We start from the raw sequence: 72,089 nt of genomic DNA on the forward strand, positions 1-72,089 counted from the left end.
AGTTTGGAGGCTATAGATATTCTTTCCTTTTCATTGATTTCCTTAATTTTTAAAAAGCATACTTAACTATGAAAGTTTCTAACAACACATTAATCTTCTATGTTGAGTAACAAATTATCACAAATGTAATGACTTAATGCAACATAGTGGCTCCCATTTCTGTAGGTCAGAAGTCTGGCATGACCCAATTGGGTTCTCTGCTTTGGGTCTCACAAGCCAATATCAAGATGTTGACCAGGCTGGGCTCTTGTTTGGAGGTCCTAGGAAAGAATCTGCTTCCAAGCTCATTCAAATTGTTGACCAATTTCAGCTCCTTGCAGTTGTGGAACTGAGGTCCCCATTTCCTTGCTGGCTGTCAGTGAGGGCTTCTCACAGCTCCAGGAAGTTGCCTCAATTCCTCTTCATATGGCCTCCTACTTCTTTAAACCAGCAACAACACACTGAATCCCACCTTGTGCTTCTACTCCCTCTGACTTTCACTTCTACTTGCCGACCAGAGAAAGCTCTCTGAATTTAAGGGCCCATGTGATTGGGTCAGGCCCAACCTAGATAATCTCCCTGTCTTAAGGTCAACAGTATGATAAACATAACACAATCACAGGAGTGATAACTCAGCATATTCACAGCTTCCAGGGATTAAGGAGGGACATTTTGGGGTACCATTTCAGAAATTCTGCATGTGGCAAACAACACCTAAATTTATTCCATATTTTTTTCTTCTGATACACACGCTTACACCCTAGTGCATCAAACCCATTGAAGACCCTATCCCTTATATTTATTTTTCTTTTTTAAAAAAAAAAATTTATTTATTTACTTACTTACTTACTTATTTATTTGCCTGCTCCAGGTCTTACTTGCGGCACACAGGATCTTTGTTGTGACTTAAAAGCTTTTGCACAGCAAAGGAAACCATAAACAAGACCAAAAGACAACCATCAGAATGGGAGAAAATATTTGCAAATAAAGCAACTGACAAAGGATTAATCTCCAAGATTTCCAAGCAGCTCATGCAGCTCAATAACAGAAAAACAAACAACCCAATCCAAAAATGGGCAGAAGACCTAAATAGACATTTCTCCAAAGAAGATACACAGATTGCCAACAAACACATGAAAGAATGCTCAACATCCTTAATCATTAGAGAAATGCAAATCAAAACTACAATGAGATATCATCTCACACCGGTCAGAATGGCCATCATCAAAAAATCTAGAAACAATAAATGCTGGAGAGGGTGTGGAGAAAAGGGAACACTCTTGCACTGTTGGTGGGAATGTAAACTGATACAGCCACTATGGAGAACAGTACGGAGGTTCCTTAAAAAACTAAAAATAGAACTACCATACGACCCAGCAATCCCACTACTGGGCATATACCCTGAGAAAACCATAATTCAAAAAGAGTCATGTACCACAATGTTCATTGCAGCTCTATTTACAATAGCCAGGACATGGAAGCAACCTAAATGTCCATCATTGGATGAATGGATAAAGAAGATGTGGCACATATATACAATGGAATATTACTCAGCCATAAAAAGAAACGAAATGGAGTTATTTGTAGTGAGGTGGATGGAGTTAGAGTCTGTCATACAGAGTGAAGTAAGTCAGAAAGAGAAAAACAAATACAGTATGCTAACACATATATATGGAATCTAAGGGGAAAAAAAAAAAAAGGTCATGAAGAACCTAGTGGCAAAACAGGAATAAAGACACAGACCTACTAGAGAATGGACTTGAGGATATGGGGAGGGGGAAGGGTAAGATGTGACAAAGTGAGAGAGTGGCATGGACATATATACACTACCAAATGTAAAATAGATAGCTAGTGGGAAGCAACCGCATAGCACAGGGAGATCAGCTCTGTGCTTTGTGACCACCTAGAGGGGTGGGATAGGGAGGGTGGGAGGGAGGGAGATGCAAGAGGGAAGAGATATGGGAACATATGTATATGTACAACTGATTCACTTTGTTATAAAGCAGAAACTAACACACCATTGTAAAGCAATTATACTCCAATAAAGAAAAAAAAATTTTATTTATTTATTTACTTACTTATTTATTTGGCTGCTCCAGGTCTTACTTGCGGCACGCGGGATCTTCATTGTAACATGCGGGATCTAGTTCCCTGACCAGGGATGGAACCCAGGCCCCTTGCATTGGGAGCGTGGAGTTTTAACCACTGGAACACCAAGGAAGTCCCTATTTTTGTTTTTCAAAATATTCTTTTATCTTTTTTATTAAACACATGAACATAAATCTGACATTGTTTTACAAACAATAACTATTCAAATTATTTACTGACTTCTTTAATAAGTTTACTGTGTTCTCTTCTTGAGAGATCACTTCTCTTCCTGCTGAAATATATCCTGTAACAGTTTTCTGGGGAGGGACTGTGGGTAGAAACTCTCTAAAAGTTTATGTATCTGAGAATGTCTTTAATGTGCTCCTAAGATCATTGTTTAATGTCAGTTTCAGATTGACAAATATTTTCCCTCAGCATGTTGAAAGCATTACTTTATTGTTTTCTCAATTTTCTGTCTGTCTGGTAAATGAGAGTTTTCACCTGTGTTATATTACCAATTTGACTATCTTGTTAATCTGTATTTATGATAGCGCATTCCAATATATTCTTTTCCTATTAATAACAAGGAAAATAAATGAGCTACTAAATTTATTGTATCTGGGTCCTTTATAGGAGGATAATATATAGGACTCATTTCACCAGTTTGGCCCCAGTTATGTTACTAGCTTTAAAACAGTAAGCAGGTTGAAGAAAAGCTCACTAACAGGCAGGACAATCTTCCTGCAGTCATTATGTCCAAAATTCATCATTTATTTACTGTTAGGAAAACAACAGAAAGCGTTTTATTTTTTATTTTTTTTGCCAAACTGTTCAGAAATGCTAGAACATTTCATTGAAAATCAGAAACAACATCTTTAGGCAATATTCTTTTCATTCCATGTATATATTTTTTCTGTTTCCCAGGAGAAAAGTAGAGGAAACATTTGACAATATTCTCCTTAAGGGAGAAACTTGTTTTAATATTTACTTCTCATCAAATATTAATAATTTCTCACTTTAAAAAAGATAGAATATTAAAAGTAAAATAACTTGCTATGGAGAGAGTTGTCAGGAGAGATAAGAATTAATTTAATGCTGCCTTTCCATAGTACTCTGTTTTGACAAAACAATTTTCTGCATGGTTTAAATTGACATATACAGAGTCTTATTAGGAGAAGGCAGCGTGACTTGCAATTTCCTAAAGATAAAAAGTACGGTAAGACAAAAGCTCGAAGCACCAAAATACTTAATGGAATTATTTTAAATGGTATACCTTCCCAAGATTAGTTTCTTATGAGACATTAAGTTCTGAGTTTTAACGCCATAACCAAAAGGCATCAGCTACCTATTTGCTTAAATAATACTATACTAGGACCTCAAAAAAAGGTGGGAATTTGGAAAAGAACGGAAATTATAGGAAACAAGGATGATGGTGAAAATGGGTAGTAATTTTCAGCATCAAAACGTATAAGGAAATAATCAGTATTAAAATAGAAAACCATTTGTCATGACAAAATGGTAATCTTCACATTTGAATATACATTAAAAGAAAATGCTCTTCCAATGGAGGCACTGTGTCAAAAGTGTTTCAAGAAACTTCCTGGGACTTCCTTGGTGGTCCAGTGGTAAAGAATCCGCCTTGCAATGCAGGGAGACACGGGTTCAACTCCTGGTCAGGGAACTAAGATCCCATATGCCGTGGGGCAACTAAGCCTGCGCACCACAACTACAGAGCCCATGCGCCCTGGAGCCTGTGCACCGCAACTAGAGAAGAGAAAACCCGCACGCCACAACTAGAAAGAAGCCCGCTCACCACAACGGAAGATCCCACGTGCCGCAACTAAGAACCGACGCAGCCAAAAAAAAAAAAAAAACTTCCCATTTTAGAAAAGATTCAGCTAATAGTACCCAACATGCTTACTTCTAAATTCCCTTTAAAAACGCACATGGATTCACAAAAATGCAAAAAGCTGTGACAATTCCAGAAATCAAGGGAAAGGGATCAAGCATTTACAAGAATCTGGGAAAAATTTCTACACTAAGACAGAGGAAGTTAATTTAAAAGAACAGTGTTGTGGTCACCTTGCCTAAAAACAAAACAGCACAACCCATTAGTAAATAAGCATAGAAAGGTTCAGCTGTGGCCCCTCTGTTAATTTCTAGCTCACTAGAAATTAATTAATTAATTAATTTCAGAGCTTTCACTCCGTACAGAAAACATGTAAACACCACGTTAGCATTTTCAGAGATGGTTAAGAATCCTGACCACCCATCAGTTCAGGGAAGGTTGGTATAATACCAGGTATGGTCCTAAAGTCAGCAAAACAGTAAAAAACTGGTGAAGTCCAAATGACCCTTGAAAATTCTCCAAGTAAGGCTTCATGGAGATGAACATACTACCTCTCTATGAGTCAAACACAATCAGTGTCTTCTCTATCATTAGAAGCCAGAAGACATGGCTGGCTTGTGCCTGAGAATAACGTTGTTTGAACAATCAATATCCTGGATCACACACAGCATTTTAAGATGACAGATAATGGGAACTGAACCAAACAGAAAAGAATAGACTCCTTTTATCCTTCTTTCGGGGCATATGCTTAATAGGTGGAATTCCAAGTAGAGTCCACTGCCACTACCTCCCCAGTTTCTCTCTTCTTCTCACTCTGTCTGGGACATATAGCTAAATTAATGTAAGCTGAGTGTGCAAAAGATATGATGACTCCACTGATTGTCCCTTCCTGAGTTAGTCCAGTTGCCTTTTTGTGAATCCATGTGCATTTTTAAAGGGAATTTAGAAGTAATTCAAACACCTCTTCCCAAAACCCTGTGGCCAGAGGTAGAGGGGTAAGACACATCTGGTGGCACGGCACTCTGGGATATGCAGTCACCTAACGTGATATATTTCAATGGTAACTAAAGCAGGATGAGTTCTGGTAGCAGTGGATATTGTGGGATATTTCAGTGTTTTTCAAAGTATAACCCACAGACCATCTATGTGCTTGTTATAAATAGAGATTTTTGTGCTTTACTCTAAATCCATTGAACCTGGAGGGAGTGATTCAGTGATTCTCCAGAAGAACTCAGAGAACTCACAAAAGCTCTTATACTCATGTTTATCATTTATTACAGTAAATGATACAGATTAAAATTAGCAAACAAGAAAGGCACCAAGGGCTGAATTCAGGAGAGCACAAGTGTGAGATTTCAGTTGTCCTCATCCAATGGAGTCATATAGATAGTGCTTAATTCTCCCAGTGACAACGTGTGACAACATGTTCAAAGTACTGCTAACTAGGGAGGCTCGCCTGAGCTATAGTGTAGTAGAGTCAGGCATGCAGGCATGGAGTGCCCACGTGATGGACCTTAGTTTCTCAGTCTCTAGCACCTCCAGAGGTGAAACTGGTGGCCCAAGGCCACCACCATAAAGAACACTGTTAGCATAAACTATCTGACATGGGGGAGGGAAAGAGGGAGGAGGGAAAGGAAAAAGAGGGATAATTGTCCAAATAGACATCAAGACTTGTTATGAAACTATAATAATAAGACAGTGTGGGTTTGGAATAGGAATAGATAACATAGAAAATTTACATATACATGAAAATTTGATTTGTGACAGAGTTTTGTCATTGCAGATCAACAGGAAAAGGAGAAGGTTTTTTTCCTATAAATCCTGCTGAATCAATTGGTCATCTATATGAACCAAACAATGACAATAGATCCCTATGTCCCACCATCAACAAGAATCATTTCCAAGTGGGTTAAATGTGTAGACAGAATTTAAAACCTTTTATAAGAAAAAAATTATTAAAATATCTATAAAGCCTTGATATTTAGAAGAATTTCTTAGGCAAGACATGAAAGACATTGCTTAGGCTAATCATAAAAGAAGAAACTAGTAAACTCAGGTACAGTAAAATTAATAACTGTTATTTATGAAAAGATAGCATCATACAAGAGAAAGACTAACCTCTAAGTAGATAAAAAGATACACTGTGGATTAGTATCCAGATATATGAGGAACTTCTATAAATCAACAAGAGAAAAAGATAAAGAACCGGTAGTAAATTGGGCAATGTATAGAAAGAGCATTATATCAAAAAAAAAAAAAAGAAAGAAAGAAAAATAATGGCAAATAAATATATGAAAATATGTTCAACATTCTTATTAAACAATAATATTCAAATTAAGACCACTGTGATAATTCCATTTACTCTAGATTGATGAAAATTAAATCTGATAATAACATGTGTTGGCAAGAATATAAAATAATGGGAACTAAACTACTGCTAATGAAAGAACTACCACTTTGGAAGACAATTTGGATATTCACATATGCCATGACCCAGCAATTCTGCTCATAGATCCCTCGAGATCTCTTGTACATGTGTGCCAGGAGAAATAAACAAGAATGTTCATAGCCACATTATTTATGAGAGCAAAAAACTTAATGCATTCCAAATGTCCATTGACAAGGAAATAAATTTTGGTATATTTATAGGATGAACAGTAAACTATAGTTAAAATGAAAGAATCGTAGCCTATGTAACAACATGGATGAATCTTAATATTTCTAACATTGGGTGGCAAAAAACAAATTACATAGGATTATATATAATGTGATGTCATCACTATATAGCTAAAAAAATAAGCCTAACTAACCAAAATATTGTTAGGGATCTGTCTCTCTCTCTCCCTCTCTCTCTCTCTCTCTCTCTCTCTCTCTCTCTCTCTCTCTCTCTATATATATATATATATATATATATACACACACATACATATATATATACATAACAACTGTTATACAACCATTCGCTTTTACAAAATGAAAGAACATAAAAAGCATAAATTATTATCTATGATAGGTGAGAAAGCAGGAGGGTGAGAGAAGGAAGGAACATACAGGTAAATGCAAAGTGTTGTTTTATTTCTTGAGTAAGGTGATAAGTTCATGTGTAATGATTTTATTTTTATGATTCATAACTTCAGTTGCATATGTATTATCAAATGTTCTATGATACAGTACTTTATTTGCAACTGTAGAAACAGGAGGCTTAGAAGAGAATTGGGGACAGGATATATAGATGGATTTTTTTTTTTTTTTTTTTTTTTTTTTTTTTGCTATAAAGAGGAGCAGAAAAAATGGAGCAAAAACTGTGGGGTTTATGAGGTCAAGGGAAAGTTTTATTTTAAGATGGGAGATATTACAGAATATTTATAAGTCGATGGGAATAAGCCAGTTGAGAGGGGAAAACTGATGATTTCAGAAGCAAAATCCTTAAGTAGATGAGAGGAGAAGAGATCCAGTGAACTGGTGAGAAGATGGGGAAATTGACACTATAAAAGAAGTAGCGGCAGAAGATGTGGGTATGGCTGCAGGTAAATCGCTAGAGGGAGGGGTGTTAAGTTCTCTTCTGATTTATGTCCATTTCTCATGTGAAATAAGAATGAAGATCATTAGATGAGAGTGAGGAAGTGTAGAGGGTGATGGGGAATTAAAATAAAAGAAGGTGTGGAAGAGTTATCTTGCCAGTTATCTTGACAGGTCATTGTGTTTTTCTTGTCAATTTCAGCTGCTCTGCTACAGGAACAAAACTGCATTTAACAAAAAGTGGAATTTTTCCATAGGAAGTACAATCTTTTTTTAAAGAGAGGGCAAGGAGAAATGTGAATTCAAAAGAATTAATTAAACTAATGGACTATGGAATGTAAAATAGGTAAGGAGATAAGTGAGGACCTAGAGAATGATGATGGATATCAAAAGTTGGCAGGTTAGTGGGTTACAGGGTTCTGGAGGTACCTAAGACTTGTTTATTCAATAAATGATATTGGAATAACTAGCCATTGCAAGGGGGTAGTAGAATCCCTAATTCACCCCTCACACCAAAATAAGTTCTAAGTGACATGAAAACCTAAAATTTAACAATATACGTCAATAAAAATGCATATATACATAACAGCTATAATTTCAATTTGAAAAAGACCTTCTAAGCATGTCATTGAAGGAAATGTTTGATAAATATGACTAGAAGAAAATTAAAAACTTCTGTATTGCAAAAATATGCAAATATGTGTATATAATTCTTACCAATCAATATCAAAAAAGTATAGCCAAATAGAAAATTAATCAAAAGATATATGTAAGCAATATATAAAAGAAGAAATACAAAAAGTTAGAAATATTTGAGAAGATATTCAACCCCACTAGAAAGCAAAGAAATAGAAATTAAATTTAAAAGCAAATTAAATAAGGTAAATGATAAACTGGGGAAAATATCATATATATATTAGAATGCTTCCAAATAAAAAGAAAACTAAGAATGCTACCAGAAATGTACCAAAAATGTAACTACTTTGCAAAAGAAGAAATATAATTAGATAAGATGTTTATGGAAGATATTTAACCTCATTATTTGTCAATCAATACACATTCAAACAATTAGTTATTCATTTATCAAATTTGGAAAGACTTTTTTTATTATTTATTTATTTATTTATGGCTGTGTTGGGTCTTCGTTTCTGTGCGAGGGCTTTCTCTAGTTGTGGCAAGTGGGGGCCACTCTTCATCGCGTTGCGCGGGCCTCTCACTATCGCGGCCTCTCTTGTTGCGGAGCACAGGCTCCAGACGCGCAGGCTCAGTAATTGTGGCACACGGGCCTAGTTGCTCCGCGGCATGTGGGATCTTCCCAGACCAGGGCTCGAACCCGTGTCCCCTGCATTGGCAGGCAGATTCTCAACCACTGCGCCACCAGGGAAGCCCGGAAAGACTTCTTTTTAATGAAGAGATTCCATGCCCATAAAGCTGTGGAAAATGGGCACTCCCATGCATTGCTGATTAATTATTATATGTTATATAATTAGGCTGATATATTGTGATTTGATAATAAGGTCATATTTTTATATAACCTTTGACCCAGTAATTCTACTTTCAGAACTTTAATCTTAGGAAATAAACATGGATCTGAGTAAAGAGGTATCTGTAATCAGCATTGTGTGTAAGGGGCAGGCAGGTGGGGTGGGGGCAGGGGTGAAGGGAGAATGTAAGAAATCCAGGAGGCCAAAACTACTCTCCTCCTCAAAAAAAGAAAAACATATAAAATAAATAAGTTAGGTGCATCGATGGGATGGAAAAGTCTGAAGCCATAAAATTGATGATATAGAAGAATATTCAGTGACATGGAGAAAAGTTTACAATATGTTGTGAATTTGAAAAATCAGATTATATTATATAATATGGTCTAATTTTAGTTTTATAAAAGATATACACACAGGAAAAGAACTGGAAAAGCATAAGCAAATGTAAGTGTGATTATCTATGGATGCTGGGAGTAGTATGAAACATTTTAAATTTTCTTTACATTTTTCTCTGTTTTCACATTGGTATAAAATAATATTGTTCTAGGAAGAAAATACAGCTATTATCATTATAAATGAATGAATATAGCTTCTTTTTCTTCTTCCCCTTATTCATAACCACAGTAAAAGTAATATGAAAAGTGTGTTCCAGATTTTTTGTCTGCCCAGGGCTTCTATGGCTGAGTACTCCAAGTTAACATTCCATTATGATAAAATAAATCCATACAGGATTTAGTTGTGTGACACAACTTTTTAAAATGCTGCATTGTTGTGATAGATCCTCATTGAAAGAATAGTTATATTCTTGAGAAGATGGACTGGCTTTTCAAACACAAGATAGGCAGAGATTCTGGAAAGTATAAAAGTCTTCTCTCAAGATCAGTTACATAATAATTCTTCCTTTTTAATACTGATTCCATGTAGGAATAAAGAAAGAGCATCAGACATCCATTTGATTGCACGTACTTAGGAAATTGTAATGATGATGTCTTTATAGTTATTTCATTCTACTGACTTACCATGCACTCAGAAAACATTTTCAGATAAAAGTCTGTTTGGGAACACTGAGGCAAAGCCCCAAATATTTCAAACCTATTCTATTTTACACCCATATCTTAAATATACTTGGAGAAATTAAACCTTAGAGATTCTTACATATACATAGAGGTTGTAGTCCAAATGGATTAAACCTTTTCTCAGGCAACATGTCTGCTTTATCCAGGGATAAATTAGTTGTAAATATGTAATTATCACCATGAAAATCCTAATAGAAAATAAAATGCAACATATTTCATATCAATCACAGTCCTCCCGGGTAATAGCAAAAAAAGAGATCTTCAGAAACTTTCAAGCATCTGGCAAGTGTGTGTGAGGCAGCAGACAGAAGAGGTAAGAGGAGTGGATGTAGAAATGGAACGTATTTCTTCAAAACTAACCCCTTGTCAAACCTCAAAAAAGAAGAAAAGGAGAAGCAAAAAGGATTTTTGTCTATTTTAAAAAGATAGTATTCACAGTAGACAAACAAAATAATGATAGTATCACAATTCCTGATGTCAGCACCCTTCAAACAACACAAACCTTTTCTCTTGTGAAAAAGGAATTAGGGGCTTCCCTGGTGGCGCAGTGGTTGAGAGTCTGCCTGCCAATGCAGGGGACACGGGTTCGAGCCCTGGTCTGGGAGGATCCCACATGCCACGGAGCAACTAGGCCCGTGAGCCACAACTACTGAGCCTGCGCGTCTGGAGCCTCTGCTCCGCAACAGGAGAGGCCGCGATGGTGAGAGGCCCGCGCACCGCGATGAAGAGTGGCCCCCATTCGCCGCAACTGGAGAAAGCCCTCACGCAGAAACGAAGACCCAACACAGCCAAAAATAAAAAAAAATAATAAATAAATAATAAATAAAAAATTTTTTAAAAAAAGGAATTAATGAATACACAGAGGTGGATTCAATGATGCCGACTCACTAAAAGAATGTGTCTTGATGATTATCAAATTCTAAGCATAATATTGAAGTTGCCGTACTATGAAAATGCAGAGAATCCAAATAAATACTAATTCGTCAGAAGCAAAATTTTTAAACTCAACATTTTAAATGTGCTTATATTTTTTAAAGTTTTAAATTAAATCAACCATATAATTTTTAATGCAAACAATTTTCTGAACATATGATATCAATAGTAAATTTAGAAATCTTCCTTTGGAATGGCTTTTCTACTAATGCTATATTGACTGACTTAGAATTTTTCAAATTCAAAACAAGTGATGAGATTTTAATTTTTCATCAACAAATATTAGGATATTTGAGATTTTGTTGAGCATGGGAGCCTCTCTTTAATGCCACAGCTCTGTTTTCTAACAGGCAAGCCCATTTTATCACATAAGAAAATAAAACTTTTTAAATAGTACCAAATTCTGTCCTCATTTTTCATTTGACCCCAAAGAGTAAACAGTATTATAATGAAGACATGATGTTTTTCCATGTTTGACAAGCAGCATTTTTTAGAATCCAGTGTGTGTGTGTGTGTGTATGTGTGTGTGTTAAAGACAATCATTCACTCGGTTATTTTAAAATCAAATATACACTTACCTGTCCAGGATTCGTGAGGCAGAAAGGTGACTAGAATCATTGAAGACCCTCTAGATACAAAAGCTGATTCTTTGTTTTCATGGAGATACTAGAGAGATTTAGGTGCTTAAGGATGGCTCCTCAAGAACTCATCCCTAATTTATCCAATCATCAAACACTTTCTGAAATGTATGTTCCTTCAGCACTCAAAAAACAGTTTCTGTTACAATGTTTGTTAATTCTTTCTGCAAATATGTGTTAAATGCTTGTGATGTATATGGGAAGCAGTAGGGCACAGAGGTTAGAACACAGGCCTGGACTTCAGACGGACTGATGTGTGACTCAGCCCAGCCACTTGGAGTCTTGTGACTTTGGTTAAGTTGCTTAACCTCCCTAACCTTTGTTGTATGCACCTGTAAAGTGGGATAATAATAAGTATATTCCTATATACAGTTTATTTTAAATATTACTTGAAAGAGTAAATAAAATAATAAATTTAAAGCTCTTAGCTCAAGAATTAAGAGCTTATTCAGCATTGGTAAATATTAATATTATCTATTATTATTTATTCTACTACTACTACTACTACTACTACTACTACTACTACTACTACTATCCTGTACTTAGTTTACTAACGAGAAAGCCAAAGATATAGAATAACCAGAGCAGATCCTACCTGATCTCTTAGTCTTAAAGGAGAACATATCATATACAGATGAAATGTTAAGTAACCACCCAAGTACCCCACATGAGTCTGTAAGATGCAGGAACATGAGGCTTACAGGTGGCAGTACAGTGTGATGGTTATGATTGTAAATTCTGCCAGAGTCAGTTCCTTCTGTTCAAATCCTTATTCTAATACTGACCAACTGTGTCACCCAAGGCTAGTTATTTAACCTCTCTGTGCCTCTGTTTCCTCAAATGTAAAGTGAAATAATAAGAGTACATCCCTTAGAGGGTCATTGGGAGGATTAAATGAAGTAAAGCACTTGTGAGAGTGCCTGGCCCAAAGTGTTTACTAAATGTTAGTGACCATTACACACTTCTTGGTATCCAGCTCAAGACCTAGCAGAGTGATGTGCAACAAATATTTGTTGATTTGCTAGAGATAATGGTATGAATACCACACTAAAGCCCTGTGACTAGAGTGTCATTAATTTGTAATTGAAGGGGAAAGAGTCATTGTGGGCTATGGAAGTAAAATGAATGCTCCTACAGATACCCAATTTCTTCCCTTTTCTCACTAAGACAAGGAAGTAAACTGAAAGTTTAAGGAAAGGAAGAAGAACATATTGATTGAAGCTATAAGGCAGTACACAAGGTAATATGATAAACTAAATGTAACCCATTGACATTGGGCATCTCTGCCCCTGGACTTCCTGATTTGACTAAATCTGGTGGTAGTTCCCCAGAGTTCTGGAACTCCAAGTACATTTACTCAGTGTTCTTCAAACTGTATCCATTGTCCTGTGACATGTTCATCACTATTCCATGGGGAAAGTAAAAGGATGGGTGTTTTCCATGGTCAAATAGCTTTGGGAAACACTGATAAACACAGTTAAGTAGGTTTCTCAGAGGTTTTTTATGTATGAATCTCTAGGAGAGAATAAGATGCAAATACAAAACTTCCCCCAATGTATTCAACTGTGGAACTCTTTTCTCATAGAAAACCTATCATTATTTTCTATTGCACAGAAGGGAGGTGGGGAAATGCTGCTTTAATTGGAAGGAAAAATCTTATCAGCAAAATAACAAGTAATATGCAAGATATTTACATATTTGGGGGGAAAAGGGAGAATTAATGTTTTCAATACCCATGAAATGCCAGAAACTTAAATGAAAACTTAAATAATCCTTGCAGTCACTGCATTATGTTTTATCACCAAGATTTTACAGATGAAGAATTTGAAGCTCAAAGATTAAAATAAAGTCACACAGCTATTGCAGTAAGGGAAAGGGGTGCCTGTTTTCATTAACTGAAATACTTCTTAAGTATATGGAATTGAAAACTGGAAGAAGGAAGACTGACAGAGAAAGGTAACTCCAGGACAAGTATGCACAGCTTCCATTTTTTTCTTTTCATCATTTCACCCCCAAAATATGTTAACTGAAATCCACTGAGAATAAGATGGGGAAAGTAGTAAGTCTTAATACAGGAAGTACAGAGCAAATACAAATTGCTCTAAGACAAAGCACAAGATGCCACAGAAAATACTGACTATGTTCTTTTCACATTTTAGGACCACAATTCCTTTACCCTCCACTGAGTAATTTTCATAGCAGATACATGAATAGTGAGTCAGTATTTCAGTGGTCCTGGTTTCCTTTGAATAGAGAACCAGTAAAACCAAGACAAACACATTTTTAAAACTCTGTAGTTTAAAAGAGGGACCGGGTTGTGGAATCTGCCTTGAACATTTTTTCATATATGTGTGTGTATATATATATATATATATATATATATATATATATATATATATATATATATATACACACACACACACATATGTATCATATATGTGTGTGTATATATAATACACACAAGTAATTAGTAGTATTGTTCACTGAAGAAGAATATATTCCAATTGTGCCCACCAATGTAACCTAACAAGTTATTTTTATAACTTGGATATAGTTTTATTATTGGATCAGAGGGCCTGACACAGATGAATGATTTTCTGAGAGGCTACCACACCATCTGTCTGGAATAAGAACATGCAAAGAAACTTTGGTAACCCTGTACTGTAGATTCCTTCCCTTCAGGAAACCTCAAAGCTCAAAGGTGTAGGGCCAAGGGCAATAAAATTGCCAGGTTCTGGCCAATGGACCACTTTTGCAATACTCTGGGACACTAGGGTCAGACAACATTATTTTTCATATGCAACATTAATAACGTAATTTGTGACTCAAAAGAAGGTCACCTCTCCGAGTCAGTGACTATTACCTAATTGCTTGAAGGATTTTTCCAGACAGGTGGTCTGGAAATATTTTACTTATTGACATTTCTGAACTTTTCAAATCTTTTGCCTCCTAGATATCTTGGAGAAAGTGAGACAACGCCACACACCTTGTAGTTTTGAGAGCATTTCCCCAAATAGAACATTGTCTTACTTGATCCTCAAAGTAACCTCAAAAGTAGGTAAGGCGGGTACTTTCATTCCCTTTTTAAAGACGTATAAACCGGGGCTTATGCAGTCACAATGAAGGACTCCCAGGGTCGAGTCCAGCACTCTTAGTGTGACAGCCTTGGGACTCAGCGTGCATGAACTGGGAAGCAAAGTGGAATTATCACTGAGAACTGCATCTCAGAAAATCTTTTGGTTTCTTTGCCTACATTTCATAGATATTCTTCTCAGACAATCAAATTTATACCATGGCCACAATATACAAATGTTCTGACCAAAAAGTCATGCTCGTGTATCTACAGAGTAGATAACCTTATAAAGTGTTTTTCCTTTTTTCTTCTTTTGTGAAATAGCCTGAAAACCGCTCCCCCTTGCCGTCCTTCCAAGCGTATCTTCACCAAAGTTTAAAGGCAGAGCTAAGGTAGAGAGAGTTAGTAATCCTGCCCGTCTCGTGCCCCGCAGCTGGGCTCCAGCTGTCCAGAGTAACTAATTAATAGGTAGGTGGTCTTTTCTCTCTTTGCTTCAGTCTCTTTTCTGCCTGGAGGTTGCCTCTTTCTCACCCACCAGCACAAGGAGCCTGGCGGCTTTTCGCTCCGGTGTCCTGGACAGCGCTGCCTGGGCTGCCGCTCTCCAGCAGCGGCTCTTCGACCACCCGAGGAGATGTCCCCACGATTCAGTAGTAACCAGACGAAGTCCCCACGGACTACTGTGGCCCAAATCCCGCCCATCCCAGCTGTGGGAATCAGGCTTTTCCCGGAGAAAACCCCAGGAATCAAGTTTAGAGAAAACTCCTTAAGTCCCACCCACCCCCCAACACGCTCCCAGCCCCGGGGGAAACTGGAAAACCAGGAGACGTTCCTTTTCCCCGCTGTAGATAAGTGCACTGTACAGGCAGCCGCTGGGACGGCGAGCGCGTCCTTCCGGTCCGCGAACGCGGGCAGGGTAACAAACAGCAGGCATCAAAGTTACCGGGAAGAGAGCGCCCTTTAAGTCACCCAGTTGTTACCCTACAGAGGAGGGTGGAGAGGAGCGGGGTTGGTGTGAGACGAAATTCCCGTAGCCAAGTTGCCCTGAGAATAAAATTAGACTGGCTTCCCCGGGATGGGCGGACTCGCTGCGGAGGGAGACACCCAAGCTGCAGCAGGTGGGCACGCGCGCCAAGTTCAGCATCAAGAGCACCCGCGCGGGCGGTGGACTCGGGATTTCTGGGTATCATGTTGACAGCGTCTGTTGAAGTCAAATGCGGGGGTTAAGGTGACCCTTGAGGGAGGCTAGAGGAAATGATGGTAAACCCTGAAAAGGCATGACACGTCCAGATCTCCAAGGTTTTTTTTTAGAAGAGAAGAGAGGGAAAGCGCCACGGTCAACCCCCTATTACGCCAAGTAATCCGCGAGTTCCCAGCCCCACCCCTGCAGCAGCGATGCGAAGAGGACAAATCACCAACGTAGGAAGGGGGGAAAAAAGAAAACCCCCAGGGGAGAGGGAAGGGAGGCAGCGAGTGTAGGCACCGAGCAGTCTCCAACCACTGGGGCGAGAGGGAGCGCGATCTGGGGAAACAAACTCCACATCAATAATTTGAGTTTGGAGCCCAGTGCTTTCAGAGACTCGGAGCGCACCTCCCCAGCTTCGCCCGAGTTGAGACAGGGCAGCGCAGGCAAAGGGGCGGGCAATTCGACCGAGAGCGGCTGAGCTGGCTGGTGGGACACGCTGCGCCCGGAGACGCCCGCGAGAGAGCGAGCAGAGCCCGGCTCGCGGTGAGCGCTGCAGGGAGGGAGCGCACCGCGCGAGCAGGCGGGAAGGGAGCGGGCCTCCGCCGAGGCCGAGGAGGCGCTGCGTGGACAGCATGAGTTTCTCCGGGAGCCCCGGCGCGGGGCCCGCGGGCAACTCCAGCCCATGGTGGCCTCTGGCCGCCAGCGGTGCCAACACCAGCGGGGAAGCGGAGGCGCTCGGGAAAGACGACAGCCCGCTGGCGGACGAGCGCAACGAGGAGCTGGCCAAGCTGGAGATCGCCGTGCTGGCCGTGATTTTCGTGGTGGCCGTGCTGGGTAACGGCAGTGTGCTGCTGGCGCTGCACCGCACGCCTCGCAAGACGTCCCGCATGCACCTCTTCATCCGCCACCTCAGCCTGGCCGACCTGGCCGTCGCTCTCTTCCAGGTGCTGCCTCAGCTGTGCTGGGACATCACCTACCGTTTCCGCGGACCCGACGGGCTCTGCCGCGTGGTGAAGCACCTGCAGGTGTTCGCCATGTTCGCATCGGCGTACATGCTGGTGGTCATGACCGCCGACCGCTACATCGCCGTGTGCCACCCGCTGAAGACGCTGCAGCAGCCGGCGCGCCGCTCGCGCCTCATGATCGCCGCCGCCTGGGTGCTGAGCTTCGTGCTGAGCACTCCACAGTACTTCGTCTTCTCCGTGGTCGAAGTGAGCAACGTCACCAAGGCCTACGACTGCTGGGCCAACTTCATCCAGCCCTGGGGTCTCCCCGCCTACGTGACCTGGATGACCGGCAGCATCTTCGTGGCGCCCGTGGTCAGCCTGGGCACCTGCTACGGCTTCATCTGCTACCACATCTGGCGCAACGTCCGCGGAAAGACTGCGGTGCGCCAGGGCGAGGGCGCCCGCGCGGAGGGCGCAGGTGGCGCCTTCCACCAGGGGCTCCTGCTCGCGCCGTGTGTCAGCAGCGTGAAGACAATTTCCCGCGCCAAGATCCGCACGGTGAAGATGACCTTCGTGATCGTGACGGCTTACATTGTTTGCTGGGCGCCCTTCTTCATCATCCAGATGTGGTCTGTCTGGGATAAGAATTTCCCCTGGGTCGGTAGGTGTCGGGACGATGGAGTAAGGTGCACAGATGGGGTCTGTGTGCTTGGGGGGGGGGGGAGGGAAGGGAGAGAGTTTCTTTTCATAATATCCTCCAGGGCAATAGTTTTTAAACTTCGTGCATGAGAATCACATCTTGAGCGGAACTGTTAAAAGCCAAAGTCGTGGGGTCCCCACCCCAGACGTTTTGATTCAGTAGATCTGGAATGGGGCCCAGGAATCTGCATTTGTAACGAGCTCCTACGACCACAAATCCAGAAAACTGTGCTCTAGAGTCAGCCGCGCATTTACAGAACAGAATAATGACTTTTTGCCAAAGCACTAACCGCTGTGTTAATACCCTGCTTTCAAGTCTGTTGGATTCCGAGAAATATGTATACTGTCACAACTGCTTTTTGCTAGTTTGTGAAAAGTATCGCAATGTAAAATTTTTGTAGAAATGCCCCAAAGTAAGGGTAAAATGGACGTATTTTTCATTTGAAAACAGTTTTATTTATTCTTCATCCAGTCAATAAATATGATTATGCATATTATGTACCAGATTTTATGCTAGGTCCTGGGGGTATGAAGATTAAATGTGTTGAAGAAAGATTCTTAAGTCAGTAATTTTAATTTGGCATTTTAGCTAGTGTTCCATTTCTTATCATAATGTTTTGATTTTTTCCTACAATTACTTTAACACTTTTTTCTCCCTAGTGTTTCAAAGCAGGATTATTGATAAACTCTAAATTTGTTAGACTGATTCATTAGTCTTTCAGCACTAACTTGACCACACAGCTGTACATCTCTCCACACAACTCTTGTAGTTTTCTGAGAATGTCCTCCGCACCTACTAGCTCATTTGATTTTAATTCCTTCACAAACTAGGAAAACCAGCTTCACAAGAACTTACCCCCAAAAGCATTATTTAATATTGTATCTTGAAAAAAAATTTCCTTTGATAAGGAAAAAAAATTTTTTTTTCACATCAAATATATTACAGAAATGTTACTGACAACAACTGTAATTGGGAAATAGGTATCTGGGAAGAAGTGTCTCCTTTTGTTATTTGGGATTGGGCTAGGGAGTATTTGTGATATACTTTGAAAGTTGTATGTACAAATTAAACACTTGAGAGTGAATTTAATTCAAACAAATAAAAGTCATGGCTATAATAGCACTGATGATGAAAAATACAACATAAATGCTATATTTCCTGTCTTGTTTGATCTTGGCAGCCTCTTAAGTATTGCCAATCAAATAAAAAATTCAGCCTATTTGTTGCTTTAACAGGATTCAGACATAATTACGAAAAAATTCTTCACTTGTGCACAGGTATGTCGATGATTTCCATTCTTTCTGAATACAGTCTTAGTCACGGATCCTGATCACCTTTAAGAGTAGCATCTTAGCACAAAGTTTGATTAACCTGTAATTTATTCTGGCACAACAAGAGTGAGAAGACCCAAGTTCATAATTAATAAGGGAAAACCAGTGCTTGCCTATTATTCTTATCTTTAGAAAAGGTATATTCTCAGTGCAATAGTTCTATGGTGAAAGGTTATATTTATGTAGTTTACCAGTGCAAATACACAAAAAATAGTTCAAAGGACTGTTAGAATTTCTTAATTTATCTGTTCTTCATAATATAATTTAATTATTCAAGCCACAATCAAAGATGGTTTTCTTTTAAAATCAAACGAAGCTTCTAATTAACCAAAGGAAACAACTAAATATTGTATCTTTCAGGGACCTATTTCAACTATCCCCTTCGGTATAGATTTCTTATTACAAGAATATGTTTAATATTAAAAAATTTAAAACAACTAAACATGGTCCATAATGTCATACTTTTGCCTGAGTTATCAGGATAGATATAATTTGGTATATGTGGCTATAGCGTCTAGAAATTTCACTGAAATGGAAGCCATTCTTTAAGTGCCGTGTTCATTAGCACACGCTAGTGCTAACACAAAGGATTCCAAACTTTATTAAGTTATTTAATATTCTTAACCTCTTGAAAGTCCCACTCATTCTACTTAAATATTTTAATAGTGGTTTAAAATACCTGAATTAATTTCAATTTAATTAATTTCAATTAAAATACTAATTACGAAAATATTTTACAACCAAGCAATTTCCATTCACCAACCATTTCCCTGACTGATAAACAAAATACTTTATTTTCTATATTGACCCATAACATTTTCCAGCTTTCATGAACCAACAGAAAAATGAGTTTATCCAGTGCTGTCACTTGCATTTGACTAGTTAAATGCTCTCCCCTTATGTTTTCCATACAGAGTCGGAAAACCCGGCCACCACCATCACTGCATTACTGGCTTCCTTGAATAGTTGCTGCAATCCCTGGATATACATGTTTTTTAGTGGCCATCTCCTGCAAGACTGTATCCAAAGCTTCCCATGCTGCCAAAACATGAAGAAAACATTCAACAAAGAAGATTCTGACAGTACGAACCGAAAACAGACTTCCTTCACTAACAACCGAAGCCCCACATATAGGACCGGCGCGTGGAAGGACTCAGCAAAATCTTCCAAGTCCATCCAATTCATTCCTGTTTCATCCTGAGCATGCAGCCTGACTCCTGTAATGGACTTTTCAGCCCACTGACCGAATCCAACTAGAAATTACTAGAACAAATATAAGATAAATCGATCTGTTGAGTACAAGACTGTGTTTCTAGTTCCATTTTCACATTGCTACATGCAAAAGCTATGAATTGTTTCATACGGAATTTTAATAAAAACATGCTACACTAAAATCTGCAGACCTAATTCCCAGAAATAACATAAGTCATATTTCTAAAGGAAAAATCATAACCACATGGCTTTATGTTTTGCTGTGGGTTTCTTTTCTTTTTATTTCTGACATAACTAAGGTTTGGTTGGTTTAGAAGTCATATAATGTAGGGGTATTATTTCTGAACAAAGTAAGCTCATCATCAGCCTTAGGGTTTGAAAGAAATTAGAAGAGACTTCAGAGAAATTATGTTTCCGTCCAGTAAAATCAATTTATGTATCAGAAAATGAGGCATATTGAGTAGGGGGTGCCTGTTGCAGAGTGGAAAGAGGAAAGTTCTGTTAGAAGCTATAAATCACCTCCATTTCAAAACAGTAACTTTAAAACTGGCAGTTCCCTCCTTTGGTTCCTCATGTTTTATTGGTTCTGAAAAGCATGATTACCAAGATGCTGAAGGTTAGAGAAAATGTTGTCAACTGGCCGATAATATCTTTTTCTTCCCGCTGCAAAGTTGCTTTAAGGTCAGATTTGTATGCCAAATATCCAATTTTATTAGAAGAGTAGAAAGGGTAGATTGCCCAAGGTATTGCGTAGGCTTTCTCTAGAAAATTGTAAACATGTTTTGACCAGTGTTATAAGGTATCCTGTGCTATACTGGATACTAACACCATCATTACTTCACGTCTGAGGAATCCAGATTCATAGATATGAGTCTCCTAAAGAATGACTCAGGATACTGAATGTTCCCTCATGTTTAATTAAAAATAACTTGGTCCTTCCTTCTGATCACCCACCCGTCGAACAGTCTCACAGTGGAGGAGAAGCAGGGCTGGGCAGGATGAGGGCGGGGAAATAGAAAGAAAACTGCTCTGCATCTAGTCTGGCTTCCTTCGTTATTAAGTGCATGACTTTAGGCAAATGGCTTAAAAAGACATAAAGCCTCCATTTCCTAGGCTGTACGACGGCATTGATAACACTTACCTCACAGGGTCGTTGTAAGGACGAAATGAAATCAAGTGTGTGAAAAGATCTTCCTAAACTGTCAAGTGCTGTATGAGTGTTAGCTCTTGCTTTTATTACAGTCTTTTGCCCGGGCGGCGGGTCTTCAAAACTGAACAGCTTTTTCCTGTTTGCTTTGCATTAACCAGAATGTGTTGGTTTCATGTCTGGCATACAAAATCCTAAAATTTAAATATAGCTCTGCTGATTAATCGGAAAGCATCGCCAACGGCCACTGTTAAGTCTAACTTCTGCCTAACCAAAGCTTTCCTATTTAAAGAGAGAATTTGCTTTCCTTTGATTGCAGGTAAATTGAAGCCAGCCAAGAGAATCAATTTCTTTCATTTCTAAACACAGATAAATTACAACACTACTTGGCTGCTGTTACTGCATTTTTCATTAATGGAACTCAGTGGGGTTTTTTGAGCTATTTTGTCTGGCTCCTTTTCCTTCTTAGAGACCTTGCAATGATTTGAGGATACATCATAAATACTTTGCACCCCTTAGAGGAAGTAATAGCTATTTTAATAGTATTATTGTTTTTTTAAACTTTGTCGATAAGAAACTGAGCACTAAATGGCACTATGAGAACCTGGAACCATCAACCTCACTCCTCTTCATTCTCTTGCCTTTCCAAATTCTCAGTCCTTTTTCTCCCTGGATTTATATGCCTAAAAAAAAAAATGTTTCCAAATGTTTTATAGAGATTAAGCCCTTAGGTTTTAGAATTCTGCTTTTTTAAAAATAACAAATATGTCTCTTAAAGGGCATTGTCCAATATGAGCCATCAATTAAATTAATCAATTCTTCATTATTTGAGTCATAGCAGCATCTCAGTATCCCTGCCCTCTGTAACGTTGTCAGCCCTTTTGACAACTTTACTTTGACAACTCAAAACTAAAGCCTTTTAGTTTGGAACAAATATGAGCCCGCTTTTTTCTAAACGCAATTCCAAAATAATAACCTCATAGTTCTTGTATAAATTGTTTCAAAATGTTGACGTGTATCTCCAAGTAAAAAATTTCAGTTCGAACCTTATTTCCAGGAACATCTCTCAAATAGGGTGCAAATTAACCTACCCAGCCATGTTTTCTCCTTTTAAATGCATCAGGACATGAGATAGTAGAAAAGGGGCTGGGGAGACACCAGAAGATCTGGGTGCTAGTTCTGCACTAGGCAAGTACATGGTCTTATTCTTTGCAGTTTAGGCTGAGAAGCTTAACTTACCTAGCTGCTAAACTTTCCTAACGTTATACACCCAGGAATGGCATTTAGATCTCCCAAAACAATATTCCAAATTGGAAGAGTCCTGACCGTCTATTTCAGAAGAAAGGAAATTGTAGGTGGTAAGGAAGAAGAGAATGCTGGGAAGGGAATATTTCCCTTTCTTGACCAAAGAGAAGACCTGAGATATCTTAACAAATGAAGGTTTGCAGTCAAGGATAAATGTGTTGCATCACCTTATTTTATTTGGCAGTTACCTGTGGGAAGATCCTGCAAGTATACAATATTAATGTACCTATGTGGGTATGGGGAATGCAATTGATAACCCACCAGTAAGGAGAAACTGGTGATATTTCTATTGGACATTTGATAAACATTAATTGATGATGAAAAAACCATTTTTAAGTACATATTAAGTGCTTAATGGGTTAATTTTTGGACATGTATTTTTAAAGTGTAAAAATAACTGTGAAGGAAATTAGTGAAATTCTTTGGTTAATTAAATATTTGTCCTACACACAGAACTTCCACCATCAGCAAAGAAGTCTCATTGCCATGATTGAGGGAAGGGTTTTTGTTTTTTTTTTTAAGAGAGGGAGGTATTTTTTTATTTTTATTTTATTTTATTTTTTTGGCCACACGCATGGCATGAAGGATCTTAGTTCCCCCACCAGGGATGGAACCCTGTGGAAGCACGGTGTTCTAACCACTGGACCACCAGGGAAATCCTGGGTGTGGTTTTTAAAGAGAAAAAAAATCAAGTAGTCTTAATAACATGCAAGTACCCTTCCAAACTTATTATAGTTCCTAGAATGGACAACCACTGATGATTAAGAAACACAACTTTCATTCTGTTATTCACAAGTAAAGTAATCCAATTAGGTTAAATTTTTATGTTTTTCAGACTCTAAAACCTATATTTTTGTAACATAATTGGACACTCAGAGCTTTAAATTATAGCTTCAGAGTTCGACCCTACCATAATTAGTAGCCATCTAGAGAGAAATTAAGCCTCATTCTTAACCCCAAATATCAGAGATTTGGTTCCTTTAAACCCATGTAAATTGCGCCCTTACGGATTTTCATACTGGAGGCAACTTCTTTATTTAGACTAAGCTCACGGCAGGGCCACCTGGAATGCTAGTCCTGGAGGTGTAGAAGCAGCCACTGTATCCCTGCCCTTTCCCTCCCTGTGGTCCTTTTAGTGCCACTCAGTGTCATTGGCAACACTTGACATCATGAGTAGCACATGGAGAATAAATATTAGAGAATGTTTCTTAATTACAATTTGACCTCTGCCAATTTGAGCAAAAATTTAAGAACTATTCACAGGAAGAGTTATTTCCTTTAAGGCCCCAAGAGAGCCTTAAATGGGTTGAATCATAAATTCCAGTGCACACATAGGCATTTTAAGAATATTGTTCTAACTCAGTTTTTAGGTACATTAAATTATGATGAATGAAAATGTACATGTGACCTATAGTATGTCAGCATCAAAAATATATATTATAGGTGAAAATTAAATGCCATTTTTTATTATAGATATATATAATGGATATATATCACATCTTTTTACATTAATTTATATGTTAAATAAAAACAAATTGTTATAGAGTAAATTAAATATTTTTGTGTTCCAGGGTCAAATTAGCAAATTCAGAAAGGGAAATCTGAGAATATAGTAATATCAGAATAATTAACAATTAGCATTAATATAAAATAATTAGCATTTCCACACTTGAAAGTAGTTGTCTTTATATCACAGGATTTCTGACAACATATTCTATGATGCTTTAGCTCATTATTATAGTAAATTTATTAAGAATTGATGTTGTATATTTAGTATTCCATTTTTGGAACTGCTTTTTCAAATGTTCTGTATCTCCTAGCTTATTATGCTGTATAGAAGAATTTCAGTGTGTTTTCTTGGGACAGTTGTATGGTTATGGTTTTGATGAATATTGAAATGTTTTGTGATTATATCTAATATTTGGTCCTTTACAGAAAAAAATAGCTTGTGGGATTATATTGAAATAACTGGTGGATTTATTACTCAGTTTTATTGTGTATTAGCTTGATTCTATACATAAAAATAAATATCAAATTTGACAAATGGATAAAGAAGATGTGGTGTATATATACAATGGAATATTATTCAGTCATAAAAAGAATAAAGTTCTGACATTTGCAGCAACATGAATGGACCTAGAGAGTATTATGCTTAGTGAAATAAGTCAGAGAAAGACAAATACCATATGATATCACTTATATGCGGCATCTAAGAAATAATGCAAATGAATGTATATAGCAAAACAGAAATAGACTCACAGATATCAAAAACAAACTTGAGGTTACCAAAGGGGAGAGAGAAGCGGGGAGGGAAAAATTAGGGGTAGAGGATTAACAGGTACAAACTACTATGTATAAAATACATAAGCAACGAGGATATATTATAGAGCACAGGGAATTATAGCCATTATCTTGTAATAACTCTTAATAGAGTATAATCTTTAAAAATACTGAATCATTGTGCTGTACACCTGGAACTAATAAAATATTATAAATCAACTATAGTTCAATTGTAAAAATGTCTGATCAAAAAAAGGAAAAAAAATCAAATTTGTCTGAAATAATTCTCTTACAATCTCGTTTAATAGAAAAATATATTTCAAGTTAATTATGCTGATTTTGAAAAAAACACAGACCTGCTCTACAGCTGGTAACTATTGATAGGTTAATATCTGAGCACAAATGTGTTCATGTTTATACTCTTTGACTATAGCGAGAACAGGTGAAACTCTGTAACTGCCTTTTCAATAAATTATAGTCACAAAAGCAAATTAATTTTGTTATATATTAAGAAAACCAAAATTATTGGGTTAGCTGAGGTCTTGTGTGTCATCCTCTAAAAATGTCATCTGTTTACTTGTTTCTAGAACTTGGTAAGACTGACTTCTGGGCCCATTTAATAGTCTTTCAAATCATAATTCTTTACCCTGTGGGCTAATAAATTCAGATCATATTAACTTTCAACTTATGTTGTAACATTATTTTTCTTTTACAAGTTAAACCTTAATAGCATAAGCTAAAAGGCTTATTTTGAGTTTGGCTTAAATTCTAGAAGCAGTGAATGCCCAGAATGGAAGAAAGGGAATTTGAAGTCTTTATTTTAAAACATTGTAATTTTAAAACTCACTGTTATTTTAAACACTTATAAACGTTTTAGAATAAACAGGATTCTACCAAAGCATATTTTCACAAGGTCCTACGAATCAGGTAGAACTGAAATAATACTTTCATTGTATACGAGACGAGACTCATAAAGAAATGTGCTAGTGTAAAATTCATTCATTCACTCACTCTCTATAGGTATCCCTTCTGAATCTCTAGAGTTAAATGTTTCTTCCCTTCTGCTTTCCAAATGCCCTCTAAATACCTTCACTACGACACACAGCAAAATGATTTGCAATGTTGGTTTATTGGCCTATCTTCTCCATGACAACCACATCGTGTTTACCTTTTAAGTAAAAGGTATGTCTTCTTCACCTTTGCATCTTCATACAGTAGATGCTGTCTATAGTAGCTGCGTGACTAATATACTTAATATAGATATTCTAAATATAAAATATATATATGGTAATTATATGTTACACATGTTAGACATTGTGAGTGTTTAACAAAAGTGAGAAGCTTTAATTATCAATATAAGAGCATTGTACAATAAAAAAAAAAATTAAAACAAAAAAAGGACTGTACCAGGGAATCAAAAACCCCAAGTTTTTCCACCATCAATAGGTGAATGATCTTGGGAAAATCACTTTAATAAATCTGGAGAGCCTAACTAAGATCATCTTGACTGAGAAAAAAGAACTTACAGATTCAAACTCAATCTTATTAGAAAGGCTTTGTCACCACCACAGTAGTGGACACTCGTCCCTAGGCACAACCCAGTGGAACTGAGCAGAACTTAAGTAAAGCGTACGTTTATCCCCCTCCCCAAATCCCAGCTTCCGTGGTTCACCAAGTCATCCATGTTTTGACCACAACCACTCTCATTAACTTGTCTGTCATAAGTATCTACTGCCTAGATGGATGCCTTAAACCGTGAGCTTTCTGTGCTCTCTCTCTCCTTTAATATCCAAATAAAATAGTTTTAGCCTCATCTCATGCATTGTGCAAAGTCTGTGCCTTTCCGTAGATCGAAGAGGAATCCTGAGTATTGTGAACTCCTCCTTCTTTTGAACTCTCAATCCACAGCTCATTAGTTTACTTCTCATGACTATTTTTTTCTTCACTCATTCCCCCTGACACCTTCCAACAACTCTCTGAGCACTTGGCTTCCGTGTGTGATGGGGTTCCCCTAAAGGATGGAGTATCACATAGAGGTTTAGATTATGCCTCAGATGAGACAGTGATTCATGGTGTTTTAAAGGTCCATGGCCATCCCTTCTCAGGTGGATTAGTTGCTAATCATTCTTGCCTTTAGGACCTTGCTGGCTGCCATCTTGATCAAGTTTCTTCTCTCTACCAAGACCCCGAATCCTTGTTTTTACAAGTGCCAGTAATTAATCTTTCTTCCACTTCATTTTGTAGAACTATTTAGCTTTTATTTGCCTAAAGCCCTCTCATTTAGACTCTGTCTTTCAAAACAGTGCATTGTCTGTAAGGTGTTTCCTCAAGCAAAAGAGCCATTTTCATCCTCAAAGGAATACTGTCTTTTTCCAAGATCAAAGAGTTCAATTTGCATTGAGCTTTTAATTTATTAATTTATTTATTTATTTTTGGCTGTGTTGGGTCTTCGTTTCTGTGCGAGGGCTTTCTCTAGTTGCGGCAAGCGGTGCCCACTCTTCATGGCGGTGCGCGGGCCTCTCACTATCGTGGCCTCTCTTGTTGCGGAGCACAGGCTCCAGACGCGCAGGCTCAGTAGTTGTGGCTCACGGGCCCAGTTGCTTCGCGGTATGTGGGATCTTCCCAGACCAGGGCTCGAACCCGTGTCCCCTGCATTGGCAGGCAAACTCTCAACCACTGCGCCACCAGGGAAGCCCTGCATTGAGCTTTTAAAATAACCTATTTGTGAAATGCAAATAAAAACTACAATGAGGTTATCACCTCACACTGTCAGAATGCCCATCATCAAAAAATCTACAAACAATAAATGCTGGAGTGGGGTGGAGAAAAGGGAACCCTCCTACACTGTTGGTTGGAATGTAAATTGGTACAACCATTATGGAGAACAGTATGGAGGTTCCTTAAGACACTGAATATAAAACTACCGTATGATCCAACAATCCCACTCCTGGGCATAATATCCGGAGAAAACCATAATTCAAAAAGATACATGCACCCCAGTGTTCATTGCAGCACTATATTTACAATAGCCAAGACATGGAAGCAACCTAAATGTCCATTGACAGAGGAATGGATAAAGAAGATGTGGGACATATACACAATGGAATATTACTCAGACATAAAAAAGAATGAAATAATGTCATTTGCAGCAACATGGATGGACCTAGAGATTGTCATACTGAGTAAGTCAGACAAAGGCAGATATCATATGATATCGCTTATATGTGGAATCTAAAAAAATGGTACAAATGAACTCATTTACAATGCAGATATAGAGTCACAGATGTAGAAAACAAACCTATGGTTACCAGGGGGGAAAGGAGGGAGGGATAAATTTGGAGATTGGGATTGACATGTACACACTACTATATATAAAACAGATAACTATTAAGGACCTACTGTGTAGCACAGGGAACTCTACTCGATACTCTGTAATGACCTATATAGGAAAATAATCTAAAAAAGAGTGGATATATGTACATGTATAACTGATTCACTTTGCTATACACCTGAAACTAACACAACATTGTAAATCAACTGTATTCCAATAAAATTTTTAAAAAATAAAATAAAATAACCTCTTTTTCTTCATTTCTTTTATGCTAGTCATGAAACATATGTATGCTGCCTAAATAATTCAGATTTTGCCTTTTTTTATGCATTTTGTGTAACTTTTGCACAATTGATATTACTTCATGTTGGATTCCTCTCTGTTCTCACAGGTGCACAGTTATAAGATCATCTCAAAATACTCTTAACAGATATTCATCTCATAATACTCTTGGATGGAGGCCAGTTAGAGATGGCTGGTTTTCTATTCCTTCTTGATTACTGTATATATTCTTTTTTGTTCATGTGCAAATTATGTAACATTCCTTTCCATAGCAGTCAAACATAAGCAAATGCACAGGCTAATGTGAGATATAACTATAGATACAGATATATAATAGATGTTATTTTTTCAGAGCAGTTTTAGGTACACTGCAAAATTGACTGGAGGGTACAGAAATTTCCCATATACCCCCTACCCCTACACACGCACAGCCTCTCCCATTATCAACATCAGCCACGCGAGTGGTACATTTGCTACAATCGATGAACTTAAACTGACACATCATCATCACCCAGAATCCACAGTTTACATTAGGGCTGTACATTCCATGGCTTTGGACAAATGTATAATGATATGTATCCACCATTATGGTATCATAAAGAGTATTTTCCTCTGTGCTCCACTATTTATCCCCCCTGCCCCATGTCTCCCCCACTTCCAGAAACCACTGATATAATTTTTACTTTCTCTGTATACAGAGTTTTGTGTGTTATATTTTTATAGCCATTGTATCCTTAATGCCCTGGCCCAGATCTTTGCTCCAGCTTACCTAATTATTACCTTATCATATAAAGTAGATTCATATAAAATAGATTCAGCAACAACTCTGATATTTTAATACAAATGGAAACATAAGCAAAAAGAAAAAAATTCTGCCTCAATTACTCTTTCACCTGGCCCCAGACATCTGTCAAAACCTCTGCTAGAGGCATTTACACGCTTCTCCTCTTTCTCTTTCTCCCTCCTCCTCATACCAACTCTAAAGCATTCTCCATTTCCCAGCCCCTATTTTCCAGCTATGGCTCAACTTTTAAGCAATAGCACCAAAATGTTCAAAGAAAAGGAACAGGGCTCTTCCACAATCTGAATGTGATTGATGTGTCACGTTCCTCAGGTCCTGAGTTTGTCGGTGAGAAATCCAGGACCAAGAACATGCAAAAGTGCTTACTCTTGAGGAGCTCTTGAAAGCAAAAGAACGGTCTATAAACAGTGAGAGCCTTTAGAAAACCCAAAGAATCTGAAGATTGGAGATAACAAAGATCTCAGATAAGATTCTTATCTAACTCCAATTTTTTCAAAAAAAATCCGACACACAAAATATGAACATTTGGGAGATATTTCAAATGATAATTATCCTTCAATTGCTTCATTTTGTAGAAACATCACTTACTACTGCATCCAAATAACCTACCAAACCTCTGACACAAAATAGTGCAGAAAAATGGTTAAGCTGCTTGGGATGGAAACAATGACAAAGATAGAAGAGGAAAATCAGCCATTTGGAAGCTTTTGTAAATGTGCATAAATGTCTTTTTCCCCCATTTTTATTTTAAGTTACAGTGTATCTTGAGAAGAATTCTGAAGGAACTTCAATAAGATGATTAAAGTTTAGATAACTATAAAAATCAGCCTCCAGGTATTTTTTTAATGGCTTACTTACCTAAGCAAAACTGTTATTTCCTTTAGCAAATATATAAACTATTCAATAAAGGAAGGGATCTTTACTCTTTACTATATATAAATATTTAATATATAGTCAATGGGTGATTACATACATGGTGTGGGAATGAATGTTTTTAGTAGGTGAATAAGATATTTTTTGGGGTCCAACATGAGCTAAGTATATCATGGTTCACTTGTTTCAAAACCATTCTCTGCTTTTCCTGTTTGCGTTATGGGATTATGAGTCTGTGAATTTCAAGGCCTGCACTGACATTCCAGGAGATATAAAAAGTTTAAGATCTTTGGAAAATAAAATGCTAAAATCATCTATATCTTCATTGGGATGAGGAGCTACTAAAATTAGCCTTTATCATTTCAAATCTTTTGATTCACAAATTTCTCTGTAGAAATTAGAAGTGTGACCAGCTTAACAGTTCTATTGGTAAATGAGAGATGAAGGGAGACCTATCATTAGGTTTTATGAATTTTAATATTTTTTCTGAATATTTTAGTCTTAATTAGGTGTTATTTTTCTCTCTTGTTAAGAAGAGATGGATATGTCAGAAAATATATCTCTGAACATTTCAGGAAGAGGAGAGAAAAATTCTCATCAGCTATACTTCTTTAACTTTGGAAAGGATCACTACTTCTAGCCATCTTGCATATGCCTCTGCCTTTGCCTGTCCATCTTTGGGTTGAGTGGGGAGCAGAGTGCTGGAGCTAAAAATAAATCTCTACACTAGATTATTTCGTTTCTTAATCTGAAAATTCTTTCTCCTTCCCAGTAACTGGCACTAGACATTGATGGTCCATTTAGCCCTGTAATGCATTCCTCTCTTGTGCTCACCAGCTTCTGTGACCCAGCCAGGCTCCAGCCCACGTGCAGCTAGAGATCAACTCCTTCCAGCTTGGCTTTTTAATCCTTGCTATTACAACTCCCATCAGCCCATCTGTTTCCACGTCTTCCTTCCTCAAACCAGTGATTCTTCAACTTTGATGTGCAAATAACCTGGGGATCTTACTCAAATGCAGATTCTGACTCAGTGGATTCTGATTCACTAGGATGAATTATAAGATACTGGCTTTCCAACAGCCTCCCCAGTGATGGCATGGCTGCTGCTCTGCGCACCACACTTTAAGGAGCAAAAGGCCTTAGAGGGTCTTGAGGCTCTTTTCGATGTGAAGATGTAAAGTACTGCTTAACCATTTTCAAAGTTTTATCCCAGATTGGTTCCATATCTGGGATATATAGCCTCTGAAGTGTCAAAATAAAAGCAAATTGTCCAGTCTGGTCACCTCCTGGCAAGTGATCTCTGAGGTTCCTTATTCTGCTTCTCTCACCAGAGTGTTATCCTCAGGATTTCCATTTGTAGTTACCAGATTCCAGACCAGGAACGTTGAAAAAAGAGAGAATGGATCTGGGAACTCAAAGGCTAAAGTAAAAGTAACTTTAGAAAATGAGTCTATGTTTCTGACAAGAAAAGTGGGGGTGGGGAGGGGAACCCTGCCCTCCAGTATAGAATATTTTCCCTACCTAACTACCCTATGATCACAATCTATCTCATAAAGACCAATCCTCTATACCCCTTGTTTCTAAAAGAGACACCTGAGTATCTCTCCTATAATAAGTCTTTCCCCACCGGCAAGATGATTAAGCTGTACTCCCACAGCATCTGGACATAGTCAGCTCATAGTAGCATCATTAATCTATTGAAAATGTTCTATCTGATAAATGCACGTCTTTATCTTTACTACGCTTACCTCCATACTTTTAAATAATATACATATTCTTTAATTCATGTATTTATTTCAGTTACTTATTGACTTCCTGTTATGAGAGATTCAGCACACTTCCCTTCACCTTTCCTCTCCCACCTTCACAATACAGCTATACTCCCAATACTTTAGTTAATTTAATAATCAGTGTTACATCATTATGATGTAGAAAACAAGACTACAAGCTCAGAACTTAAAAAGAAGATGGTAATTATTTATAAAAAAACTCCACTGGGGAAGAAAGAAGGAGATGCTCATGAGCCAGCGTCTGGACAACCACATTCCTGGATTCCGTAACACTTATAAATTATAGGCTTGCTTTCTCACATGAGGACAACTTAAGACCCTAAGACCCCCTCCAAGCATTGCCTTGTAGTCAGAGTGTTCGAGAACCCTCAACTCATTCAGGTAGGAAAAAAGAGACCTCATAGCCCTCAAGTTGGACCCTGTACAATAAATAATGAGCTTCAAGAACACTTATAAGAGGTACTGAAAGCATATATTTGAATGAGGTCACAGCATCTGTCCAGTAAAACATTTATACGGGAAGTCACAGTGCCCATCCAATGAAGTAAAACATTAAGGATCTCTTTGATGATGGAATTGTGAAGTGTTTTTCTCTAATTATTGACATCCAATACTCATTCTTTAACAAGATTCTTTATGAAATAGAATCTAGCCCTAGAGAAAAATTTAAAAGAGCTACTATTTATTGCCCGTTTTCTAAATCTGATAGGCACTGTCCTAAGCATTACCCTTATAGTTTCACCCTTCATACTTAAGGAAATTTATTATTTAAGTTAGGAAACGGACATTCAGAGCACTTGCCAAAGACCACAGAGAAACCAAATTCAGAGCAAGAATTTAAAACCAGGCCCATGGGAATGCTGTTTGCTCTTACCAGTGAGGTTGTGCTGCTTCAGAGGAATGGGCAGTTTGCTGTTGCTGCCCCTACTTCTCTATTCCGTGTCATTTCCCTCACTTCTACCAAAATGTGCTCAAATAAACACTTACACAACAGTCATAACTCAACATATCTCACCTCTCTAATGAAGGATTAACATGTTAATTTTTTCATCATGAATGAAATGGATGGCTTTCCCCCCATTTAAATATATCTAAGGCCTTAGGGGACTAGATAAACTTTTATTTTTGTGAGCATTTCTGAAATCATTCCACCTATATAACAATCTAATCCTTGCAAAGAGTTAAATCTCTAAATAGACATTAGACTCTACTGAATAAGTTCCCCTATTCTCAGAAGCTCTGTATAAACTTTCTAGCACAGGGCTGGCAGCCAGGAAACACATGATGTGTATTAGTTTTCATGCCTTTCAGATCCTTATATCGTTAACTGTAAATATATTACAGATTGTCCTCATATAATGACAGTGTTCATTCATTTAACACTTATTGAGTACCTACTAGATGTTGGAGAGTTTTCTAGGCACTAGGGATATACTGGTGAACAAGACAGACAAGAAGCAAACAAAAGAAGTGTCAAATGAAAACAAGTACTATGAAGAAAAATGATATAGAGAATGGATAGCGACCAGCGTAGAGAAGAAGGACCATTTTATGTGGCATCATGGGAAAAGCTCTTGGATAAGATGCTATTTTTAAGTAGAGACCTGAAGACAGTGAGGGAGCCTTGTGGACATCTAAGGGATGAATGTTGTAGGGAGATAAAGCAACAAGTACAAAGGCGTTGACACAGGAGAATAATTAATGGGCAGAGAGATGCAGGAGGCTGGAGTGGATGAGAGAGGTAGAGAGTAGTATGTGATAATGTCATAAATCGGGGTGTGGTGTGGAAGCGGAGGACCTGGTGGACGTCAGGGGCCTTGGGGTTTTCAGTTTAACATGAAAGGTCAATGGAGGATTTGAGGCAGAGGAACAACAAATCTAATTTGTATTTTACAGGATGGTTCTGGCAGCTGTGTTGGGAATAGACCACATAGAAACAAGGACTGCAGCGGGGAGAGCAGTAAGGGAGCTTCTGTAGAAGAGCTGAACGACAAGTGCTGATGGCTCAGGCTGGAACGGTGGCGGAGGAGGTTGTGTGAAGCCATGGGATACTAGGTAAATTTTGAGTGTAAAATTGATCGGTTTACTAACGGAGTGGATGAAGATTTCAAAGAAAGAAAGGAGTCATGAGTGATCCAGCGTTTTGACCTGAGCAAAGTAAAGGACAGTGCTTCGCTTTACTCTAATGGAGAAAACGAGGGATGAGCAGGTCTGGAGATATTAAAATTGAGATACTTATTAGACATAAGAAGGTTAACACTTGAGACTGCATGCCAGTCTGCCTCTCAACAAGGACTATACAGAATCAACACATATCATACAAAATGTAATATTAGAGACATTCTGGTTAACCCCAGACATAAGAATATCAGATAGGCAGCTGGATACATGAATATGGTCAGGGCTGGAGGCAAAAATTTGGGAGTCATTAGTACACAGATGGCATTTAAGTCTGGAGATTGGAGGAGACCCTCTAGGGAATGAGAGTATCTAGGAAAAAGAGAATATCTGTGAAGCCAGAGACTGATACATTCTAGTTGTCATGCCTTCCTGGGGCCCCATGCCACACACACCCAATCATATCTGTGCTGACTAGGCAGAAGCCAGTATAAGGCAGAAATTGACCACGGGAGCCACCTTAAACTTAACAATTCCTTTTAAAGAATAAAGAGCAGTACTGTTTTTGAACGAATGGTGAAAAGGTAGTGGCATCAGCTTAGGCAGCAGGGCTTTATAGCAGCTGGAACTACTAAAACACCACACTTCATTTCCAGCAGCCTAAAACTACAGAAATACAAATGATATAAATTTACACAGACTCCAAGTAATAAATAATATTCTTTGGAAAATGTTGGAATAGAAAATATTGAGCTAATTTCATATACTTCAGCATGAAAACAGAGAGGGGCAAAAAAGAAAACGCTGAAGTACTACACTTCAACAGTAGAATGTTTTTAAACGAGTACACTGCTCTTGTTCTGAATTATTAGTGCATTTTGAATGTGTCTAAAAGCCATTGATAAAATAAAGCACACTGCTTTATTGATGGAATCAGTGCTTAATATAGTATCAAAATTCTTGTAAATGCTTATATTTATTTAATCCTCATGAAAACTGTATGAGGTAGAAACTATTATTGTCCCTGTCTTAGAGACAAGCACAGTGAGGCACAGAGAGGAGAAGAAACTTGCCTAAGTTCACACCTCTAGGAAGATCCAGCCAGGATGTGAACCCAGCAGTGAGGCTGCAGAGACTTCACTTTATGCCATTCTGCCTCTCAACAAAGACTTTCAATTTTATACTAAACGTTGTCATTAGAGATAATCTGATTATCATCAGGACCAGTAAGAATTTCTATTATTACCATTGCTATTTACTGTTGTTCTAAAAGTTTTCAAAAAGCAATAAAACATGAACTAGAAATAAAATACAAATATAGAGGATATGGAGTTATCAAAATTTGCCCATGATGTGATTACGTAACATAAAAACCCAAAATAATCCATTGCAAAGCTATTAAAATTAGTAAGACTACTAGACAAAAACAAAGAGCATTTGTGTTTACCACCAGCGATTAGAAAGACAATAGACTGAAAAAAAATTCTTTCATGATATTAACTATCTGGAAATAAACAATACAAAATGTTGGAATCTATATAAATAAAATTATGAAGTTTTAAATGAGATCTATAAAATAAGGCTTAACTAAATGGACATAATGTGTTTTTGAATAGGAAGACAACGTAAGATGGCAATTTTTCTTAATGTATAACTTTAACACAGTTTCAACAACAAAAAATCACTGATAATATTTTTGAGCCTTACCAGGTGTTTGAGAGTAGATCTGAGGACACCAAAATGTTGACAGTGGTTATACCTAGGGAAGGGAGGAAGTGGAAAAGTGAGGGCAGGGAAGAACATGGAATTTCAGCTTTTCCTATTTATATTTCAATAATGTTTCCATTTTTTTATGACATTATACTTTAAGAATTACCAAAGATTTTTAAAAAAATAAGTTTATCTATGTAACGAGATTTTGGCAAGAATAGATAAGATCTTTAAAGGGAAGGAGTGCCAGTCCTCCCATATACTGACACATATTTCAAGGTCACTGGCACAGATGTAAACAGAAAAACTGATGAAACAGAACAGACTGTCCATCAATAGATTCTATTTCCGATTTCATATGAGTTTTATATGATAATGAAGTTCTGACAAATCAATATAGAAGACAGCCATTATTCTAATAAATGGTGCTGACACAATTGTTTAGTAATTCAGAACAATAAAAATCAATGTAGTTTCTCATTTCATTCCATGCTCCCATATTAAGTCTGGAAAGACTGAAGAGTTAAATAGTGGAAGATAACAAATTTGAGCCCTTACCAAAATTCTGGAGTGAGGAGAATCTTTTCAGTATAAAATTATAATGGGAAAACCCACAAAATAAAAAGATGAAAGGATTTGACCTCAAGTAGCTTTAATATTTCTCTTAGCACCCTTTAAAAAATAGTAAAAGTAAAGCATAAGACATATTTAAATATATTATGATCTCTAATTAAATTTCATGCCTGGAATTTTCCTATATACCCCTGAAATATACTATCTCAGAAGACAGAGGTAAAACCAAAGATTATTTGCAAGAAACACAAAGGCGGGCTTCCCTGGTGGCGCAGCGGTTGAGAATCTGCCTGCCAATGCAGAAGGCACGGGTTCGAGCCCTGGTCTGGAAAGATCCCACATGCCGCGGAGCAACTGGGCCCGTGAGCCACAACTACTGAGCCTGCGCGTCTGGAGCCTGTGCTCCGCAACAAGAGAGGCCGCGATAGTGAGAGGCCCGCGCACCGCGATGAAGAGTGGCCCCCGCTTGCCAAAACTAGAGAAAGCCCTCGCACAGAAACGAAGACCCAACACAGCCAAAAATAAGTAAATTAATTAATTAATTAAAAAAAAAAAGAAACACAAAGGCAACATCATATATATGTCCCATTGATCTGCTCAGAACAAACAGAAGGCCAAAAAATATACAGATCTACAGACATTTAAAATGTTCCATGAGGCATTGTTTAAGTTACAATGGAGAGGAAAAAGAATGGATAGTCCAGGTAAAGGTAAAAACACCTTTCCATGCTAGATCTTTAGTCAGCTAGTACATCTGACAAGATTCTGTTGACCCTTGGACATGATTGGAAAGCCAATACTTTCTTTCCTATGACTTCATCTGGACATGTGGTTAAAAGGTACAGATCATGTGGGTATCTGGAGAAATGGCTACTTTTCAAACACAGAGGAGAAATTTTACTTTTAGGCAGTGTCTTAGTCTGTTCGGCCTGTTGTAACAAACTACCATGAACTGAGTGGCTTATAAACAACAGAAATTTCTTTCTCATAATTCTGGATCAAGGGACCTGCAGATTCAGTGTTTGGGTGTCTAGTGAGAGCCTGCTTCCTGGTTCATAGACTGCTGTCTTCTTGCTGTAACCTCACATGGTGGAAGGGGCAAGGGATTTCTCTGGGGTCTCTTTCATAAATTTATTTATTGTTTATTTATTTATTGTTGGCTGAGTTGGGTCTTTGTTGCTGCATGTGGGCTTTCTCTAGTTCAGCAAGCGGGGGCTACTCTTTGTTGCAGTACGTGGGCTTCTCATTGCGGTGGCTTCTCTTCTTGCGGAGCTCGGGCTCTAGGCGCGCAGGCTTCAGCAGTTGTGACTCATGGCTCTAGAGCACAGGCTCAGTAGTTGTGGCACACGGGCTTAGTTGCTCCGCGGCATGTGGGATCTTCCTGGACCAGGGCTCGAACCCGTGTCCCCTGCACTGGCAAGCGGATTCTTAACCACTGCACCACCAGGGAAGTCCCTCTGGGGTCTCTTTTAAAAGAACATTAATCTCATTCATGAGGGCCCCATTCTCACGACCTGATCACCTCCTAAAGGTCCCACCTCCAAATACCATCATACTGGAGATTAGGTCTCAACATATGAATTCTGGGGGGACACAAACATTCAGTTTATGGCAGGCAGTCTATAAAAGTCTATTTTATGTGAGTTCTTCTCCAAATTTTAAGAGTTATAAGACAAACATATTCTGTAAAATCATATCTAAAATTATACTTATCTTCTACATATTTATCTATTGCCATCCTCTCAAATTTGATGGGCTATGAAGCTGAACTATAATCTGAATGACAGCTTTTCATTAAAAGGTATTTCAAGTCTATCCATGGAATTAAAGGCACATGAGTCAGACCTCATCTAAAACTAGACCTAATTTACTTGATTAAAAACAGTTGTACCGACAAAAGAATTTTTATCTTTCCACTTGTTTTCAACGTGACTGCACACTGAGAAAATATATATTTTTATGATTTTAGCATTTTCTAAATAAGGTCCATATGATGGCAATGTATGAAATAAAAATTCAAAAGCAGTAGAAAATTTTAAATTTTAGAGTATTGAATATAAAATTGCAGATATTTTTATACAATGCTTAAAATTGGATTTTCCTTTGAACAACAGGGGTTTTTTCCTCCTAAAAATTCATATCTAAAAACAATTTTGTACAGCTCATTTGACATTCGGTGACTTCCCACCCCCAAAGAAATGCTAAGGGACCCCTGAACCTCAGCTACCAGATATAACTCCTTGACTCTTGACCAGTCCCATTCCAGACCAAGCACAAATTGGACTTATCCCCACTGACCTTGTGATTTGGGTTATACCCCAACAGGAGTCGGATGCCCTCCATCTAGGCTACTTCTCTTAGCCTCGTGTCTGTACCTAGTTTAATCCGATGTTGAATTTTTATAATATTGTTTTGAGATTTTTTTATTCACAAGTCTGCTTCACCATTAGACCAGTGGTTCCACTGTGTGTGCATTTAAACCACCTGGCGAACTTAGAAAACATAAAATACCCAACCCTAAACCAGAATCACATCAGAAACTCAGAAGAGAAGCCTGGGTGTTGGTCTTTCAAAAAATACTTCCCAGGTAATTCAACTATACAATCAGGGCTTAAAAACAACTGGACCAGGCTACGAGATTCTCAGAACTGGAGCTCTTAGAGTCCCTATTTATTAAGCACTGCCAGCTCCCTGGGGTAGGGGCTGACATACATGATCTTATTTATTCCATGTAACTAAACCCACTGAATAAGTATTAATACCTCCATTTTGCAAATACTGAAAGTGAAACTCAGGTAGACTAAGCAATTTTTTCTAGGTTATACATATTTTACGTTTGGGAGCCAGGATATTATCTCAGTGCCTGGAAGACAGTAGACACTGAATAAATATTTGTTGATTGAATGAATGTGAGTATATGAATGACTCTGAATCCCATGCCTCGTACACTACAGCATACTGCCTCTCTGGTCTTCATATTCTCGGAGCACTCAATCTTTGTAAAGCCTAAATCAGATTCTAAATAATGACTGATGAATAAATGAATGCATCAACCAGTAGACTGATTAATAGACCAATCGATATTAGATGATCAGATGAATGTGTGATACTTTCCCCTACTCCAACCTGCAATTTCAGCGACAGCAGAGTGGACTATTTTTCTTCATGCATAATAATCTGACTGGGAGGTAATCCTAATGGTGTTTTGGCATTTACTCTGATATCTTACAGTTTTGAATTGCCAGAATGTTAAAATTAGAAACGTGATTTCCTCCCTGCTGTCTGCTTTCATTTTTCTATGGCTCCACAAAACCCTAGGTGTCTCTCTCTCCAGGTAGATTTCACCAGCACTTCCCAACACTGCTCCTGCTGCCATCCCCTTATTGCTTCCCTGCTTCTAACTGGATCAAACAGAAGCTAAATATTTCCACATGTTACAGTGGTTATTTATGGAGAAAGTTACCTGGTAGTACCCAGACTGCTGACTTAGGACCTAGGCTCCAAAGATCAGGTTTATTTCTCTTGAGTGTATTCCTTTGAGTGGGATTTTTAGGTTATAGGGTAGATGTATATTTAGCTTTACTAGATACAACTATACAGTTAAAGTGGTTGTACCAATTTATGCTCTCAACAGAAAAAATATGAGAGTTCCTTTTGCTCCACATCCTCTCCAACACTTGGTATTATTAATTTCAATCTCCCCCTCCTCCTTCTTCTTTCTTTCTCTCTCTCTTTCTCTCCTTTGTTAACTGAATTGAAGAAGCTGTATTAATATGATCTGGATTGGACTCTGGTCCTGGCCACCATCCTCCTACTTGACCTGCTGTATCTCAGCCCTGAGAGCCCACTTCTGTATTCTATACTCTACTCTGTGATGCTGGGGCTGGGGCCTGCAATCTAAATTTCCCAGACTCCTTTGCCAACTTGTTGTCTGTTAGATTCTCTAATAGGAGGCACTAGTAGACTGTAAATTGGGAGCAACTATAGGTGTCTCTTCAGCTATGGAGGACAGCCTCACCTCCAGAACTCAGATGCTTTCAGCACTGCCCAGCACATCACACCCCCATTGGCGGTCTAAGTGACCAACCACAGAGTGCCCCCATAGAGATCTAAACTACTAGTTTTGATACACTTCCCCCACCTGAGGTACTAGCACCAGCCATGCCTTCCACCTCCTTTTATAGAGGTCCCAGCACTTGCTGTAAGGCACCCCTCTTAAAGATCTGATCACCTGCTATGTATAAGCACTTCCTCCAAGCTCCTAAATTCTGTAACACTTCCTCTCCTTTTACCTTCCCACAGCTCTAGGTGGGATAGATGATCCCTGAAGTTTCTAATATCTGGGTTATTCTCTTAGCCTCCCCTTTTTGCTTTTTCATCCTTCCAACTTGTGTGTAACAAATTTCCTATACTAAATCTCCTCTCTTTGAAAGATCTAGTGTTGTTCAGTTTTCTTGAAACAGTCATGTGGTCTTATACAAGTCACCTACCTCATATACAAGGTCTCTTCTAGCTTTTTATCTCTCTCCCTTGGCCAATCTTACAATTGCTATTATCACAAAAGTCCCTAGATTGGGACCTCCTTAAAGAGGCCCTGTGTGGCCTTTGCCAGGGATGAAAGCCTATATAGAGGAGTCATGTTTGAGAAGAATTTCTCTTAGAAGGATTTCACTGAATGCCCTCAAGACAAAACAAAGGAGAAAGAGGAAAAGAGAGGAGGAGAGAGAGAGAGAGAGAGTGGAAAATTTCAATAGTGCAGGCAATTCTTCCCACCATTCCACTCCATGAGCTAAGTCTACATTGATTATGAGATGGAAGATGTAGATCCACCTTTCTCTGCATTTCCATGAGATTCTCATAACATGACTGTATCACCCTGCTGAATACAAGCCTCGCGCTCAGAGATGTATATACATATTTCATACAACATGACCCCTGAAGGAAAGCAATGCTTCATCTTGTACTCAACTAAAGAGAAATTAACCTGATCCACCTTGGCATAGTAAATGCCCAATCCTAATCCTTTCAAACGGATTGCTGAGGGTGGTGTTACCTATACTAAATTTTTGTCCTATGTTCTGACTTTAGAACATAAGCTGCCAGTAAAATGTAGCTTCTCTGTATGGGTCAGTGGGAAGTTTAAGTTCCATACAACTAAATGACCTATGTAGGATCTAATTAAGCACCTCCCTGAAGTTTCCAAATCAATAGCTGAAATTTCTCAGACAGGAGATTCTATCATCTCTTTGTCCTACACATTAGCCTAGAATATGGTCCAACAGTTGCCTTAACCAAGAGCACAAGGTATTCTCCTACTATGTTCCCTTTTAGCCTTCATTTTTGGAGCCAGGGGGAGACTTCTCGCTTATGGGCTCTGGTTGCCTATAATGATCAGGGTCCTGAAGTTGACATCTATTGTTGATCTGCCTGTTGTTCCCCGCATACCCTGCGCCACTCTCAGTCATATCTGCATAACCTAAGTTTTAAGATGAAGAAAAGGGTAGGGATTGCCTGGTACATAGGACCATGGCAATAAGAACAGATAAGGAGAAATGCTAAGTGGAGGTCTCTGAGCAACATGAGGACATTAGTATTAGGCACAAATTATGGAGACAAAGCAGGAGGTAGAAGAGAGGATGCTGTGATGGGAAGGGAGGGGGTGAGTCACATAACTTGAGATCTATGTAAAGTGTATGTAAATCAGTGTTTTTCCATGGCATTCAAAGCCTTCAATTCCGTGAACCATATTAATATAAATGAATAAAACATTGGCTGTGACCTTAAAAATAGTATAATACATGGACATAGAAAATCAGGCATTTTCAGATCCACGTAATATGGTAAATTATAAGAGAGATGAGTATAGAGAAAATCTAGGAAGCCCAGAGAGTGGGCATGAAATCAATCATGTGGCAAATAATTTTCTAGACCAACTATCTGATTTGTGTTAGGCATATAATCTTTCCATCTAGCCCAGAATGAAGACAAAGACTTCAGTGAGACAATTATAAATTGACAAGAGAAAAACATCTAGTTGAACATTCCATTCTCTCTACTCAACCCTTATCCAACATGTCTACTGAAGATGATTTCTCATGTTTAGAGGCGTTTTGTGGAAACTATCACCAGCTGTTACAGCAGGTCCTGGAGCAGGAGATCAACTCTGGGGACTGGCAAAGAAGAGAAGAGGCTGTACCAGAGAAAACCCAAGGGAAGAAATATATAGTTAATTCAATTTCCCAGGCTGACTGTATTTGACTTGTTCTGTTTCACCACACCCCCCCCCCAAAAAAATGTGTTCCAGATGAGAGCCTTTTAAAGAGAGTGTGAAAATGAGCCCAGCTCTCCCAAGCCATCCACATTTTATCATGCCTAGGATTACACAAGGTCACTAGAGGAAATAGCTCTCTTTCCTGGGTTGGCTCTAAGCACTCAGACTTTGCATTTCTGTTGCCCTAGCCAAAGAGATCTCAAAATTCTCCTTTGTCCTCTTCCCTGACATCAGATATTGAGCTCTCCAATTTACATAAGGTCTATTCTCTTCCTACTTTTACCATCTTCCCTTCCTAATCCAGACTGTCCATTGCTCAAAAACTTATCTGCAAAAGTATACTCTGAGCCACGTATTTACAAGTCCCTTTGGGCTCCTGAATTAAGCTGAAACTATCTCCTTGGCATTCAGTGCCCTTGGATTCAAGGAACCGAAATTAATATAGAAGAATTAGATACTGACTATGACCTTAAAGATAGTCCAGTGAAATCTTAGAAGAAAAGTTTTTCATCTCATCTCTTTTAGGAAAGAATATAGGTAGCACTGTTCTGGTACAAAAGGTAGGATCCAAAACAGTTGCCTGGGCAACTTAAAAGTCTACTATAGATGAGAAAACTACTCAAAAAAAAGTTTGTTTGGGCTTCCCTGGTGGCGCAGTGGTTAAGAATCCGCCTGCCAATTCAGGGGACATGGGTTCGAGCCCTGGTCTGGGAAGATCCCACATGCCATGGAGCAACTAAGCCTGGGCGCCACAACTACTGAGCCTGCGCTCTAGAGCCCGTGAGCCACAAGTGCTGAAGCCCGTACGCTTGGAGCCCGTGCTCCACAACAAGAGAAGCCACCGCAATGAGAAGCCCGCACACCGCAACGAAGAGTAACCCCCGCTCGCCGCAACTAGAGACAGCCTGTGCACAGCAACAGAGACCCAACACAGCCAAAAATAAATAAATTAAATTAAAAAAAAAATAGTTTGTTTGAAATGCACTATGCGTATCATTGTGCTTAACTCTGCCCCTGTAGATTCCTGGTAAATGGTAAAAACAAATGTTCAGTATTTTTATCACAAACTACTATCCAAACCTAGAAAAGCTTTGTCTGCACACAGTCCCACAAGCTCATGTTATCTTTTCTGTAATGAGTTTAACCAGTGATGCCCCTGCTTCCCCAGGTTTGCTAAGAGGAACGTCACTCTCTAGGATCACCAGGGTCGCACGCTGGGCTGTATCTTTAACTTCACCCCTTCCTTTACATTCTATCTGCAACCAGTCAACTAGTTCTGAAGGTTTATCGGTCTCATGCTTTGCAGGAGTTCTCCTTTCTCTCTACATCACTGCCAACACCTAGACAAAGACTTCTGTCACCACCTTCTTGTAAGAGCAATCCTGAACTCTGATTGAAGTGGCTTTGATTTGTGTCTCTTTCCTCTACATGATATTGGCCAAGCCACTATCTTCTCCAAGTTTCCTTATCCTTAAAATGAGACTAATAATACCTGCTCACAGGATTAATATACTTAGAATTAAAGGCTTAAATTTCCAAGAAATTGCACATAAAGCATCTTTCACAAAATAATGTTATGCACATATAAAGCATTGTTATTCATGTGTTATTGCTGTTGTGTCAGCTTCCTCTTCTGTCTTCCTGTTTCTACTGTCTTCCCTTCCTCATCCAGGCAGCCCACTGCTAAAATCTATTATTCCAAAAATACTCATGTAATCATACTGCTTTTCAGCTCAAGAATTTAAAATGACTGCCTTTGACCCCTTATTTAAGCCCAAATTATCTCCATGGCATTGAAAGTGTTTCAATTTAGTGATCTGGAATTAGTGTAGATGAATAAAACATTGACCGAGGCTTTAAAAATAGTGGAATGCATGGACATGCAAGCAGGCACTGTGATATTCATGCAATATAGTAAATTATAAGAGAAAAGACCATATGGAGTCTATTTCTGTGTATGGTGTGAGGGAGGGTTCTAACTTCATTGATTTACATGTGGCTGTCCAGCTTTCCCAACACCATTTGCTGAAGAGACTGTCTTTGCTCCATTGTATATTCTTGCCTCCTTTGTTGAAGATTAACTGACAAATAAACTCAAAATGGCTTGAAGTCTTAAATATAAGACATGGCACCATGAAACTCCTAGAAGAGAACATAGGCAAAACATTCTCTGACGTAAATCGTACCAATTTCTTCTTAGGTCAGTCTCCCAAGGCAATAGAAAATTAAAGCAAAAATAAATGGGACCTTATCAAACTTATAAGCCTTTGCACAGCAAAGGAAACCATCAACAAAATGAAAAGACAACCTATGCAATGGGAAAAATATTTGCAAATGATGCAACCAACAAGGGCTTAATTTCCAAAATATACAAACAGCTAATACAATTCAATAACAACAACAACAAAAAAGAAACAAACAACCCAATCAAAAAATGGACAGAAGACCTAAATAGACATTTCTCCAAAGAAGACATACAGATGGCCAACAGGCACATGAAAAGATGCTCGACATCACTAATAATTAGGGAAATACAAATCAAAACTACAATGAAGTATTACCTCACACTGGTCAGAACAGCCATCACCAAAAAGTCTACAAATAATAAATGCTGGAGAAGGCTGTGGAGAAAAGGGAATCCTCCCTACACCGTTGGTGGGAATGTAAATTGGTGCAGCCACTATGGAGAAGAGTATGGAGGTTCCTTAAAAAATTAAAAATAGAACTACCATACGACCCAGCAATCCCACTACTGGGCATATACCCTGAGAAAACCATAATTCAAAAAGAGTCATGTACCAAAATGTTCATTGCAGCTCTATTTACAATAGCCAGGACATGGAAGCAACCTAAGTGTCCATCGACAGATGAACGGATAAAGAAGATGTGGCACATATATACAATGGAATATTACTCAGCCATAAAAAGAAATGAAATGGAGGTATTTGTAGTGAGGTGGATGGAGTTAGAGTCTGTCATACAGAGTGAAGTAAGTCAGAAAGAGAAAAACAAATACAGTATGGTAACACATATATATGGAATCTAAGGGAAAATAAAGGTCATGAAGAACTTAGTGGCAAGACGGGAATAAAGACACAGACCTACTAGAGAATGGACTTGAGGATATGGGGAGGGGGAAGGGTAAGCTGGGACAAAGTGAGAGAGTGGCATGGACATATATACACTACCAAACATAAAATAGATAGCTAGTGGGAAGCAGCCGCATAGCAGAGGGAGATCAGCTCGGTGCTTCGTGACCACCTAGAGGGGTGGGATAGGGAGGGTGGGAGGGAGGGAGACACAAGAGGGAAAAGATATGGGGACATATGTGTATGTAAACTGATTCACTTTATTATAAAGCAGAAACTAACACACCATTGTAAAGCAATTATACTCCAATAAAGATGTTAAGAAAAAAATAAAATAAATAAAGTGAACCTAAATTTAAAAAAAAGAGATGTATCTGTGGCTTTCTGGAAATGATAAGGGAGATGAAGGAGCAGAAACTCTCTGTCCTGTGCTGTCTCCTGCTTACCACCTTCAAATTCAGTTGTTCGGTAACATCATGCTTGGAGTTGCCCTAGCCACCTTTGGACCATTGGTCCCCTGGTCAGGGACCTAGAGCCCTGACACCACTGAGCTCTCAAACCATCCCTGGAGGCTGCCCGCCTCTGGGCACTATGTGAGGTGAGAAATATAGACCTCTCCTCTCTTAGTTAAGCAACCACACATCAGGGGGTCTTTTACTTACTGTGCACGTGTCACGTGTACTTGTGCCTAAAGCTGTCCTGACCGGTATGCATCAGTGCACTATATCATTTAGGGTCAAATCTGATTTTTTTGAGAAAATACTTTTTAGCATTGTTTTTAGAATTATTCACAAATATGAATGTGTATGCATTATCAAATATAGGGTCTGACCTAGACAAAATTGTGAAATACATGGAGTAGTTTTGGATCACCTTTTGCCCACTGGACCACTACTCCATGCCCTCACTGCCCCTCAGAAATCTTACTCCTGGGTACCCCGCCTATGACACACTCCTGGGGCTTCCATCCCTAACAGCATGTGGGGTACTAGTCAACAACTTGCTCCATGAGCTTCATGGCATTTGCCAGACTGGTATAGCATAATAATGACAGCAATATTACTAACCTGTATGGAAATTTACCACGTGTCAAGCATCTTACATGCACTATCTCACTTGATTCTCTCAGCAGCCATATAAAAAAGGTAGAATTATTAGCCCATTTTGCTGACAAAAAAGTGAAGATTAAGAACGATAAAGAACTTTCCTAAGTCTCACAGTTAGTCAGTGGTATAGCAGGGAAGGAAATGCAGGTCAACTTTATACCAAGTTCATACTCTTATCTACTATGCAATATACCTTCTATCTTAGGTAGAATGTGGATCTTTTTGTCAAGGAAATACCCCTAGTCTATACCAATTACTCTGTTGACTGAATCAGTGCAAAAAGATTTAGAGGTTTGCCGTCCAGGAATTAAACAACTTGCTTATATGACTCTAGTCTCTGTAACATTTTCCTTTTACACTAAGTTTTTTTGTCAAGTCTTAGAAATAAATCTACAAAATATAGTTCAGGAAAAAAACATCTTAAAATTCACACTCCATTTTATTCTCTAAAGGACATAAGGCTGTTCAGATAAATTTATATACCACAAAGGAATTTTTTTAATGATGGGTAAATTATTTCATAAATAAAAGAAGACCAAGTGTAAAATTAGCCATGGGAATATATGCCACACTATCTTGTATGGCTGACGGAGGTGGGTCTCACATTTGCAGTTCCTGGGCAAAGAGGGGATGTGATCAGTTATGAAATTCAGTGTTCATAGATTAAAATCAAACCAGCCATTCCAGAGAAGAACAGCTTGTCCTGACACCAAGAATCAAGAAAATGATCTTCCACTGTCTTCCAAAATAGAAACAGTGCATCTAAAAAACTGGGGAAGAAACATAATGCCTTAGAATATTTTAATGTTTTCTTCCTGGGTACTCTGTTTTCAAAGAAAATCACACCCAACCTCAAATATCTACTAGACATTTGACTTTGTAAACAACTTTACTAGTTTTAGAATAATTCTGATAAGGAATTTTAGAGTATTTTTTGCTTGTAGGGTAAAATTTGAGTCACTAATACATTCATATTTGGGGGGTATAATTTTAGGTTAAATTTAGATATTCTACATTATGGGGTATTGGCTTACAAAGAAAAAAAATCACTGGACTACATGTTAGAAGATATTACTCTAGTTGTAATAACAGTGTGGTGTTTCAGAGCTCAGTTTTAGATTCAAACAGAACTAAGTTTGAATCACAGGTCTGCCATTTACAAATAGTATGATATTTGGATGAGCTATTTCATCTTTCTGAGTTTGGTTTCTTCATTTGTGAAATGGGGATGATATTAATTGCCTTTGGGTGGTGTTTTGAGAATTAATTATGCATTCAATTAATGATTGACATCAATGTCATTACCATTCTAACAAGTCATATGATGTTCAGCAAGTTACTTTCTGGGCTTTGGCTTCCTGATCTATAAAACGAAGGGACTGGACATATAATTCCTTGTCCAAATTTTATATCCTATGAATCCTATGATTCATTATTACTTGTTTCCTTTTCTGTGTCGTCATAGCATATCAACAGACATATTATTGTTTTTGGCAACATGTATTATGATTTGTTTTTCCCCATGCCTTTTTCAATGCCAAGCCTGACATTTAAAGAATGGTCAAGAAATGTTTATTTGAAAAAAACCCCAAATGTTTACTTGTGAATGAACAAATAAATAAATGACTAGATGAATGAATGAATAATAATATCATATAATCCATGATAATAAAATACTATGAAAAGGAGATTAAAAAAAGAACTATTCATTTTGAACTATATTCCAGAGTATATTTTTAAGGTGTCTTTCCAAAGTAGAAAATCATAATAATTTTTATTCTTATCTAAATTCAGGTAAAGAAAAAAAATTAGTCATGGTGGGAGTTTTGTAATAATGCAAGGGAGAAGACAAATCTAAGGCTATGAACATAAATTAATGCTTTTTAAAGTGATCTACATATCACTGACAGCCTATGAGATTCTCAGTTCATCACAGCCCAAAAGTTACTGAGGAAAATTCTGGAATTTCCTCTCCCTGGACACTTTCAAAACTGTATTTTGCCTTCAAGTAAACTCAAGAATGGATATATGTATATGTATAACTGATTCACTTTGCTGTACACCTGAAACTAACACAACGTTTTAAATCAACTATACTCCAATTAAAAAAAAATGTTTAAGTAAGCTCAAGAAAACAGATGTTTTTTGTTTAGTTGGTTTTGCTTTTTTGTTTTATTTTTTGCTATTACCTTCCAAACATATGATTTTTGAAATCATTTTTAAAAAGTAAACCTATGTCTACAATTTATGTAGTTATAAATAAAGTACCAGTTAAAAAAAAAAAAAGCAAATAAGACATGGTTTTTGCTGCCTGTGGGACTTATATGTAACCACTTGATTAAATTTGTTTTCACCTGGGCATCGTTAAAACAGTTCAACACCTCTGGATTTGATAAAATTTCGACTTTCTTCCAGGCCCGAACTCTCAAAAGAGAGTGGTACAATTATTTTAATGTGGCCTCAGATGGAGATTATGCCTTGTAACTTGAGATGAGTTTAAAGTATTTAGTCACAACCTTGGAAAATTTGGAGTAACTCTCTATGGTGCCCTCAACTTGAATACTTATTTTAAATAATTTTTTCTGTCTTTCTTGGCTAAGCCAATAGGCCCTATTTTATGGGTAAATGAAATAGGGAGTTATCAGAGTTCCAGTAAGGAACTAGAGGAAAATTTGAAGATATAGAAGTCCGTTTCCTTTTTAAGATATTTATTACTTCTGCTGCTTTATTTTTAGAACATTATTGGGGAATTTGAGTTTAAAAGGTATATCAAACGAGCTATAATCATAGCAATGGACTGCAGAGGTTTTCTTAACCTCTACAGTTGATAAAGTTGATAGACTTAAAGTTGATAGACTGAAGAAGTTGATACAACTGGCAACTTTTAAAAGCAAACCTCAAAGGATACAATTTTTTTCATAAAGACAAAAAAAGTATGTGTATGTGTGCTTGTGTGTGTGTGAGAGAGAGAGAAAGAGAGAGAGACTGAAATCTCAACAAACAGGAAGAAATGGAAGATGTGACAGAGCAACTAGCTTAGATCTATTTTTTAAAAAGTCTTTAAAATCTACCACTAAATCCCTCTACCAACTAGAAACCTCTCTCCTAGGTCTTCTCTGGTAATGAGCAGCTTTGTCTGTTTAGCTGAGTACTTGTTGACCTACTTGGTTATTCTTTTGATGCCCTATTGGGGTAGCTGAGGAGTTATTTCTGAGTCTGTGCTGTGATTCATGGAAAGGGATTAAAAGAGTGCATTCATCACACCTTTAATTCTTTAGTTTGCCTCCAAATTATTCCCACAAATATATATATATATTTTTTTAAGAATTTCACTTTATTTATTTTTATTTTTATTTTTTTTTTGGCTGTGTTGGGTCTTCGTTTCTGCGCGAGGGCTTTCTCTAGTTGCGGCAAGCGGGGGCTACTCTTCATCGCGGTGCGCGGGCCTCTCACTATCGCAGCCTCTCGTTGCGGAGCACAGGCTCCAGACGCGCAAGCTCAGCAGTTGTGGCACACGGGCTTAGTTGCTCCACGGCATGTGGGATCTTCCCAGACCAGGGCTCGAACCCGTGTCTCCTGCATTGGCAGGCAGACTCTCAACCACTGCGCCACCAGGGAAGCCCCCCACAAATATTTTAAAAGCAAGAAAATATTCCTTTAAAACATCAAAGGAATGAAGTCATAATATATTAAATAAACAAGAAAGTTTTGAAATAGTATGACCATTACAATCCCTATTTTATATTGTTCATATTTCTATACACACCACACACACACAGCCAAAAACAGAAAAAATAAACAACAGTGTTTCCCAAAATTTGCTCCATGGAAAACAAATTCCTTACAATGCTAAACAGTACTAGATAGGTAGATGATAGATAGATAGATAGATAGATAGATAGATAGATAGATAGATAGATAGATAGATAGATAGATTTAAACATATATATATGTAGATATAAACAGATTTCTTTACTACAGGCTGTCTCAATCTGTTATATGATGATTGTGAAACTCCTATGATAAAATATGTAGTTGTAATGGGGTAAATCCTGTTCCCATTACGAAAAGAATTTTCTAGAATACAACTTAAGGTATGACACCAAGCTTTCATTCTATCAATTTAAAGAGGAAAACATGCTCTCGTTTCTTCTGGGATTTCTCCCTACTCCCTGGAGCTGGGATATAGTTTTGGAATCTCAGGCAGTGTTAATGCATGTGTGGGGATAGAGGCAAGGGCAAGGCTGGTAAATGACACAAATCTAGCCCCACTTGCCACAGGTGATCAATACACACCAGCTGATATTGAATTATAAATCACTCTCTTCTTTTGCTTCTTGGGGAATGCTTCTTGGGGAACGCTTCTAAGGCCAAGCTGAGACACAGGAATATTTCACAAAGTTGCCCAAAGTCCCTTCTGCTTAGATATGTCAAGAATGAATTCTCAGGTCTTCCTACTCCCTTTCCTTTTCTTCTGCCCAGTTTAGGTAAATCTCTTTCTTAACTGGTCTGGAGGAGAAGAGGCAGTGATGAGAACAGTGTAATACCCTCTCTCAGTGGCATCCTGGAATCAGAGAAGCTCATGAGTGCCAACTGTTAAATATTCAGAAATTTTGCAAGGACTTAGACTTGACCTTGGTAACTTGACACTGGCCATGGTGTAAGTATTGATATCATGAGAATCAATATATGCCACAGTTAAGGCTTCCTGCCCTCTTCCTCCATAGGGAGCTGGTTGTTAAACATTTGTCTGCACCTCACTGCATTCTCCCCTTTCTCCAGCCCCCTTTCAACTTCTGGTCACATATAAGATTTGTAGACTATTTCCATTTCTGTCCTACTTCATGCCCCACCCCCAAGCCAAGTGAAGTATAGTTGGCTATTGTTTAAATTGGTGGAAGAAACGGGGAACAGGAGAAAGACAGGAAGAGCATTAAACATAAGTTAATACTTTCAGCTACACAATAATTTCCAAACTTATTTGATCAGGGAACTTAATTTTCTGAGAGAATGCTGACATACTTTAGTAATTGGGGGTGGGGGAAAGCCTTAATTCAGGAAAAAAATAGTTTAAAACTGTGCATGCTCACAGGTAGCTCAAGATTATAAAGAATATTTAACGTCTATTCAATTGGTTAAAAAAATTCTGCAAATCCATACACTACTCTCTGAACCCAATTTTTGGTTGGAATGAAAAAAAGCAGAAACCGACAAAGATAATGTTACTCATTTCTTTTTCTAACACCTCAACTCAGTGGGGGTATTAACATTCATTCAACAAACAAACATTAAGTGCTACTACATTCCAGGCATTATTCTTAACACTGAGAATACAACAATGAACAAAACTGTGAAGATTCCTAAAGAGGTGTTGTTTCTATGAGACTAAAAAAGTTTCCAACTCCAATATATTCTCTCCTCTTCCCAGTTATCTCCTTATACAGGCTTACCGGGTGGGGAGTTGGAGGGAGTATATACAAGCTTTCTAGTCAACCTTGTACTTTACACAATGCTCATTTTATCAGTGAGAAATAATATACCCAACACTAAAAAACCTGCCAGTGTCAAAAGGTACAAATGAATCTTAAATGCATAACACTATGTGAAAGAAGCCAGTTGGGAAAGAGGATACTGTATGATTCCAATTATATGGCATTCTGGAAAAGACACAGTGATAGCAATGGTAAAAAGATCTGTGCTTGCCAGAAATTTAGGGGTGGGGAGAAAAGTTGGATAGGGGAGGCACAGGGGATGTTTTAGGGTAGTGAAACTATTCTGTATGATACTACAATGTTGGATAGATGGCATTATACATTTGTCAAAACCCATAGAACTTTACAGCACAAAGATCGAACCTTGGTATGCAATTTTTTAAAAATTATTTAGAAGGCTGGGGGATCCCAGGATGAAATGCGGAATTTGACAAAGTAATCTAATTGCATTACAAATGTAGGAAACAACTTCACTGAAGGGGGTGGGGAAAAAAGATGCTGACATAAGTAACTCTGGAGATGAATGGAGCCTGTAATACTAAAGGCAAAGGAACTACACATAAGAATATACATTCATTGTTAAAGTTGTTTCCCATAGGAGTATAGGTTAACAATTCTAATACTTTATACACATACTCTGAGATTGGACAGTTAAGTGAATGGATGGCAGATTGTGGGAGCCAGGTTTCTCACTGTTGGAGTGGGAATTTACAGAAGAGCAAGTAGAGGTGACAATGATCTATGTGGTAACAGATTAGAGTCAGAGACATCAGTATGAACTCATATTTATTATAATATCAATACAGATATTTATATATAGAAATGTGTATATACACAAGTTAGTATATACACAAATATTTCTTTGTTCTGTCAGCAGAGAGGGTCTAGAAGCAATGACACCCCAGAAGCAGTAAGCACACCTCACACCCAGATTTTTGTTTCTAATGCCATTTTCTAAAAAAACCAACTAGGGCTCCTTGGAAAAATGTCGAATTTTAAGGATTGGGGCAATAAATATAGAAGATGAGCCTGGAATATCTTGTAGTGCCAGGAAGTAGAAAAGTGCTCAAAAAATTAAAAACTCCGACCTATGTCAAAGGGACACAGGAGGGCAACAAAATAAATAGTTACTAAAATTATAAGCCAACATATTAAAAAAATCCATGAGTCTGTACTAATATAAATAGATGATTGGATAAATAAGTGGAGGAAAAGAGACAAATCTCCCAAACAGAAAATTCCAAATAATTTATGTAGTTACTGCGCCTTCAAGGAGGTAGAGCATAACTCCTCACCCCTTCAAATGTGGTGACCTCCTCCCAAAGAGTACAGTATGGAAAAGGGGAAAAAAGAGTAACTACAATTGGGAATCCTGGCAAATACTACCTAAGGCAGGTGAGGTACTGTTTTACAGTAGTAATACACAATGAATTTTATAGGAAAGTAACTACACTGAAAATTAAAGGAAGATTGTACTTTCTGTTTAGAAACTTTACTAAAATTCATTCAACATCTCAGAAAATTACTTCCTCAATGGCAGCACCATTCATTTTTGTGAAACACTGATGTCGCATACTGTCAGTCTGAATTTCTAGCTGTTACATTCATGTGGGTATTAACATACTTTTTAGCTCATATTTTATAATTAAAATATAGTTTTAAAATTTCAATAATATTTACTTGAAAATTGAAATTGAATTTTATGATTTCAATCACAGACATTCATCAATATGTCTACTCTACCAACATGATTTTCTAATGAAGAAATGAATCAAGATTAAGTAAACTTTTTAAAAAGTCTTATAAGAATAAAGATCTTATTTATTTTAGAATAACACAATCAAAAAGCATAGTAAGCCATATAATATTAAAGAAAAATAATCTTAACAGCTATACAAAAGGCTATGGTTTAACAAAAAGAATACAAATGAAATCATTTATTTTTTTGAGCAATAATATTATTTTGAGAAGAATCAATGAGATGTGAAAGATACCAAAAGTCAGCTGTGCCATGAATAGCAATTGGGAAAATTTGATTTATAAATGGATAAAGTGGGATGAAGTTTTATTATTTGCATATATAAGTATCATATGGAACAAACAGTCATAGAAAAAATGTCATTTTTTAAATGATGGACCTTAGCTAGAAAGGGGTTGTCTATATTAAAACACTTAAAATTCTTTTACGGAAAAATTCCCTTTTTCCAATTTCATTACTTGTGTAAAAAGATGCACAGCTATAGCTGGTTGACAATGTGGGTTTTAACCTTTACAAAAAGTAGCATCCAGTTCTTTAGCATTTAACTACATATTCATCAACAAGGCATGGTTGGCAAGAATCTTTGTGAAAGTCTTCACAAATGAAAGAATGCTGTTAGAAGTTTCATTAAATTGAGAGTAATCCCTTGAATAATAGATGATTTTATAAACTGACCATTGGCAACAAAGAAGAGTTTTAATATTATCCTACACATGGAAGTAAAATGGCTCTACATAGGAAATTGTTTAATGAAATTTTATTCAGTATTAGATACACTGTAGAATTTTTAGTTCAAAGGATTAACATTAAATTTTAAATACTAAATAATAGAGTATATTTTTTACATATATTTGAAATCGTAAACGGGGTACTTAGGCTGCAAGAAAACTAGGGAAATTATAGTTTAAAAAAATTATGAGATTGATTAACAAACTTATTTAAAAATAATCTTGATCACTGATTATTTTCAATTCTTGCTTTGCAAGAGTTGGGAAAAAAACAGGCTTAAAGATACCAATTTGAAAATATTACTCTTATTTGTACACTATTTTTAAAGAATAATGATTAGATTTAAAGATCTCTGTGAAATGCACAACCTCCTATTGAATCATTAATTCCTTTGAAAAAGATTTGGGACACCTTAGCCATCTTTTACATACAACTTTTCGGGGGGTGGGGAGTAAAGAGGCTGAAGTACAGTTGTCCCACAGCATCTGCAAGGAACTGGTTCCAGGATCCCCGGAATACTGAAATCCGCAGATGTGGAGCCCACAGATATAGAGCCCGCAGATACAGAGGGCTGCATTTATTTCAGCATTTCATACTTCACAGTTAATGTAGCTACTTCAAAGACAATGCAATCAGTTACAAACATGTAACTTGCCATATATTGATGAAAACATTTAAAATGCAAAGATCTCCTATAACGTTGTTAATAAAGATTGTTTTTAAAATATTTCATTTTGCTGTAATATCATATATTTTGAAATTTTATAGAGCCATAATAAGAATATTATATTGTAAAAATTCTATATTGAAATTATTTATTAAATTTGGGGGCTGGCCGCTGTTTTTTGATCTTACTCTATATACGACTATTGCACAAGTTTTCTATAGTCTCTTTGCACAAATTTTCTATAGTCTATAGCCCTAGTTGGTTTTTTTAGAAAATGGCATTAGAAACAAAAATCTGGGTGTGAGGTGTGCTTACTGCTTCTGGGGTGTCATTGCTTCTAGACCTTCTCTACTGACAGAGCAAAGAAATATTTGTGTATATACTAACCTGTGTATATACACATTTCTGTATATAAATATCTGTATTGATATTACAATAAACATGAGTTCATACTGATGTCCCTGACTCTAATCTGTTACCACATAGATCATTGTCGCCTCTACTTGCTCTTCTGTAAATTCCCACTCCAACAGTGAGAAACCTGGCTCCCACAATCTGCCATCCATTCACTTAATTGTCCAATCTCAGAGTATGTGTATAAAGTATTAGAATTGTTAACCTATACTCCTATGGGAAACAACTTTAACAGTGAATGTATATTCTTAGGTGTAGTTCCTTTGCCTTTAGTATTACAGGCGCCATTCATCTCCAGAGTTATTTATGTCAGCATCTTTTTTCCCCACCCCCTTCAGTGAAGTTTTCTATAGTCTCTCTTTAGTAAAGTTTAGTATAGTCTCTTTTATTACTATATTTTTTTCCAAGTCAACCTCTATGCACCATCACCTTTTGAAGAATTTGGTACCAGAGATATTTTTTAAAGACTAGAGACTGGCCGACTAAAAATCTGGACACTGCCTTTGATTTCAGGTCCTGACCCCTTCTAAACCAGCCCTGGTAATTTTTGTTCATTCTCCACACCCCAACCCACCTCATAAACACTCCTCAGTGCCTTTCTGGGTATAAGAAAATAGTCTGAAAGAGGAGAATGGTGAAGAGAGAGAGAAGTGCAGGAGAGTCCTCTGAAGTATTAAGGACCAACTAGAGGTCAGCACAATGAAATGAACTTGACACCAGTTCTTATGATTATTTCCCCGCCACCCCCCCCCCACCGCCCACCGTTAGCTGCCTGGGTCCAGGGAGAGTTAAAGGGGAGTCAAATTTAACCAGGGTTTGGATTTTGCCAAAGTTTCTAACCTTGCAATAGTAGGTCAAGGGAACTAAGGCTGTGTACAACCTATTAGAGTGAGTGTAATAACTGTGATCACTGTTTACAAGTTATGGCATCACTGTCCTTGTATTTGTCCATGTCCCAGAAGCAACATCAGTTTCAGAGGATTTGTATCTATGCCTCCAAAACAGAAGTCATCCTGCCACTTCCAAAATTAAATATCTCTTTTTGTAGGAAGTGAGGATGAGAGTGGTGTTTGTGTTAGCAGTGAGCCCTGAATTTGTTTGTATCTTTATGTATGTGATCTATACAAACTTTCACCAATAAAATCTCATATTTTCACATAAAAAGTAGAAATTTTACTGTGAAGGACTTTTAGATAAGGGCTGGGTCCTTCAGTCAAGGTGACATGACTATTCTCTAGCAAGCTTCTTGGCAGACAGTCAGCACTTGAAGTCAACGGAAATCTCAGTCTCATACTTTATTTCACAAAACAGAGATCTGTTTTGATTTCAAAGCAAGGAAGTTAAATAAACAGGCCAAGACAATGCCACCTTTTATGTTTGAGGACAATGCTGCTCTAAATGATTTAGTTTAAGGTCACCGCAATGGTTAGATCATCACCAAGTTTCTCTTTAGAGCCCCGACTGCACCTCACTGGGAGCTTCCAGTAATAAGCTCTCTTAGCCAGACACCTAATGGCTTTAGCTCCTCAAAAGCGGCACTAGTCAATCCACTGGCAAAATAAGCACAAAATGAAAAACACTTTTAATCTATGAAATGGGGAGGGGGTTCAGTTTTATTACTCAAAAGTAATTTCAGTTTTCAGAGTTAAATCTACTAATACATGAAAGAGCAGAAAAAAGATTTAAAAAACTGAAGGGACCTACAATCTGACTTTTATCAACTGAAAGAGAGATGGCTTGAGGGAAGGAGGCCAGTAAGGACAGGATAAAGGGATTCTACATAAGAAAATTTTGACATAGAGGTGGCCTATTTGCCAAAAACAAAAATTTATCCTAGAAGAAAAAATGAAATTATTTCAGAATGAATTATTCAGGTGGTACTTAAAAGTGGTTATTAGATCAGCCATTTAAAACTGAACTTACTAGTCATGTCAAACACATAGTCAAATACTTTTACTTTTTTTCCATTTGACCATGAGTAGTTTATTTTGATAGGTAACATGAAAACAAAACTGCTATTTGGGGGGAAAAGAAGGAGAAACTATAGTCAGCTTCTAAACACAGTCTCCCAGACGAATGGCTCTTTTGTTTGGGAGATTCATAGACCTTTTTAATTATGCAAAGAATGCCCAAAAACCTATATAGGGAGCAGTGAGGCAAAAAAAGAGATAAATGTCTCTGCATATTCAAGTGTTATGACATCTGTAATTTACTTTAAAATACTTCAGCATAGATAGAGTGACATTATGTATTAGTAAGGCTAAAATACAACTCGGGCACATTCAGATGTTCTAACAAGGATTTCACACTGACGTGATGGAAAGGAACAGGGGAGACAGCTAGATCTTATCAAAAAGGCCCTACACTCCAGAGAGAAGCACTTTGGTGACCTTCTTCTCTGATCAGCAACTGACATTTTGTTAATGAGCATAATGGTGAAATTTGTAATTATCAGCATAAATGAAGTTAGAAATAGACTCTCACCAGTGAAAATAGTACTATTCAAGATTTGTAAATTGGCTAAACTACTTTAGCACAAGGATTGGCAGACTAGGACCCACAGGCCAAATTTGGGCCCCCTAAGTTTTAGACCTGTGAGCTAAGAGTAGTTTTTACAGTTTTTAATGATTGGGAAAAAATTTTAAAGACGATTTCATGACATGTGCAAATTATATAAAATTAGCTTTTGGCATCCATAAACAAAATCTTATTAGAACACACCACAATCATTTGTTTATGTATTTCTAGGGCAGGGATCAGCAAAAGTTTTCTGTAGAGGGTAAGAGAGTAAACAGTTCAGGCTTCACGGGGCAAACCGTCTCTATCACAACACTCAATTCTGCTATTGTAGAATAATGGCAGATATAGATAATACAAAAATGAACTGGTGCGTCCCAACATGACTTTATTCTGTAAAGATGGGCAGGATTTGGCCTGTGGGCCATAGTTGGCCAACTCAAGGTCTATGGCTACTTTTATAATACAATGACAGAGTTCAGTAGTTGCAACAGAGACCAAATGGCCTAAGAAGCCTAAAACATTTTCTATTTGTCCCTTTACGGGAAAAAGTTTGTCAACCCCTAACTCTAGAATATAAGCTCCGTGAGATCAGGGACCTTGGCCTTCCTGTCTATAACTATATTCCCAGAACTTATTAATAGAACAGTGCCTGGCACTTGGTAGACACTTGAAATTATTTGTTAAATGAATGAACAAATATAAACATAAGCTTGCTGTGCCTGAAAACTCACTGCCCCACCATGCAGCTTATTCCATTTTGGAACAGGCTTGCATTTTGCCTTATAGTGAAGTTGAAATCTGTCTCCCTATAACTTCTACCCAAGATCCCAATTATGCACTCCTCTGCCACTCATTAAATCCTAATCTGGGAGGGTGATCTATCAAGATGGCGACCTAGATTGTTCCTGACTTTACTCCCCCCCACGAGAAGAACGACTAATAACTATTCAAGAACAAGACACCACTGAGAGAATCCTAGAACGCAGGGGTGAGGCTGAAGCACCCCCTGTACCACAGAGACCAATACAGACTGCATTAGAAGGTAAGAGAAGTGGCTACACGTTGACTGCATTGCCCTTTCCCCAGGCCAGGACAGCGCCATGCAGACAGCTCTCCCCTGAACCTCTGGTTCCTCCAGTGGGAAAAGAGAACCTAGCAGGGACAACCAGTTCTCCCCAGAATCGTGGGTCACTTTGAGGGAGCCTCTACCCTGATCTTGCATCACGGGGACGGCAGGGGAGTCTGTGGAGCTAAACCACTGGTAATTTGACCGTGATGGAGAAGCGGGGAGGGGCCTGCAATAACCAGCACACGGATCCTGGCAGACCGCGCTTACACCTGCAGTGCCCAACCAGTGATCCCAGCCAGCGGCTTTGCTCATCTGCACAACCAAGTCAGGGGCACGTTCTGACCAGGGAACTCTGTGGGGTGTAGATCTGCCTGATTCAGATCCTCAAAGGAGGAGTTTTGCTGGCCCCCGAGCTCAGTTTCTCCTGCCCAGGCAAGGAGCTGAATCACAGCCCCACTCACTATGGAGAATGTCTTCTGGCCCCCTCTGCCCAGAAGAGCTGGAGACAACTCCTGGAAGCTGCGCAGCCCAGTATCACTCAAGCCAAGATATGGGCAGGCAGAGCTGATAGTTTGCGGAACAAAGCCGGCGACTCTAGTTGGTCAGGAAGCTTGGGGTGTGGGTTGGCTTGAGTTAAGACAACAAGCAAAGAACCTCACCAGTTTTAGAGCTGCTTCTCCCACTGTGCCTGGGCAGGGAATCTAACTTGCAGCCCTGCTCGCTGAATACAGCCGACAGCCTGTCCAACCAGGAGACCTAACCAGAGCACACAGGAAGCTGCAGAGCCAATCCAACAGCCCCATGTACAGTGGCGCTTGAACAGAGAGCACAGTCCGTGGCTTCCCCCATCTGTGGAACAACACCAGTGGTCTCACCTGACCAGGGGATTCAGTGCACACTCTGGCCTCATTCAGGTCCCCCAACAACAAGCTGTACGGGCCCTGGGTCCCATCCTGCTGCGCTGCCAGGTCAGGGAAGTTAATTCACAGCCTCATTTACTAATGAATATAGTACTCAGCCCTGACCATCTAGTAAGCCTAACCAGAGAATCCAGGCAACCACAGAACCCATCCTACAGCCTCATTTGGGTAGGAAACCAAGCTAGCAGTCCTATTCAAGAGTTCTTAGCCAGTGGCACACCCCCATCCCTGTCCTCAGAGCTCAAACAGTTGCCTTGCCCAAAAATAGACCATAAGGGACTTCCTTGGTGGTCCAGCGGTTAAAACTCCACACTCCCAATGTAGGGGGCCCGAGTTCAATCCCTGGTCGGGGAACTAGATCCCGCAGGCCACAACTAAGAGCCTGCATGCTGCAACAAAGATCCTACATGCTGCAACTAAGACCCGGTGCAGCCAAATAAATAAAAACTTAATTAAAAAAAAAAATAGACCATAAAAGCAGGCCTCACCTGCCCCAGGACATTACCAGCAGGCACACTCAGAAACCCAAACTGTGCTGACTGTGAAGAACCATCTCTGCCAAAGCAAGCCTATAAAGTCTGGAAGAGGAGCCTGATTACTCAAATGCACAGATACCAACATAAGGAATCAAGAATCACAAAAAAATCAGGTAAATAAGACACCATTAAAGGTAACTAAAAAAGCTCCAGTAACTGACCCTAAAGAAATGGAGATCTATGAACTGTCAGATGAAGAATTCAGAATAATCCTCTTAAAGAAGTTTGGTAAACTACAAGAAAACATAGGCAGGCAGCTAAAAGAAATTGGGAAAATGACACATGAACAAAACAAGAATTTCAACAAGGAAATAGCAATCATTAAAAAAAAAAAAAACCCAAAATGTAAACAGAAGTCCTGGAGTTGAAAAATAAAATACAGTAACTGAACTAAAGAATTCAATAAAGAGTTTCAGAAGCAGACTCAACCATGCAGTAGAAAGAATCAGCAACCTAGAGAATAGAACGTTAGAAGTTACCCTATCAGAGGAGCAAAAGGAAAAAATAATGAAAAAGAATGAAGATGAAGTAAGTCAGAGGACAAATATCATATGATATTGCTCATATGTGGAATCTAAAAAAATGGTACAAATGAACTTATTTACAAAACAGAAAGAGAATCACAGATGTAGAAAAGAAACTTATGGTTACCAAGGGGGAAAGGGGGTGGAGGGATAAATTGGGAGATTGGGATTGACACATACACACTATCATATATAAAATAGATAACTAATAAGAACCTACTGTATAGAACAGGGAACTCTACTCAATACTCTGTAATGACCTACGTGGGAAAAGAATCTAAAAAAAGAGTGGATATATGTATATGTATAACTGATTCACTTTGCTGTACACCTGACACTAACAGAACACTGTAAATCAACTATACTCCAATAAATATTAATTTAAAAAAATGAAGAAAGCCTCTGGAATTATGGGACATAAGGAAAAGAAATAATATTCACATTATGGGAGTGCCAGAAGGAGAAGAGGAACAGGGAACAGAAAGTATATTTAAAGCAACAATGGCTGAAAATTTCCCAAACCTAGGGAGAGAAATAGACATGAAGATCCATGAGGCCCAAAGGACCTCAAATAGTTTGAACCCATATAGGACTACAGTGAGACACATTATATTTAAATTGTCAAAAATCAAAGACAAAGAAAGAATTTTAAGGGCAGAAAGAGAAAAAAAAGAAGACATATTCAAGAGAACCCCATAACTCTATTGGTGGATTTCTCGACAGAAAATTTTCAGACCAGGAGAGAATGGGATAACAGATTCTAAATGTTGAAAGACAATAAATGTCAACCAAGAATTCTATACCCAGCAAAGCTGTCCTTCAGAGACAAAGCAGAAGAAAGGAAATACTAAAGATTAGAGCAGAAATAAATGAAATGGAGAACAGAAAAACAACAGAAAAGATTAACCAAACTAAAAGTTGGTCCTTTGAAAAGATTAAAAAAACTGACAAATTGCTAGCTAGACTAACCAAGGAAAAAAGAGAAAGGACCCAAATCAACAAAATTATAAATGAAAAATGAGACATTACAACTGATACTGCAGAAACTCAAAGGATCATAAGAGTCTACTATGAACAACTATACACCAACAAACTGGACAACCTAAAAGCAATGGAAAAATTCTTAGAAGCATGCAACTTACCAAGACTGAATCAGGAAGAAATAGAAAGTGTGAATAGACCAATTGCTGGTAAGGGGATTAAATCAGTAAACAAAAATCTTCCAACAAAGAAAAGCCCAGGACCAAATGGCATCACTGGTGAATTTTACCAAAAATTTAAAGAATTAACAATACCCTTCTCAAACTCTTCCAAAAAATCAAAGAGGACTGCACATTCACAAACTCATTTTACAAGGCTGGCACTACCTGATACCAAAACCAGAAAAGAACACTGATAGAAAATTGCACGCCAATATCCCTGATGAATACAGATGCAAAGATTCTCAATAAAATACTAGCAAACCAAATTCAGCAGCACATTAAAAGGATCATACACCATGAGCAAGTGCGATTTATCCCTAAGATGCAAGGATGGTTCAATATACACAAATCAATCAATGTGATATGTCACATTAATAGATTGAAAGAAAAGGATCATATGATCATCTCAGTAGACACAGAAAAGGCAGTTTACACAATTCAACATCATTAATGATAAAACTCTTAATGAATCAGGCATAGAAGTAACATATCTCAACATAATAAAGGCCATATATGACAAGCCCACACCTAACATCATACTTAATAGTGAAGGGTTGAAAGCTTTTCCTCTAAGATCAGGAACAAGGCAAGGGTGATCACTCTCACCACTTCTATTCAAACACAGTACTAGAAGTTCTAGCTAGAGCAATCAGGCAAGTAAAAGAAATAAAAGGTATCAGAATTGAAAATGAAGAAGTAAAATTGTCTCATTTGCAGATGACATAATTTTATGTATAGAAAATCCTAAAGACTCAACCAAAAAACTGTTAGACCTAAGAAATTAACTGAGTAAATTTGTAGGCTACAAATTGACATACAAAAATCAGTAGTGTTTCTATACACTAACAACAAATTTTCTGAAAAATAAAAGAAATTAATCTCATTTACAATAGCACCAAAAACAATAAAATACTTAGGAATAAATTTAACTAAAGAAGTGAAAATTCTCTGAAAATTACAAGACATTGATGAAAGAAACTGAAGGAGGCACAAATAAACGGAAAGGTATCCCTTGTTCATGGATTGACACTGTCAAAATGTCAATACTACCAAAGTCATTTATAGATTCAGTGCAATCCCTATCAAGTTTCCAATGACATTTTTTACAGGAGTAGAAAAAACACTCCTAAAATTTATATGAAACCACAAATGACCCCAAATAGCCAAAGAAATCCTGAGAAAGAAGAACAATGCAGGAGGCATCGCACTTCCTGATTTCAAGCTATCCTATAAAACTGTAGTCATCAAAACGGGATGGTTCTGGCATAAAAACAGACAAATACACCAATGGAACAGAATCGAGAGCCCAGAAATAAACCCAAGCACATACAGTCAGCTAATATTTGACAAGGAACCAAGAATACTCAGTGGGGAAATGAGAGTCTTCAATAACGGCTGCCGGGATAATTGGATATTCACATGTAAAAGAATGAAACTGGACCCATATCTTACACCACTCATAAAAGCTAACTCAAAATGGATTGAAGACTTAAATGTAAGACCTGAAACCATGAAACTCATAGTAGAAAACATAGGAATAAAGCTCCTTGACATGGGTCTTAGTAATAATTTTCTGGATATGACAGCTAAAGCCCAAGCAGCAAAATAAAAAATAAACAAGTGGGACTAAATCAAACTAAGAAGCTTCTACACAGTAAAAGAAGCTATCAACATAGTGAAAAGGCAACTTATGCAACAGGAAAAAATATATGCAAACCATATATCTGATAAGGGGTTAATATTCAAAATATATAAAGAAATTATATACTTAAAAAAAATTTTTATATATATATATTTTTTAATTTTTTGGCTGCATCAGATCTTTGTTGCTGTGCACGGGCTTTCTCTAGTTGCAGCGAGCAGGGGCTACTCTTTGTTGAGGTGCGCGGACTTCTCATTGTGGTGGCTTCCCTTGTTGCGGAGCATGGGCTCTAGAGTGCACAGGCTTCAGTAGTTGTGGCATGTGGGCTCAGAAGTTGTGGCACACAGAATCAGTTAGTTGTGGCTCATGGGCTCTAGAGCGCAGGCTCAGTAGTTGTGGCGCACAGGATTAGTTGCTCCGTGGCATGTGGGATCTTCCCGGACCAGGGATCGAACCAGTGTCCCCTGCACTGGCAGGCAGATTCTTAACCACTGTGCCACCAGGGAAGTCTCCAAGAACTCATATAATTCAACAGCAAAAATAAATAAATAACCCAATTAAAAAATGGGCAAAAGACCTGAACAGATATTTCTTCAAAGAAACATACATGAAAAGGCAACAGGTACATGAAAAGATCCTCCATATCACTAGTCATTAGGGAAATGCAAATTAAAACCACAACAAGATATCACCTCATATCTGTTAGCCATCATCAAAAAGACAAGAGATAACAAATGCTGTTGTGGATGCAGAGAAAAGAGAAATTCTTATGCCCTGTTGGTGGGATTGTAAATTAGTGAAGCCACTATGGAAAATAGTATAGAGGACCCTCAAAAATTAAAAATAGAACTATCATATGATTCAGCAACTCCACTTCTGGGAATATCTCCAAAGGAAACGAAAACACTAACTTGAAAAGATATCTGTACCCCCATGTTTATAGCAACATTATTTACAATAGCCAAGACATGGAAACAACTTAAGTGTCCACTGATGGAGGAAGAGATAAAGACGCTGTGGTATATATAATACAATGGAATATTACTTAGTCATTAAAAAAAACCAAGGAAATCCTACCTTTGTGACAACATGAATGGACCTTGAAGGCATTATGCTAAGTTAAAAAAGTCAGAGAAAGATAAATACTGTATGGTCTCACTTATATTTGGAATAATAATTTTTAAAAACCTCACAAACCCATAAAAAAAGAGATCAGAGTTATGGTTACCAGAGGCAGAGGGTGGGTGGAGGAGAAATGGAGGAAGGTGGTCAAAAGGCACAAACTTCCAGTTCTAAGATAAATAAGTACTAGGGATGTAACGTACAACACAATGACTAGGGCCAACACTGTTGTACGATATATAGGAACACTGTTAAGAGTAAATTCTATGAGTTCTCATTACAAGGAGAAATTTTGTCTGTTTTTCTTTTTTCATTCTTTTTCTTCTAAATGAGAAGATGGATGTTAGCTGAACATACTGTGGTAATCATTTTGCAATATATGTAAATCAAACCATAATGCTGTAGGCCTTATACAGTGATATAGGTCAATTATTTCTCAATAAAGCTGGAGGAAAAAAACCCTAATCTGTCTTCTACCTGCAACTTCTTCAAATATTTGAAGATGATTATGCTCCCTGAATTGTCTCTTTAGACTGAACAGTCCTTGGCGCTCCATCCCACATGTGATTTTTGAGTTCCTTAAAAGACTAGGGGCCCTCAATGAAGATTAATAATCCACAAATCCCTGGGCTTCCCTGGTGGCGCAGTGGTTGAGAATCTGCCTGCCAATGCAGGGGACACGGGTTCGAGCCCTGGTGTGGGAAGATCCCACATGCCGCGGAGCAACTAGGCCCGTGAGCCACTACTGAGCCTGCGCGTCTGGAGCCTGTGCTCCGCAACAAGAGAGGCCACAATAGTGAGAGGCCCGCGCACCGCGATGAAGAGTGGCCCCCGCTTGCCGCAACTAGAGAAAGCCCTCGCACAGAAACGAAGACCCAACACAGCCAAAAATTAATTAATTAATTAATTAATTTTTTTTAAAAAGGATGCCATTATTTGGCATCTATATTAAATAATCCACAAATCCCTGTTTATTTTCAAAAACCTAACCACGGAATTAGGAACAAAAGGTCAGTGCAGCCAAAATCTGCTAATATTCTACTTTGTCATTGGAAAATGTGGCAATACAGAATGTTATTCTCCTTTAAATGTCCAGTAAATGCAATGATTTGTCAAATGCTGGAAAGTATTCTTATTACATGAAGAGTTGACAACAGATACAGCAGAATTCTACTCATCTTAGTTTTCTCCTTTTTATCCTGTCTAAAAAAGTTGTCTATAGATCTCTCTAAACTTTGGAGAGATATAAAGTTATTCTTAAATAACTGATTAATTTGTTTCTTTAGCAAGTCATGCTCACTTAGTAAGTGACAACTAGCAATTTTTGGTTACCTTTAACTTTCTCATTGGCATTTATAAGAATGCCACTTCCAGAAAAGCTTTATACAACCAATAATTTGATTTCATTTCCAGTCTTTAGAAACACTCAGCCTGTTTTTTTGCTACATCCCAGACCCTATAGCTACATTCAGTGATTTACTTCCCCATTTATGTCATTCTCCTAACCTCCTTTCCCTCGAGGTTCTCCCGTGACTGAAGGACAATTTTAAGCTACTCTGCTCTGTCCTATTACAGTGAACTGAGACAGTTAATAGTATTTCTAACATAATAAGACAACTCTAATACAATTTTGCTGCTAACCAATGTACCTTTTACAGCAGATGGGCCATTGTGAAATATAATTAACTAAGACATACCGACGAGAAACACAAATATTACTTTTTCACCTGGAGAGCTAGATGGAATTGCAGAAGATTGATGAAATCTAATGACATTTAATGAACTCCAACTATAGTGTCTGGGCCCCTAGTGAACATGGATTCTCATAGCAGCTTTGCGTTTGGTTCTACTTACAGGACAGGATAATCCAGTGTTTTGTAGGTGCTCTTCTTGTACCAGAAACAAACAAAAAGGTAGAGGGAGTTTTCTCCAAATGATTCTAATCTTGGAAACTCACTAAGCAGAGGTCAACTATAACAGACTGTTGAGCTAGAAATTACGTGTCCACTTCCTTTATTAAGAAACACTTTTGCAGAGAGGATTAACCAAGATGGCGGAGTAGAGGGACGTGCTCTCGCTCCCTCTTGCGAGAGCACCAGAGTCAAAACTGGCTGCTGGACGATCATTGACAGGAGGACCCTGGACTTCACCAGGGAGGCTACCCCACGTCCAAGGACAGAGGAGAGGCCACGGTGAGACGGTGGGAGGGGCGCAATCAGAGTAAAATCGAGTCCCATGACTGCTGGGTGGGTGACTCACGGACTGGCGAGCACTTATACCACAGAAGTCCACCCACTGGAGTGAGGGTTCTGAGCCCCACGTCAGGCTTCCCAACCTGGGGGTCCGGCTGCGGGGGGAGGAATTCCTAGAGAATCAGACTTTGAAGCCTGGTGGGAATTGACTGCAGGACTTTGACAGGACTGGGGGAGGCAGGGACCCCACTCTTGGAGGGCACACACAGAGTGGTGTGTGCATCGGGACCCAGGGGAAGGAGCGGTGACCCTGGGGGAGACTGAACCAGACCTACCTGCTGGTGTTGGGGGGTCTCCTGCAGAGGCGAGTGGTGGCTCTGTTTCACCGTGGGGATAAGGACACTGGCAGCCGAGGTTCTGGGAAGTTCTCCTTGGCGTGAGCCCTCCCAGAGTCTGCCATTAACCCCACGAAAGAGCCCGGGTAGGCTCCAGTGTTGGGTTGCCTCAGGCAAAACAACCAACACGGAGGGAACCCAGCCCCACCCATCAACAGTCAAGTGGATTAAGGTTTTACTGAGCTCTGATGCCACAGCAACAGGGAGGGAACCCAGCCCCACCCATCAACAGTCAAGTGGATTAAGGTTTTACTGAGCTCTGACCGCCACAGCAACAGTCAGCTCTACCCACCACCAGAGCCTCCCATCAAGCCTCTTAGATAGCCTCAACCACCAGAGGGCAGACAACAGAAGCAAGAAAAACTACAATCCTGCAGCCTGTGGACCAAAAACCACAGTTACAGAAAGATAGAGAAGATGAAAAGGCAGAGGGCTATATACCAGATGAAGGAACAAGAAAAAACACCAGAAAAACAACTAAATGAAGTGGAGATAGGCAACCTTCCAGAAAAAGAATTCAGAATAATGATAGTGAAGATGATCCAGGACCTCGGAATAAGAATGGAGGCAAAGATTGAGAAGATGCAAGAAATGATTAACAAAGACCTAGAAGAATTAAAGAACAAACAAACAGAGATGACCAATACAATAACTGAAATGAAAACTACACTAGAAGGAATCAATAGCAGAATAACTGAGGCAGAAGAACGGATAAGTGACCTGGAAGACAGAATGGTGGAATTCACTGCTGCGGAACAGACTAAAGAAAAAAGAATGAAAAGAAATGAAGACAGCCTAAGAGACCTCTGGGACAACATTAAACGCAACAACATTCGCATTATAGGGGTCCCAGAAGGAGAAGAGAGAGAGAAAGGACCAGAGAAAATATTTGAGGAGATTATAGTCGAAAACTTCCCTAACATGAGAAAGGAAATAGCCACCCAAGTCCAGGAAGCGCAGAGAGTCCCATACAGAATAAACCCAAGGAGAAACACGCCGAGACACATAGTAATCAAAGTGGCAAAAATTAAAGACAAAGAAAAATTATTGAAAGCAGCAAGGGAAAAACGACAAATAACATACAAGGGAACTCCCATAAGGTTAACAGCTGATTTCTCAGCAGAAACTCTGCAAGCCAGAAGGGAGTGGCATGATATACTTAATGTGATGAAAGGGAAGAACCTACAACCAAGATTACTCTACCCGGCAAGGATCACATTTAGATTTGATGGAGAAATCAAAAGCTTTACAGACAAGCAAAAGCTAAGAGAATTCAGCACCACCAAACCAGCTCTACAACAAATGCTAAAGGAACTTCTCTAAGTGGGAAACACAAGAGAAGAAAAGGACCTACAAAAACAAACCCAAAACAATTAAGAAAATGGTCATAGGAACATACATATCGATAATTACCTTAAACGTGAATGGATTAAACGCCCCAACCAAAAGACATAGACTGGCTGAATGGATACAAAAACAAGACCCATATATATGCTGTCTACAAGAGACCCACTTTAGACCTAGGGACACATACAGACTGAAAGTGAGGGGATGGAAAAAGATATTCCATGCAAATGGAAATCAAAAGAAAGCTGGAGTAGCTATACTCATATCAGATAAAATAGACTTTAAAATAAAGAATGTTACAAGAGACAAGGAAGGACACTACATAATGATCCAGGGATCAATCCAAGAAGAAGATATAACAATTATAAATATATATGCACCCAACATAGGAGCACCTCAATACATAAGGCAACTGCTAACAGCTATAAAAGAGGAAATCGACAGTAACACAGTAATAGTGGGGGACTTTAACACTTCACTTACACCAATGGACAGATCATCCAAAATGAAAATAAATAAGGAAACAGAAGCTTTAAATGACACAATAGACCAGATAGATTTAATTGATATATATAGGACATTCCATCCAAAAACAGCAGATTACACGTTCTTCTCAAGTGCGCATGGAACATTCTCCAGGATAGATCACATCTTGGGTCACAAATCAAGCCTCAGTAAATTTAAGAAAATTGAAATCATACCAAGCATCTTTTCTGACCACAACGCTATGAGATTAGAAATGAACTACAGGGAAAAAAACATAAAAAAGACAAACACATGGAGGCTAAACAATACGTTACTAAATAACCAAGAGATCACTGAAGAAATCAAAGAGGAAATAAAAAAATACCTAGAGACAAATGACAATGAAAACACGACGACCCAAAACCTATGGGATGCAGCAAAAGCGGTTCTAAGAGGGAAGTTTATAGCTATACAAGCCTACCTAAAGAAACAAGAAAAATCTCAAGTAAACAATCTAACCTTACACCTAAAGAAACTAGAGAAAGAAGAACAAACAAAACCCAAAGTTAGCAGAAGGAAAGAAATCATAAAGATCAGAGCAGAAATAAATGAAATAGAAACAAAGAAAACAATAGCAAAGATCAATAAAACTAAAAGTTGGTTCTTTGAGAAGATAAACAAAATTGATAAGCCATTAGCCAGACTCATCAAGAAAAAGAGGGAGAGGACTCAAATCAATAAAATCAGAAATGAAAAAGGAGAAGTTACAACAGACACCAAAGAAATACAAAACATCCTAAGAGACTACTATAAGCAACTTTATGCCAATAAAATGGACAACCTGGAAGAAATGGACAAATTCTTAGAAAGGTATAACCTTCCAAGACTGAATCAGGAAGAAACAGAAAATATGAACAGACCAATCACAAGTAATGAAATTGAAACTGTGATTAAAAATCTTCCAACAAACAAAAGTCCAGGACCAGATGGCTTCACAGGTGAATTCTATCAAACATTTAGAGAAGAGCTAACACCCATCCTTCTCAAACTCTTCCAAAAAATTGCAGAGGAAGGAACACTCCCAAACTCATTCTATGAGGCCATCATCACCCTGATACCAAAACCAGACAAAGACACTACAAAAAAAGAAAATTACAGACCAATATCACTCATGAATATAGATGCAAAAATCCTCAACAAAATACTAGCAAACAGAATCCAACAACACATTAAAAGGATCATACACCACGATCAAGTGGGATTTATCCCAGGGATGCAAGGATTCTTCAATATACGCAAATCAATCAATGTGATACACCATATTAACAAATTGAAGAATAAAAACCATATGATCATCTCAATAGATGCAGAAAAAGCTTTTGACAAAATTCAACACCCATTCCTGATAAAAACTCTCCAGAAAGTGGGCATAGAGGGAACCTACCTCAACATAATAAAGGCCATATATGACAAACCCACAGCAAACATCATTCTCAATGGTGAAAAACTGAAAGCATTTCCTCTAAGATCAGGAACAAGACAAGGATGTCCACTCTCACCACTATTATTCAACATAGTTCTGGAAGTCCTAGCCACGGCAATCAGAGAAGAAAAAGAAATAAAAGGAATACAAATTGGAAAAGAGGAAGTAAAACTGTCACTGTTTGCAGATGACATGATACTATACATAGAGAATCCTAAAACTGCCACCAGAAAACTGCTAGAGCTAATTAATGAATATGGTAAAGTTGCAGGATACAAAATTAATGCACAGAAATCTCTTGCATTCCTATACACTAATGATGAAAAATCTGAAAGAGAAATTATGGAAGCACTCCCATTTACCATTGCAACAAAAAGAATAAAATACCTAGGAATAAACCTACCTAGGGACACAAAAGACCTGTATGCAGAAAACTATAAGACACTGATGAAAGAAATTAAAGATGATACCAACAGATGGAGAGATATACCAGGTTCTTGGATTGGAAGAATCAACATTGTGAAAATGAGTATACTACCCAAAGCAATCTACAGATTCAATGCAATCCCTATCAAATTACCAATGGCATTTTTTACGGAGCTAGAACAAATCATCTTAAAATTTGTATGGAGACACAAAAGACCCCGAATAGCCAAAGCAGTCTTGAGGCAAAAAAATGGAGCTGGAGGAATCAGACTCCCTGACTTCAGACTATACTACAAAGCTACAGTAATCAAGACAATATGGTACTGGCACAAAAACAGAAACATAGATCAATGGAACAAGATAGAAAGCCCAGAGATTAACCCACGCACCTATGGTCAACTAATCTATGACAAAGGAGGCAAAGATATACAATGGAGAAAAGACAGTCTCTTCAATAAGTGGTGCTGGGAAAACTGGACAGCTACATGTAAAAGAA

The 72,089-nt window shown here is 38.2% G+C and overlaps 1 protein-coding gene and 1 long non-coding RNA gene across 3 annotated transcripts; one reads left to right on the forward strand and one right to left on the reverse strand.

The window, feature by feature from the left end:
• Positions 1 to 14,022: 14,022 nt before the first annotated feature.
• On the forward strand, positions 14,023 to 20,194 carry AVPR1A (arginine vasopressin receptor 1A). 2 transcript variants are annotated; one of them, XM_082419189.1, is made up of 2 exons: positions 14,023 to 17,426; positions 19,715 to 19,871. In XM_082419189.1, the coding sequence occupies exons 1-2, from the start codon at positions 16,455 to 16,457 to the stop codon at positions 19,760 to 19,762; spliced, it is 1,020 nt and encodes a 339-aa protein (XP_082275315.1). In that variant the 5' UTR covers positions 14,023 to 16,454; the 3' UTR covers positions 19,763 to 19,871. The 2 variants fall into 2 exon arrangements, with proteins under 2 accessions (XP_082275315.1, XP_082275314.1); XM_082419188.1 differs by having other exon boundaries at positions 14,040 to 17,430; positions 19,715 to 20,194.
• A 2,803-nt stretch (positions 20,195 to 22,997) lies between these two features.
• LOC309640477 lies at positions 22,998 to 48,783 on the reverse strand. The gene is made up of 2 exons (XR_014252255.1): positions 36,795 to 48,783; positions 22,998 to 36,481 (listed from the first exon to the last, which is right to left on the reverse strand). It is a non-coding gene; the product is annotated as an uncharacterized lncRNA (long non-coding RNA).
• Between the last annotated feature and the right edge of the window lie 23,306 nt (positions 48,784 to 72,089).

Source organism: Balaenoptera physalus (assembly GCF_965194825.1).
Source record: "Balaenoptera physalus genome assembly, chromosome: 13".
Taxonomy (NCBI): Eukaryota; Metazoa; Chordata; class Mammalia; order Artiodactyla; family Balaenopteridae; genus Balaenoptera; species Balaenoptera physalus.

Coding starts and splice junctions, on each gene's coding strand:
- AVPR1A (XM_082419188.1), top strand. CDS start 16,455: ATGAGTTTCTCCGGGAGCCCCGGCGCGGGGCCCGCGGGCAACTCCAGC. Junction 17,431..19,714: donor TAAGAATTTCCCCTGGGTCG/GTAGGTGTCGGG, acceptor TTTTCCATACAG/AGTCGGAAAACCCGGCCACC.